At 48.0% G+C, this 61,727-nt stretch overlaps 1 protein-coding gene across 3 annotated transcripts; it reads right to left on the reverse strand.

Annotated features, from left to right (window-relative positions):
• Window positions 1–8,625: 8,625 nt before the first annotated feature.
• LOC134980093 (oocyte zinc finger protein XlCOF22-like) lies at window positions 8,626–60,520 on the reverse strand. Of its 3 annotated transcripts, none has more exons than XM_063946747.1 (7): window positions 60,430–60,520; window positions 51,714–51,869; window positions 24,542–24,733; window positions 24,363–24,462; window positions 24,156–24,253; window positions 11,338–11,491; window positions 8,626–10,382 (listed from the first exon to the last, which is right to left on the reverse strand). In XM_063946747.1, the coding sequence occupies exons 2-7, from the start codon at window positions 51,780–51,782 to the stop codon at window positions 9,292–9,294; spliced, it is 1,704 nt and encodes a 567-aa protein (XP_063802817.1). In that variant the 5' UTR covers window positions 51,783–51,869; window positions 60,430–60,520; the 3' UTR covers window positions 8,626–9,291. The 3 variants fall into 3 exon arrangements, with proteins under 3 accessions (XP_063802817.1, XP_063802818.1, XP_063802816.1); XM_063946748.1 differs by lacking the exon at window positions 60,430–60,520 and adding an exon at window positions 60,328–60,420 and having other exon boundaries at window positions 8,626–10,379; XM_063946746.1 differs by lacking the exon at window positions 60,430–60,520 and adding an exon at window positions 60,328–60,420.
• Between the last annotated feature and the right edge of the window lie 1,207 nt (window positions 60,521–61,727).

Raw genomic sequence — 61,727 nt, forward strand, 5'->3', positions numbered from 1 at the left:
CCACTAGGCCATGGAGCCTACACAAGAATCTGCTCAGCAGAGATACTTTTCTCAATGTGTACTCTGTATGCTCTCTATATTTTGCACCAGACTAGTTTTATTGATTGATAAAACTTCAAGGCTTCACACCTCTGTCAGGTCCTGTGTTGGCCCACAGGGCTAGTAGCCTAATATTGCAGTGAGTAGAGCGTAAAGGATTAATAGTCCTTTTACCTACGCCCGTTTTTAAAATTGATGGGACTAATACAGTCAACAGTAGACAAAACGATCCGCACATCCATTTAAATTAAATGTGATTGTTTACTCCATAAAGTGCATATTGTGCATTATACATAAATGAGCTCAGGTTGCAAAGTAGCAGTATACGTTACATGCACTAGGACCACTACCCAATACAGCATGGGTGACATTCCTCCATAAACATGACCCTGACAGCCTGTTTCTGTGCTCCTGCACCTTTATCAAAGGGAGAGTGAGAGGACCCGGCAGCCAATCAGGGAGCATTACGTCATAGTGCTTTCCTGATTGGCTGTGCACTCCTGGACTGTCAGTCAAGCGTAGACCATAGTGTATAATGGGGGAGCACATACTCTATGGTGGGAATCCTGTGGTCTGCGGTAGATCCGCAGGGTTAATTGAGGTCACCCACAAGAGTGACCTCAATTAACCCTGCGGACTACCTATGAGCGCTATGACATAGCGCTCCCTGATTGGCTGCCGGGTCCTCTAATGACAGGAGTCACGGCATTCGGGGCAAGGAGATCCATGTGTAAACATGGATCCCCTTTAGTATGTTGGATTGGGTTTCTCGTTTTTTTACATTTTTTTAACCCCTAGGATGCCTACAGGGAAAGGACTGGAGACAAGGGGTAGGTATTTTTTTTTTTTACAGCGATCGTGTAAGCCACAGGACAAGTAGACGTGAATGGCTACGTTGGATGTAGGTAAGTATGTGTAAGTGTGTGTATGTATGTGAGTGTGCAAGTATGTTTTATTAAAGTTTTACTGTCATGGTGTCTCTGTGATTATTGTAATATTTCTTTAGTTGTGGAACTACAGGTACCAGCGGGCTCTTTAATGCCCCACATGCTGGTACTTGTGGTTCTCCAAGTACCAGCATGCGGGGGAGGCTTGCTGGGACCTGTAGTTCAATAGCAAAAGTTAATATTATTTTCTAACACTTTCACGGCTATCAGCCCAGCACCCACCACCCAGGGGTGCTGGGGACAGCCCCGAGCTTCATCCCTGGCCCTTGGGTGCCTGGAGGGGGGAAACCCCTTTATTTAAGGGGTCCCCACTCCTCCAGGGAACCCCAGCCAGGGGTGACTAGTTGGGGGGAGTAATGCTTTGGCCGCAGGAACCTATATAAAAGTGTCCCCCGGCTGCGGCACCACCTCCCTGGCTAGTGGAGCCCGGTGCTGGTTTCAAAAATACAGGGGACCCCTACTTCTTTTGTCCCCTATATTTTTGGAACAAGGACCGGTCCAAGAGCCCAGTGCTGGTCGTTTAAATTCAGGGAACCTTCACTCAATTTCCCCCCCTGTATTTTTGCAACCAGGACCGTCTCAAAGAGCCCGGGGCTGGTTATGCTTTTGGAGGGGACCTGCAAGTCGTTTTTTTTAAATATTTTAACACTTTCTTTACTTTCACAGACAGAAGCATGCATGGATCTCACTGAGCTGCGCACGCTTCTCCAAAAATCACCAGTTTAAACCTGGTCTATTATTCTGGCGATTTTTGGTAAGGTTTTGTGTGCAAGTGAAAAAATCGCATCCTATTACATTTGCGATTTTCATTTTTTTCAATGGGAAAACATTGCGATTTTTTACTTGCGATTTTTGGTATATGTTAAAAACTTGTGATTTTTAACAAAATCGCAAGCTATTACAGTTGCGGAAAACATGCAAATTTGCTGTAAAAATTGCACGTTTTCCAAAATCGCACCCTATTACATTTAGCCTCAAGACGTAAAAAAAACGTGTAAGTTTTAACCAGGTGGAGTCTTCTTTAGGATTCTTTATAGTCGGCAGTGGTTTGAAATAGTTAGGCGCTAGAATATTTCTTAAAGACTTATTCTTTCAGAAAATGAAATTGGGCTTTGCTGATGTGCGCTCTCGTAGTATATTATCTTGTTTTAAAATCTTGTAACAGCAACACACTGCCAAGATCCACCATCCATGACTTGCTATTTAAATCCATTTATCAAGGTACTCTAAGGAACAGGACACATTCAGCTTCATCACAAAACCCCCCAAAAAGTGGTGACTATTTCATGCCGTTGTTTCATGCTTTTTTCATATTTTTTCTTTTGTGTTGGTTGTTATACATTCATAATACTTTTTATCAATGCATATATAACTTTTTAACAGATATTGATGTTTGCGTATACCGCATCAGAAGCAAAAAAACGCAAAAGCTGGAGCAGGAAAAATAAGATTTTACTCACCGGTAAATCTATTTCTCGTAGTCCGTAGTGGATGCTGGGAACTCCGTAAGGACCATGGGGAATAGACGGGCTCCGCAGGAGACTGGGCACTCTAAAAGAAAGATTAGGTACTATCTGGTGTGCACTGGCTCCTCCCACTATGACCCTCCTCCAGACCTCAGTTAGGATACTGTGCCCGGAAGAGCTGACACAATAAGGAAGGATTTTGAATCCCGGGTAAGACTCATACCAGCCACACCAATCACACCGTATAACTCGTGATACTATACCCAGTTAACAGTATGAAATATAATTGAGCCTCTCAACAGATGGCTCAACAATAACCCTTAGTTAGGCAATAACTACATACAAGTATTGGAGACAATCCGCACTTGGGATGGGCGCCCAGCATCCACTACGGACTACGAGAAATAGATTTACCGGTGAGTAAAATCTTATTTTCTCTGACGTCCTAGTGGATGCTGGGAACTCCGTAAGGACCATGGGGATTATACCAAAGCTCCCAAACGGGCGGGAGAGTGCGGATGACTCTGCAGCACCGAATGAGAGAACTCAAGATCCTCCTCAGCCAGGGTATCAAATTTGTAGAATTTAGCAAACGTGTTTGCCCCTGACCAAGTTGCAGCTCGGCAAAGTTGTAAAGCCGAGACCCCTCGGGCAGCCGCCCAAGATGAGCCCACTTTCCTCGTGGAATGGGCTTTTACTGATTTAGGATGCGGCAATCCAGCCGCAGAATGCTCCAGCTGAATTGTGCTACAAATTCAGCGAGCAATAGTCTGCTTAGAAGCAGGAGCACCTATTTTGTTGGGTGCCTACAGGATAAAAAGCGAGTCAGTTTTCCTGACTCCAGCCGTCCTGGAAATATAAATTTTTAAGGCCCTGACTACGTCCAGTAACTTAGAATCTTCCAAGTCCCTAGTAGCCGCAGGCACTACAATAGGTTGGTTCAAGTGAAAAGCTGATACCACCTTAGGGAGAAACTGGGGACGAGTCCTCAATTCTGCCCTATCCATATGGAAAATCAGATAAGGGCTTTTACATGACAAAGCCGCCAATTCTGACACACGCCTGGCCGAAGCCAAGGCCAATAACATGACCACTTTCCACGTGGGATATTTCAAATCCAGTTTTAAGTGGCTCAAACCAATGTGATTTTAGGAAACTCAACACCACGTTGAGATCCCAAGGTGCCACAGGAGGCACAAAAGGGGGCTGAATATGTCCCTTTACAAATGTCTGAACTCCAGGCAGTGAAGCCAGTTCTTTCTGGAAGAAAATCGACAGAGCCGAAATCTGGACCTTAATGGAACCCAAGTTTAGGCCCATAGTCACTCCTGACTGTAGGAAGTGCAGAAAACGACCCAGCTGAAATTCCTCTGTTGGGGCCTTCCTGGCCTCACACCACGCAACATATTTTCGCCAAATACGGTGATAATGGTTTGCGGTTACTTCTTTCCTGGCTTTTATAAGCGTAGGAATGACTTCCTCCGGAATGCCCTTTTCCTTTAGGATCCGGAATTCAACCGCCATGCCGTCAAACGCAGCCACGGTAAGTCTTGGAACAGACAGGGCCCCTGCTGTAGCAGATCCTGTCTGAGCGGTAGAGGCCATGGGTCCTCTGATATCATTTCTTGAAGTTCTGGGTACCAAGCTCTTCTTGGCCCATCCGGAACCACGAGTATCGTTCTTACTCCTCGTTTTCTTATTATTCTCAGTACCTTTGGTATGAGAGGCAGAGGAGGGAATACATAAACCGACTGGTACACCCACGGTGTCACTAGAGCATCCACAGCTATTGCCTGAGGGTCCCTTGACCTGGCGCAATATCTAGTTTTTTGTTTAGGCGGGACGCCATCATGTCCACCTGTGGCCTTTCCCAACGGTTTACCAACAGTTGGAAGACTTCTGGATGAAGTCCCCACTTTCCCGGGTGTAGGTCGTGTCTGCTGAGGAAGTCTGCTTCCCAGTTGTCCACTCCCGGAATGAACACTGCTGACAGTGCTAAGACGTGATTTTCCGCCCATCGGAGAATCCTTGTGGCTTCTGCCATCGCCATCCTGCTTCTTGTGCCGCCCTGTCGGTTTACATGGGCGACTGCCGTGATGTTATCTGATTGGATCAGTACCGGCTGGTTTTGAAGCAGAGGCCTTGCCAGACTTAGGGCATCGTAAATGGCCCTCAGTTCCAGAATATTTATGTGTAGGGACGACTCCTGACTTGACCAAAGTCCTTGGAAATTTCTTCCCTGTGTGACTGCCCCCCAGCCTCGAAGGCTGGCATCCGTGGTTACCAGGACCCAGTCCTGTATGCCGAATCTGCGGCCCTCTTGAAGATGAGCACTCTGCAGCCACCACAGTAGAGATACCCTGGTCCTTGGAGACAGGGTTATCAGCCGATGCATCTGAAGATGCGATCCCGACCACTTGTCCAAGAGGTCCCACTGAAAGGTTCTTGCATGGAACCTGCCGAATGGAATTTTGCTTCGTAAGAAGCTACCATTTTTCCCAGGACTCGTGTGCAGTGATGCACCGATACCTGTTTTGGTTTCAGGAGGTCTCTGACTAGAGATGACAGCTCCTTGGCTTTCTCCTGCGGGAGAAATACTTTTTTCTGTTCTGTGTCCAGAACCATCCCCAGGAACAGTAGGCGTGTGGTAGGAACCAGCTGTGACTTTGGAATGTATAGAATCCATCCGTGCTGTTGTAGCACTTCCCGAGATAGTGCTACTCCGACCAACAACTGCTCCTTGGACCTCGCCTTTATAAGGAGATCGTCCAAGTACGGGACAATTAAAACTCCCTTTTTTCGAAGGAGTATCATCATTTCTGCCATTACCTTGGTAAAGACCCTCGGTGCCGTGGACAGTCCAAACGGCAGTGTTTGGAATTGGTAATGGCAATTCTGTACCACAAATCTGAGGTACTCCTGGTGAGGATGGTAAATGGGGACATGCAGGTAAGCATCCTTGATGTCCAGGGATACCATGTAATCCCCCTCCTCCAGGCTTGCAATAACCGCCCTGAGCGATTCCATCTTGAACTTGAATTTTTTTATGTATGTGTTCAAGGATTTCAAATTTAAAATGGGTCTCACCGAACCGTCCGGTTTCGGTACCACAAACAGTGTGGAATAGTAACCCCGTCCTTGTTGAAGTAGGGGCACCTTGACTATCACCTGCTGGGAATACAGCTTGTGAATTGCCTCTAGCACAGCCTCCCTGCCTGACGGAGTTGTCGGCAAGGCAGATTTGAGGAAACGGCGGGGGGGAGACGCCTCGAATTCCAGCTTGTACCCCTGAGATACTACTTGAAGGATCCAGGGATCCACCTGTGAGCGAGCCCACTGATCGCTGAAATTTTTGAGGCGGCCCCCCACCGTACCTGGCTACGCCTGTGGAGCCCCCGCGTCATGCGGTGGACTCAGAGGAAGCGGGGGAAGAATTTTGATTCTGGGAACTGGCTAACTGGTGCAGCTTTTTCCCTCTTCCCTCGTCTCTGTGCAGAAAGGAAGCGCCTTTGACCCGCTTGCTTTTCTGAAGCCGAAAGGACTGTACCTGATAATACAGTGCTTTCTTAGGCTGTGAGGAAACCTGAGGTAAAAAATTTTTTCTTCCCAGCTGTTGCTGTGGATACGAGGTCCCAGAGACCATCCCCAAACAATTCCTCACCCTTATAAGGCTCTATGTGCCTTTTAAAGTCAGCATCACCTGTCCAGTGTCAGGTCTCTAATACCCTCCTGACAGAATGGACACTGCATTAATTCTGGATGCCAGCCGGCAAAATATCCCTCTGTGCATCCCTCATATATAAGACGACGTCTTTAATATGCTCTTATGTTCGCAAAATAGTATCCCTGTTTGACAGGGTCACAGACCACGCTGCAGCAGCACTATCTGCAGGTCTCAGTCTAGTACCTGAGTGTGTAAATACAGACTTCAGGATAGCCTCCTGCTTTTTATCAGCAGGTACCTTCGAAGTGGCCGTATCCTAAGACGGCAGTGCCACCTTTTTTGACAAACGTGTGAGCGCCTTATCCACCCTAGGGGATATCTCCCAGCGTAACTTATCCTCTGGCGGGAAAGGGTACGCCATCAGTAACTTTTTAGAAATTACCAGTTTCTTATCGGGGGAACCCACGCTTTTTCACATTTCATTCACTCATTTGATGGGGGAACAAAACACTGCCTGCTTTTTCTCCCCAAACATAAAACCCTTTTTTAGTGGTACTTGGGTTAATGTCAGAAATGTGTAACACATTTTTTATTGCCGGGATCATGTAACGGATGTTCCTAGTGGATTGTGTATATGTCTCAACCTCGTCGACACTGGAGTCAGACTCCGTGTCGACATCTGTGTCTGCCATCTGAGGGAGCGGGCGTTTTTGAGCCCCTGATGGCCTTTGAGACGCCTGGGCAGGCGCGGGCTGAGAAGCCGGCTGTCCCACAGCTGTTACGTCATCCATCCTTTTATGTAAGGAGTTGACACTGTCGGTTAATACCTTCCACCTATCCATCCACTCTGGTGTCGGCCCCACAGGGGGCGACATCACATTTATCGGCATCTGCTCTGCCACCACATAAGCCTCCTCATCAAACGTGTCGACACAGCCGTACCGACACATCGCACACACACAGGGAATGCTCTGACTGAGGACAGGACCCCACACAGCCCTTTGGGGAGACAGAGAGAGAGTATGCCAGCACACACCAGAGCGCTATATAATTTAGGGATTAACACTATATTGAGTGAATTTTTCCCAATAGCTGCTTGTATATACAATATTGCGCCTAAATTTAGTGCCCCCCCCCTCTCTTTTTACCCCTTTGAGCCTGCAAACTACAGGGGAGAGCCTGGGGAGCTGTCTTCCAGCTGCACTGTGAAGAGAAAATGGCGCCAGTGTGCTGAGGGAGATAGCTCCGCCCCTTTTTCGCTGACTTTTCTCCCGCTTTTTTATGGATTCTGGCAGGGGTATTTATCACATATATAGCCTCTGGGGCTATATATTGTGATATATTTGCCAGCCAAGGTGTTTTTATTGCTGCTCAGGGCGCGCCCCCCCAGCGCCCTGCACCCTCAGTGACCGGAGTGTGAAGTGTGTATGAGGAGCAATGGCGCACAGCTGCAGTGCTGTGCGCTACCTTGGTGAAGACTGATGTCTTCTGCCGCCGATTTTCCGGACCTCTTCTTGCTTCTGGCTCTGTAAGGGGGACGGCGGCGCGGCTCCGGGAACGAACACCAAGGCCAGTTCCATGCGGTCGATCCCTCTGGAGCTAATGGTGTCCAGTAGCCTAAGAAGCCCAAGCTAGCTGCAAGCAGGTAGGTTCGCTTCTTCTCCCCTTAGTCCCTCGATGCAGTGAGCCTGTTGCCAGCAGGTCTCACTGTAAAATAAAAAACCTAAAATAAACTTTCTTTCTAGGAGCTCAGGAGAGCCCCTAGTGTGCATCCAGCTCGGCCGGGCACAGAAATCTAACTGAGGTCTGGAGGAGGGTCATAGTGGGAGGAGCCAGTGCACACCAGATAGTACCTAATCTTTCTTTTAGAGTGCCCAGTCTCCTGCGGAGCCCATCTATTCCCCATGGTCCTTACGGAGTTCCCAGCATCCACTAGGACGTCAGAGAAACAGGAATATGAGCTTGAGGTGGATGTTCGGGTGGTGGTAAGATATACAGTGAGCATTATCCAGGAATTGTAACCAGTATTATAAACCGTAAATATAATGTTAATGTTACAGAGAAAGATGAAAAGCTATGGAAGTGTTCTACACATAAAGATGAAATCTTCTATATCAAAGACAAGACAATCAGAGAAATGAATCCTCCAAGTGTAGTGAATTCCCGATGTTACTTTGAAGTTTGATAGTGAAATGTGATTATGTAATGTGAGTTACTGAGTTTCTTTTTTTTTTTTAAGTTGTTTTATATAACCACAAAAACTTAGTTACACCTTTTTAGACTCCTGTAAGTTATGAGTAAAACTTTAGGAGCACCTGGACATGAGTAAGGCCACGGACCATTGGCTGTATACAGTATATACGAGAAGAATAAATATTGCTGATAAACTCTGATCACTGTAGGCCAACACAGGCACTGTGCAGTAGAATAACCCATGCACGCGTTTCTCCGTTTCTGCAGTTGTTAGTTTCTGTTGAATTCATAGTTACAGGCTGCTGATACACACGTATTAATCTTATACATACAACTTTATTTGTTATACATCATATATAGGTAAGGGCAAGTGACGTGGGAGAACCTGCAAAGCTAACTTGCTGTGACCTTTCACTACATGATACTACTATGGACACATGAATGGTTGCTTTACCTGGCCATTGACACATATGCATACACTAAGACCCTATCTATGACCCCTAGAGCCCTCAATGAAGCATTGTATTTGTTCCCCAGTGACATAGGAACATATTACAGAGCATATTAATGTCACAACTTTAATCAGGGAGTATTGCAGCATAATTTTGTGTCTAATTCTGAGAGGGGGTGAAGTACCAATAAATAAATAAATAATACTTTGTACCTGGGTAACGCCATGCTGCACAGACTTAAGTTGTGCAGAAAGAATTAGATGTGGGAGGGCTGTGTCCAAATTGCAGTGTCATAAAGCTGTCTAGCACTCATAAGCTACATGCAAAAGCAGCCAGTATTTACCCAGCATGCAACAATAATAAATGTATTTGTGCACTTGCGTTGCAACATGGTTTGTCTGGGTGGACGGTTACTCTCCCTTTCTGCTTTACTCCCAACACAGAACAAAGGCAACTGAACAGAAAGGAGCTAATTCTGAGTTACGTTTCTGATGCTGAACAAGTTCTTATGTGTAAACTATTTCCCACACTCAGAGCCCAGGAAAGGATCTCTGACCCGTGTGAGTTCCCTGATGTCTGACCAGACTTGATTTCTTTGCAAAACATTTCCCACACTCAGAACATGAGTACAGTCTCTCCCCTGTGTGCGTTCGGTGATGTCTAACAAGTTTGGATTTCTGCGTAAAACATCTCCCACACTCAAAACACAGAAAAGGCTTCTCCCCTGTGTGCGCTCTCTGATGTATAACGAGACTTGATTTTAGGGCAAAACATTTCCCACACTCGGAACATGGATACGGCTTCTCTCCTGTGTGCGTCGCCTGGTGTCTGACAAGATTTGATTTGTGTGTAAAACATTTTCCGCACTCAGAGCATGGGAATAATTTCTCACCTGTGTGCATTCTGTGATGGATGAGAAGTTTGGCTTTCTGCGTAAAACGTTTCCCGCACTCAGAACACGGAAAGGGTCTCTCCCCTGTGTGACTTCTCTGATGTATGACAAGATTTGATTTCATGGTAAACCTTTTCCCGCACTCACAACATGGGAATAATTTCTCCCCTGTGTGCATTCTCTGATGTATGATGAGACTTGATTTTAGTGTAAAACATTTCCCGCACTCAGAACATGGAAAGGGCCTTTCTCCCGTGTGCCTTTTCTTATGTTCAACGAGACCTGATTTATATTTAAAACATTTCCCGCACTCAGAACATGTAAACGGTTTCTCATCTGTGTGCGTTGCCCGATGTCTAATTAGTTTTGATTTCTGTGTAAAACATTTCCCACACTCTGAACATGGAAACGGTCTCTCCGCTGTGTTGCTTCCGTGATGTGTATGAAGATACGATGTAGCTGTAAACCATTGAACGTCCTCAGCACACGGAACGATTGCGTCCTCTGTATGAGCTGTACTATGTATGGCAATATGTACGTTACCAGGGGAACATGTCTCAGGATTAGTGGGATCCGATGATTTATCTGCACTGGGAAGTAATGGATGTATATTTAGGGTAACGGGGTTTACTCCTGGAAAATCTTGTCTGATGATGTTGTCACCTATTTCAAAACCTGCAGATAAAAGTATTTGTCCCTCCAAGATATTCCTGTGTTTGCCTCCATCTGCTGGAAATAAAATAAATGTATGGAAATACAAATCTTATGAGTAGCAGATTACAATACATACTATGGGTAAGATTTCATTATGCGCAGGAGCCACCCTAACGAGGACAATATGGGGGTCATTCAGAGTTGATCGCTAGCTCCCGTTCGCAGCGTAGCGATCAGTGGAAAAAACGGCTAATCTGCGCATGTGTATGCACCGCAATGCGCACGCGCGACGCACGGGTACAAAGAGGATCGTGGTTTTGCACTGGTTCTAGCGATGCTTTCAGTCGCACAGCCGATCGCAAGGAGAGTGACAGGAAGAGGGAGTTTCTGGGTGTCAACTGACCGTTTTCTGGGAGTGTTTGGAAAAACGCAGGCGTGGCCGGGCGTTTGCTGGGCGGGTATCTGACGTCATTACCGTGTCACTCGTCGCAACAATCATCGCACAGGATAAGTAACTACAGGGCTGGTCTTGTTTTGCACAAAATGTGTTTGCAGGCGCTCTGCTGCACAGGTGTTCGCACTACTGCAAAGCGAAAATACTCTCCCCTGTGGGCAGCGACTATGCGTTTGCACGGCTGCTAAAAACTGCTAGCGAGCGAACAATTCGGAATGACCCCCTATATCGTCAAGTGGGCCTCAGCTGAAATCTATGACAGAAAGCGGGTACTCCGTCAGAGGGAACTGAAGTAAATTTTGGGGGCACATTACTTTATCAATGGCACTAAAATATCGATTGGAAATCGATTCTCTGCCTTATTCTATCTGTATTTACTTTTGGAATGGGGTTTGTGATCTTGGGTTTAGGGGGTGGGGAGCATTTTCATCGGAGCCATGTCAGACTGACTGGAGAGAGCGGGATTTCAATATGACTCTTCCCCCCTCCCCACCTTCCCCCAGTAAGGTGGTTGTAGAATAAGAGACTGAATAAATAGAACATGTGTCTCTCTTCTGTAGTACGTATATTACTCACCTGCGCTGATATCTGTTGGGATTTCCTCCTCCTTACACTGACGATCACCCCTCACATACGTCTCCTCCTCCTCTTTACACTGACGATCACCCCTGGCATACGTTTCTTCCTCTCCCTCTAGAAATTCTACTTTAATAGCAGTCAGGATGTCAGTCTAATTATACCAGAAACATAAATAATAAGATTTTACTTACCGGTAAATCTATTTCTCGTAGTCCGTAGTGGATGCTGGGGACTCCGTAAGGACCATGGGGATAGACGGGCTCCGCAGGAGACATGGGCACTTTAAGAAAGAATTAGGTTCTGGTGTGCACTGGCTCCTCCCTCTATGCCCCTCCTCCAGACCTCAGTTAGAGAAACTGTGCCCAGAAGAGCTGACAGTACAAGGAAAGGATTTTGGTAATCCAAGGCAAGATTCATACCAGCCCACACCAATCACACCGTATAACATGTGATAACAACCAGTTAACAGTATGACAAATAACAGAGCATCAGGTCAACCCCTGATGCAACCATAACTTAACTCTTATTGAAGCAATAACTATATACAAGTATTGCAGAAGAAGTCCGCACTTGGGACGGGCACCCAGCATCCACTACGGACTACGAGAAATAGATTTACCGGTAAGTAAAATCTTATTTTCTCTAACGTCCTAGTGGATGCTGGGGACTCCGTAAGGACCATGGGGATTATACCAAAGCTCCCAAACGGGCGGGAGAGCGCGGATGACTCTGAAGCACCGATTGAGCAAACAAGAGGTCCTCCTCAGCCAGGGTATCAAACTTGCAGAACTTTGCAAAAGTGTTTGAACCTGACCATGTAGCCGCTCGGCAAAGTTGTAATGCCGAGACCCCTCGGGCAGCCGCCCAAGAAGAGCCCACCTTACTAGTGGAATGGGCCTTAACTGATTTTGGCAGCGGCAATCCAGCCGCAGAATGAGCCTGCTGAATCGTGTTACAGATCCAGCGAGCAATAGTTTGCTTTGAAGCAGGAGCACCAAGCTTGTTGGATGCATACAGGATAAACAACGACTGTTTTCCTGACCCTAGCCATTCTGGCTACATAAACCTTCAAAGCCCTGACCACATCAAGCAACTCGGAATCCTCTAAGTCACGAGTAGCCACAGGCACCACAATAGGTTGGTTCATATGAAAAGATGAAACCACTTTCTGCAGAAATTGTGGACGGGTCCGCAATTCTGCTCTATCCATATGGAACTTCTGGTAGAGAAGCCAACTCCTTTTGAAAGAAAATGGATAGGGACGAAATCTGGACCTTAATGGAGCCCAATTTTAGGCCCAAATTCACTCCGGACTGTAGGAAGTGAAGGAAACGGCCCAGTTGGAATTCCTCCGTAGGAGCATTCCTGGCCTCACACCAAGAAACATATTTTCGCCATATACGGTGATAATGTTTAGCTGTCACGTCCTTCCTAGTCTTTATCAGCGTAGGAATGACCTCATCCGGAATGCCCTTCTCTGCTAGGATACGGCGTTCAACCGCCATGCCGTCAAACGCAGCCGCGGTAAGTCTTGGAACAGACAGGGCCCCTGTTGCACAGGTCCTGTCTTAGAGGAAGAGGCCACGGGTCCTCTGTGAGCATTTCTTGCAGATCTGGATACCAAGTCCTTCGTGGCCAATCTGGAACAATGAGGATTGTTCTCACTCCTCTTTTTCTTATTATCCTCAGCACCTTGGGTATGAGAGGAAGAGGAGGAAATACATAGACCGACTGGAACACCCACGGTGTCACCAGGGCGTCCACAGCTACTGCCTGAGGGTCTCTTGACCTGACGCAATACCTCTGTAGCTTTTTGTTGAGGCGGGATGCCATCATGTCCACCTGTGGCAGTTCCCACCGACTTGTAATCTGTGCGAAGACTTCCTGATGAAGTCCCCACTCTCCCGGGTGGAGGTCGTGTCTGCTGAGGAAGTCTGCTTCCCAGTTGTCCACTCCCGGGATGAACACTGCTGACAGTGCGCTTACGTGATTCTCCGCCCAGCGAAGAATTCTGGTGGCTTCTGCCATCGCCACTCTGCTCCTTGTGCCGCCTTGTCGGTTTACATGAGCCACTGCGGTGATGTTGTCTGACTGAATCAGAACCGGTTGGTCGCGAAGCAAGTTCTCCGCTTGACGCAGGGCGTTGTATATGGCCCTTAGTTCCAGGATGTTGATGTGAAGGCAAGTCTCTTGACTTGACCACAGACCTTGGAAATTTCTTCCCTGTGTGACTGCTCCCCAACCTCGGAGGCTTGCCTCCGTGGTCACCAGGACCCAGTCCTGAATGCCGAATCTGTGGCCCTCGAGAAGGTGAGCACTCTGCAGCCACCACAGGAGTGACACCCTGGCCCTGGGGGATAGGGTGATTAACCGATGCATCTGAAGATGTGATCCGGACCACTTGTCCAGTAAGTGCCATTGAAAGGTCCTCGCATGGAACCTGCCGAAGGGAATGGCCTCGTATGATGCCACCATCTTTCCCAGGACTCGAGTGAAGTGATGCACTGACACCTGTTTTGGTTTTAATAGGTTCCTGACCAGGGTCATGAGTTCCTGAGCTTTCTCTATCGGGAGATAAACCCTTTTCTGGTCTGTGTCCAGAATCATGCCCAGGAAAGGCAGACGAGTCGTAGGAACCAACTGCGACTTTGGAATATTTAGAATCCAGCCGTGTTGCCGTAACACTTCCAGAGAAAGTGATACGCTGTTCAGCAACTGCTCTCTTGATCTCGCTTTTATGAGGAGATCGTCCAAGTACGGGATAATTGTGACCCCTTGCTTCCGCAGGAGTACCATCATTTCCGCCATTACCTTGGTAAATATTCTCGGTGCCGTGGAGAGACCAAACGGCAACGTCTGAAATTGGTAATGACAATCCTGTACCACAAATCTGAGGTACGCCTGATGAGGTGGATAAATGGGGACATGAAGGTATGCATCCTTTATGTCCAGAGACACCATAAAATCCCCCCCTTCCAGGCTTGCGATGACCGCTCTCAGCGATTCCATCTTGAACTTGAACCTTTTCAGGTATATGTTCAGGGATTTTAAATTCAATATGGGTCTGACCGAACCGTCCGGTTTCGGGACTACAAACATGGTCGAATAATAACCCCTTCCCTGTTGAAGGAGGGGAACCTTGACCACCACCTGTTGAAGATACAATTTGTGAATTGCAGTTAACACTATTTCCCTCTCGTGGGGGGAAGCTTGTAGGGCCGATTTGAGGTATCGGTGAGGGGGCATCTCTCCGAATTCCAGCTTGTATCCCTGAGACACAATTTCTATTGCCCAGGGATCCACCTGGGAGTGAACCCACTTGTGGCTGAAATTTCGAAGACGTGCCCCCACCGGGCCTAGCTCCGCCTGTGGAGCCCCAGCGTCATGCGGTGGATTTTGTAGAGGCCGGGGAGGACTTCCGTTCCTGGGAACTAGCTGTGTTGTGCAGCTTCTTTCCTCTGCCCCTGCCTCTGGCAAGAAAGGATGCACCTCGGACTTTCTTGTTTCTTTGTGATCGAAAGGACTGCATTTGATAATACGGTGCTCTCTTAGGCTGTGAGGGAATATAAGGTAAAAAATTTGACTTTCCAGCTGTAGCTGTGGAGACCAGGTCCGAGAGACCCTCCCCAAACAATTCCTCACCCTTGTAAGGTAAAACCTCCATATGCCTTTTTGAGTCGGCATCACCTGTCCATTGCCGAGTCCACAGGACCCTTCTGGCAGAAATCGACATAGCATTTATTCTAGAACCCAGTAGACTAATGTCTCTTTGAGCATCTCTCATATATAGGACAGCGTCTTTAATATGCCCCAGGGTCAACAATATAGTATCCTTGTCTAAGGTATCAATTTCCTCAGATAAGGTATCCGTCCATGCTGCTACAGCACTACACACCCAGGCCGACGCGATCGCCGGCCTCAGTAAGGTACCTGAATGTGTATAAATGGACTTCAGGGTAACCTCCTGTTTGCGATCCGCAGCATCTTTGAGGGTAGCCGTATCCTGTGACGGCAGGGCTACCTTCTTGGATAAGCGTGTTAAAGCTTTGTCCACCCTAGGGGAGGATTCCCAGCGTAACCTGTCCGTTGGCGGGAAAGGATACGCCATAAGAATCCTTTTGGAAATCTGCAGTTTTTTATCTGGAGATTCCCAAGCCTTTTCACATAATAAGAATTTACTTACCGATAATTCTATTTCTCGTAGTCCGTAGTGGATGCTGGGAACTCCGTAAGGACCATGGGGAATAGCGGCTCCGCAGGAGACAGGGCACATCTAAAGAAAGCTTTAGGATCACCTGGTGTGCACTGGCTCCTCCCCCTATGACCCTCCTCCAAGCCTCAGTTAGGATACTGTGCCCGGACGAGCGTACACAATAAGGAAGGATGTTGAATCCCGGGTAAGACTCATACCAGCCACACCAATCACACTGTACAACTTGTGATCTGAACCCAGTTAACAGTATGATAATAGAGAAGCCTCTATAAAAGATGGCTCACTACAACAATAACCCGAATTTTTTGGTAACAATAATTATGTACCAGTATTGCAGACAATCCGAACTTGGGATGGGCGCCCAGCATCCACTACGGACTACGAGAAATAGAATTATCGGTAAGTAAATTCTTATTTTCTCTGACGTCCTAGTGGATGCTGGGAACTCCGTAAGGACCATGGGGATTATACCAAAGCTCCCAAACGGGCGGGAGAGTGCGGATGACTCTGCAGCACCGAATGAGAGAACTCCAGGTCCTCCTCAGCCAGGGTATCAAATTTGTAGAATTTTACAAACGTATTTGCTCCTGACCAAGTAACTGCTCGGCAAAGTTGTAAAGCCGAGACCCCTCGGGCAGCTGCCCAAGATGAGCCCACCTTCCTTGTGGAGTGGGCATTTTAAGATTTTTGGCTGTGGCAGGCCTGCCACAGAATGTGCAAGCTGAATTGTACTACAAATCCAACGAGCAATCGTCTGCTTAGAAGCAGGAGCACCCAGTTTGTTGGGTGCATACAGGATAAACAGCGAGTCAGATTTTCTGACTCCAGCCGTCCTGGAAACATATATTTACAGGGCCCTGACCACGTCAAGCAACTTGGAATCCTCCAAGTCCTTAGTAGCCGCAGGTACCACAATAGGTTGCTTCATGTGAAATGCAGAAACCACCTTAGGTAGAAATTGAGGACAAGTCCTCAATTCTGCCCTGTCAGAATGAAATATTAAATAAGGGCTTTTATATGATAAAGCCGCCAATTCTGACACACGCCTGGCTGAAGCCAGGGCTAACAGCATTGTCACCTTCCATGTGAGATATTTTAAGTCCACAGTGGTGAGTGGTTCAAACCAATGTGACTTTAGGAAACTCAACACAACCTTGAGATCCCAAGGTGCCACTGGAGGCACAAAAGGAGGCTGTATATGCAGTACCCCTTTTACAAATGTCTGAACTTCAGGCACTGAAGCCAGTTCCTTTTGGAAGAAAATCGACAGGGCCGAAAATTGAACCTTAATGGACCCTAATTTTAGGCCCATAGACAGTCCTGTTTGCAGGAAATGGAGGAAACGACCCAGTTGAAATTCCTCTGTAGGGGCCTTCTTGGCCTCCCACCACGCAACATATTTTCGCCAAATGCGGTGATAATGTTTTGCGGTTACGTCCTTCCTGGCCTTGACCAGGGTAGGGATGACTTCATCTGGAATGCCTTTTTCCTTCAGGATCCGGCGTTCAACCACCAAGCCGTCAAACGCAGCCGCGGTAAGTCTTGGAACAAACAAGGCCCCTGCTGGAGCAGGTCCTTTCTTAGAGGTAGAGGCCACGGTTCGTCCGTGAGCATCTCTTGAAGTTCCGGATACCAAGTTCTTCTTGGCCAATCCGGAGCCACGAGTATCGTTCTTACTCCCCTTTGCCGTATAATTCTCAGTACTTTTGGTATGAGAGGCAGAGGAGGGAACACATACACTGACTGGAACACCCACGGTGTTACCAGAGCGTCCACAGCTATTGCCTGAGGGTCTCTTGACCTGGCGCAATACCTGTCCAGTTTTTTGTTGAGGCGGGACGCCATCATATCCACCTTTGGTTTTTCCCAACGGTTCACAATCATGTGGAAGACTTCTGGATGAAGTCCCCACTCTCCCGGGTGTAGATCGTGTCTGCTGAGGAAGTCTGCTTCCCAGTTGTCCACTCCCGGAATGAACACTGCTGACAGTGCTATCACATGATCTTCCGCCCAGCGAAGAATCCTTGCAGCTTCTACCATTGCCCCCCTGCTTCCCGTGCCGCCCTGTCTGTTTACGTGGGCGACTGACGTGATGTTGTCCGATTGGATCAATACCGCCTGACCCTGAAGCAGGGGTTTCGCTTGACTTAGGGCATTGTAAATGGCCCTTAGTTCCAGAATGTTTATATGAAGAGATGTCTCCAGGCTTGACCATAAGCCCTGGAAATTCCTTCCCTGTGTGACTGCTCCCCAGCCTCGCAGGCTGGCATCCGTGGCCACCAGGACCCAGTCCCGAATGCCGAATCTGCGGCCCTCTAGAAGATGAGCACTCTGCAACCACCACAGGAGGGATACCCTTGTCCCCGGTGACAGGGTTATCCGCTGAAGCATCTGAAGATGCGACCCGGACCATTTGTCCAGTAGGTTCCACTGGAAAGTCTTGCGTGGAATCTGCCGAATGGGATTGCTTCGTAGGAAGCCACCATTTTTACCCAGAACCCTTGTGCATTGATGCACTGAGACTTGGTTCGGTTTTAGGAGGTTCCTGACTAGCTCGGATAACTCCCTGGCTTTCTCCTCCGGGAGAAACACCTTCTTTCTGGACTGTGTCCAGGATCATCCCTAGGAACAGAAGACAAGTCGTCGGAACCAGCTGCGATTTTGGAATATTGAGAATCCAATCGTGCTGCCGCAACACTACCTGAGATAGTGCTACACCGACTTCCAAGTGTTCCCTGGATCTTACCCTTATCAGGGAATCGTCCAAGTAAGGGATAACTAAAATTTCCTTCCTTCGAAGGGATATCATTTCGGCCATTACCTTGGTAAAGACCCGGGGTGCCGTGGACCATCCCTACGGCAGCGTCCGAACTGATAGTGACAGTTCTGTACCATAACCTGAAATACCCTTGGTGAGAAGGGTAAATTTTGACATGAAGGTAAGCATCCTTGATGTCCCGAGACATCATGTAGTCCCCTTCTTCCAGGTTTGCAATCACTGCTCTGAGTGACTCAATTTTGAATTTGAACCTCTGTATGCAAGTGTTCAAAGATTTTAGATTTTAAAATCGGTCTCACCGAGCCGTCTGGCTTCGGTACCACAATAGTGTGGAATAATACCCCGTTCCCTGTTGCAGGAGGGGTATGTTGATTATCACCTGCTGGGAATACAGCTTGTGAATGGTTTCCAAAACTGCCTCCCTGTCAGCGGGAGACGTCGGTAAAACAGACCTTTGGAAACGGCGAGGGGGATACGTCTCGAATTCCAATTTGTACCCCTGAAATATTACCTGAAGGATCCAGGGGTCTACTTGCGAGTGAGCCCACTGCGCACTGAAATTCATTGAGAACGGGACCCCACCGTGCCTGAACTTGTAAAGCCCTAGCGTCATACTGAGGGCTTGGCAGAGGCGGAAAAGAGTTTCTGTTCCTTGGAACTGGCTGATCTCTGCAGCCATTTTCCTCTCCCTCTGTCACGAGCAGAAAAGAGGAACCCTTTTGTCCGCTTGCCAACCAGGACTGCGCCTGATAATACGGCGTCTTATTTTGAGAGGCGACCTGGGGTACATCCCCTTTTTTGTTAAGGCAATACTTCCAAATGCCGTTTGGAATCCGCATCACCTGACCACTTTACTGGTATAATTGGACAACGCACTTATACTTGATGCCAGTCGGCAAATATTCCGCTGTGCATCATGCATATATAGAAATGCATCTTTTAATTGCTCTATAGGCAATAATATACTGTCCTTATCTAGGATATCAAATTTCCAGTCAGGGAATCCGACCACGCCAACCCAGCACTGCACATCCAGGCTGAGGCGATTGCTGGTCGCAGTATAACACCAGTATGTGTGTAAATACATTTTAGGATACCCTCCTGCTTTCTATCAGCAGGATCCCTAAGGGCGGCCATCTCCAGAGAGGGTAGAGCCCTTGTTCTTACAAGCGTGTGAGCGCTTTATCCCCCCTAGGGGGTGTTTCCCAACGGAAAAGGTATACTGCCAATAACTTTTTTTAAAAATTATCAATTGTTATCGGGGGGAAACCCACGCATCATCACACACCTCATTTTATTTCTCAGATTCAGGAAAACTACAGGAAGTTTTTCCTCACCAAACATAATACCCCTTTTTTTTGGTGGTATTTATATTATCAGAAGAGTGTAAACTTTTTCCATTGCCTCAATCATGCAATGTGTGGCCCTATTGGAAATCACGGTTGTCTCTTCACCGTCGACACAGGAGTCAGTATCCGTGTCGGCGTCTGTATCTGAGGTAACGGGCGCTTTAGAGCCCCTGTATGAGACGTCTGGACATGCACAAGCTGAGTAGCCGGCTGTCTCATGTCAACCACTGTCTTTTATACAAAGCTGACACTGTCACGCAATTTCAACAGTACATTCACTCAGGTGTCGACCCCCCAGGGGGTGACAACACTATTACAGACACTCTACTCCGTCTCCTCATCATTTTTCTCCTCATACATGTCGACACAAACGTACCGACACACAGCACACACACAGGGAATGCTCTGATAGAGGACAGGACCCCACTAGCCCTTTGGGGAGACAGAGGGAGAGTTTGCCAGCACACACCAGAGCGCTATATATATACAGGGATAACCTTATATAAGTGTTTTTCCCTTTATAGCTGCTGTATTGTTTATACTGCGCCTAATTTGTGCCCCCCTCTCTTTTTTAACCCCTTTCTGTAGTGTAGTGACTGCAGGGGAGAGCCAGGGAGCTTCCCTCCAACTGAGCTGTGAGGGAAAATGGCGCCAGTGTGCTGAGGAGATAGGCTCCGCCCCTTTCTCGGCGTCCTTATCATCCGTTTTCTTGTATGTTTTGGCAGGGGTTAAATGCATCCATATAGCCCAGGAGTTATATGTGATGCATTTATTTTAGCCATAAAAGGTTTTCTATCGATTTATTGCGTCTCAGGGCGCTGCCCCCCCAGCGCCCTGCACCCTCAGTGACCGGAGTGTGAAGTGTGCTGAGAGCAATGGCGCACAGCTGCGGTGCTGTGCGCCTACCTTTATCTGAAGACAGGAAAGTCTTCTGCCGCCGATTTTTCCGGACCTCTTCGCTCTTCTGGCTCTGTAAGGGGGCCGGCGGCGCGGCTCCGGTGACCCATCCAGGCTGAACCTGTGATCGTCCCTCTGGAGCTAATGTCCAGTAGCCTAAGAAGCCCAATCCACTCTGCACGCAGGTGAGTTCGCTTCTTCTCCCCTTAGTCCCTCGATGCAGTGAGCCTGTTGCCAGCAGGTCTCACTGAAAATAATAAACCTAAACTAAAACTTTCACAAAGAGCTCAGGAGAGCCCCTAGTGTGCACCCTTCTCGTCGGGCACAGAAAATCTAACTGAGGCTTGGAGGAGGGTCATAGGGGGAGGAGCCAGTGCACACCAGGTGATCCTAAAGCTTTCTTTAGATGTGCCCTGTCTCCTGCGGAGCCGCTATTCCCCATGGTCCTTACGGAGTTCCCAGCATCCACTAGGACGTCAGAGAAAACTCATTTAGCTCATGTGAGGGGGGAAAGGTTACCTCCGGCTTCTTTTCCCCATACATATGTACCCTCTTGTCAGGGACTGGGGTTTCCTCTGTGATGTGCAACACATCCTTAATTGCTATAATCATATAACGGATGGATTTAGCCAATTTTGGCTGTAACTTTGCATCATCGTAATCGACACTGGAGTCAGAATCCATGTCGGTATCTGTGTCAACAATTTGGGATAGTGGGCGCTTCTGAGACCCTGACGGCCTCTGCAACATAGGATCAGGCATGGGTTGAGACGCTGACTGTCCCGAGGCTTCAGCTTTGTCTAACCTTTTTATGCAAGGAATTAACATTATCATTTAAAACCTTCCACATATCCATCCAATCAGGTGTCGGCGCCGTCGGCGGAGACACCACATTCATTTGCTCCCGCTCTGCTTCCACATAGCCTTCCTCATCAGACATGTCGACACAAGCATACCGACACACCACACACACAGGGAATGCCCTTTCTGAAGACAGTCCCCCCACAAGGCCCTTTGGAGAGACAGAGAGAGAGTATGCCAGCACACATCCCAGCGCTATAAACCCAGGAATAACACAGTAACTTAATGTTAACCCAGTAGCTGCTGTTTATATTGTGTTTTGCGCCTAATTATGTGCCCCCCCTCTCTTTTTAACCCTCTTCTACCGTGTATCTGCAGGGGAGAGCCTGTGGAGCTTCCTCTCAGCGGAGCTGTGGAGAAAAAATGGCGCTGGTGAGTGCTGAGGAAGAAGCCCCGCCCCCTCGGCAGCGGGCTTCTGTCCCGCTTAAATATGCAATTCTTGGCGGGGGCTCATACATATATACAGTGCCAAGCTGTATATATGTTTAACTTTGCCAAAAGAGGTCCCAAATGCTGCCCAGGGCGCCCCCCACCCCGCACCCTTACAGTGACCGGAGTATGTGAGGTGTGTGGGAGCAATGGCGCACAGCTGCAGTGCTCTGCGGTACCTCAGTGAAGATCACGGAGTCTTCTGCCGCCTGTGAAGTCTTCTTTGCTTCTCATACTCACCCGGCTTCTGTCTTCCGGCTCTGCGAGGGGGACGGCGGCGCGGCTCTGGGACCGGACGGCGAGGGTGAGATCCTGCGTACCGATCCCTCTGGAGCTAATGGTGTCCAGTAGCCTAAGAAGCAGGACCTAGCTTCAGAGAGTAGGGCTGCTTCTCTCCCCTCAGTCCCACGATGCAGGGAGTCTGTTGCCAGCAGAGCTCCATGAAAATAAAAAACCTAACAAAATACTTTCTCTCAGCAAACTCAGGAGAGCTCACTGAAAAGCACCCAGCTCCTCTGGGCACAGAATCAAACTGAGGTTTGGAGGAGGGGCAGAGAGGGAGGAGCCAGTGCACACCAGAACCTAAATTCTTTCTTAAAGTGCCCATGTCTCCTGCGGAGCCCGTCTATCCCCATGGTCCTTACGGAGTCCCCAGCATCCACTAGGACGTTAGAGAAATATCATATAACTAATAATACCACAACAAGGGAGAGTAATAACAGTCAGCATAGGCCCCTATTGTGTACAGACACAGGGGGAGACACACAGGCACATGTGATAACAGTCACAGGATCGTACTGGCAGCTTCTCCTTATCACAGTACAGACCCGTACATCTAATAACGCAGCTATATCTCCTGTTACACACACCTCTACATCACAGTGTGCAGTCACACTCACCAATATGTCTCAGCGTGCTGTCACACTCACCTATGTCTCAGCGTGCCGTCACACACACCTCTATGTCTCAGCGTGCCGTCACACACACCTCTATGTCTCAGCGTGCCGTCACACACACCTCTATGTCTCAGCATCACACACACCTCCATGTCTCAGCATCACACACACCTCTATGTCTCAGCGTCACACACACCTCCATGTCTCAGCGTCACACACACCTCTATGTCTCAGCATCACACACACCTCTATGTCTCAGCATCACACACACCTCCATGTCTCAGCATCACACACACCTCCATGTCTCAGCATCACACACACCTCTATGTCTCAGCGTCACACACACCTCCATGTCTCAGCCACACACCTCCATGTCTCAGCATCACACACACCTCCATGTCTCAGCATCACACACACCTCTATGTCTCAGCGTCACACACACCTCTATGTCTCAGCGTCACACACACCTCTATGTCTCAGCGTGCCGTCACACACTCCTCTATGTCTCAGCGTCACACACACCTCTATGTCTCAGCGTCACACACACCTCTATGTCTCAGCATCACGCACACCTCTATGTCTCAGCGTCACACACACCTCTATGTCTCAGCGTGCCGTCACACACACCTCTATGTCTCTGCGTCACATACACCTCTATGTCTCAGCATCACACACACCTCTATATCTCAGCGTGCCTGTGAGTTATTTTACGGACTTGTGCTTTTATATTGTTTTTAGTGGATTTTTTTGTGGTCTTTCTTGATTAAATCTTCTTTTCTGATGTACCTGTGTACCATTGTTTATGTGATTTGGGTATACTTTATAGTATTTTTTATCTCTCCTAATATGTACGTTGTTGTAGTTAAAGTCTTCTCTTACCCAGAGGTGAAACATCTTTATGAAAAGGAACCTTTACATGTATATCCGATTCACTTTCCAAGTGAGTTTTTGGCACGCCCTACACTATTAATCTGGTGGTGAGAGGCCTGTTTATTTACTTCCCACTGCTCTGAATTGTATAAGGGACCTTTAATAGTATATTCACCTGCATTCCATTTCCCTCACCAGGGTGCACAATGTATTCTCAACAGTACTAGACGGTGTGATATTTTATGTATTCTCATAATTCCATCTACTTCATGGAGAAATCCTTAAAGAATGAAGAAACATCTTCATCTTTATTTGATCAATTACGGACTATTGGTTTCACACCCATTACTGTATATGTTATTTATATATCTGTGTCGGCTTAGATCCAATTACCACATTGTTTTATTAATCTAGTGCTTTCACCTGTTTGGGACGGTTCTAAATTGTAGGATTGGGCACACTCAGTAGTTAAGTGGCACCAGAATTCCCACTCCTGTCATATTTACCAAAATGCCACCTACCTGATCCTCCTGTGGGATCCAGTGATTCTCCTCTGTACAGTCCTGTGGATGAAGATGGTGGAGATCTGTCTCTGAGGTATTTCTGCTCCTGGACCCATCTGTAGGAGACACAGTGACTGAGGACATTGTATATATGTATCAGATGATGTGTATCTAGGTCACCCCCAAATCTGTTCTCCCCACTGCAGTAACTGAGTCTCCACTTACCCAGTGATGAGAGGGGCCAGTGATTCTCCATCTTCACATCCTCATACAGGTCCCGGTGTCCTTCTGACTTCTCCATCTCCTCCTGACACTGTATAGGAACCTGACACACACAATGACACAGTCACCACCCAGACACATCCCCCGGTATCACTGTATAACGTCACCTTCCCAGCAGTCACCTCTCCTGTCACCAGCTCAATGATCTGATTGGTCAGTTCCAGGATCTTCTGGTCACTGTCTCTCTCATGTATCAGGGAGTGAGGTGGAGGCACCGGGATGAGGCTCTGGGTCCTGCTCCATCCTCCTGACACATGGGGATGGCTCCTGGGTGTCACACACTCACCAGATCTCTCTATCAGTGCTGTGTAATCCTGTGTATTGGGAAAGACAGCAATAAATAGGTGACTGACGCTCTATGTACTTACTCTCCTGCTGCTACTGACATCTCCATAGGGCCCAATGTACTGAGTCCTCTATCTACTGCCGGTGGCCATGGGTGTGTAATCTGCTTTGTACAAATGGGGCATCTAGTAGAATGATGTCGCTGTGACGCTCCCATAAGACCTCACCTCCCCGGTCACGTCCCTGTATTATTACTAGCGATAAGAGTGATGTCACTGTGACGCTCCCATAAGACCTCACCTCCCCGGTCACGTCCCTGTATTATTACTAGAGATAAGAGTGATGTCACTGTGACGCTCCCATAAGACCTCACCTCCCCGGTCACGTCCCTGTATTATTACTAGAGATAAGAGTGATGTCACTGTGACACTCCCATAAGACCTCACCTCCCCGGTCATGTCCCTGTATTATTACTAGAGATAAGAGTGATGTCACTGTGACGCTTCCATAAGACCTCACCTCCCGGTCACGTACCTGTATTATTACTAGAGATAAGAGTGACGTCACTGTGACGCTCCCATAAGACCTCACCTCCCCGGTCACGTCCCTGTATTATTACTAGAGATAAGAGTGACGTCACTGTGACACTCCCATAAGACCTCACCTCCCCGGTCACGTCCCTGTATTATTACTAGAGATAAGAGTGACGTCACTGTGACGCTCCCATAAGACCTCACCTCCCCGGTCATGTCCCTGTATTATTACTAGAGATAAGAGTGATGTCACTGTGACGCTTCCATAAGACCTCACCTCCCGGTCACGTACCTGTATTATTACTAGAGATAAGAGTGACGTCACTGTGACGCTCCCATAAGACCTCACCTCCCCGGTCACGTCCCTGTATTATTACTAGAGATAAGAGTGACGTCACTGTGACGCTCCCATAAGACCTCACCTCCCCGGTCACGTCCCTGTATTATTACTAGAGATAAGAGTGACGTCACTGTGACGCTCCCATAAGACCTCACCTCCCCGGTCACGTCCCTGTATTATTACTAGAGATAAGAGTGACGTCACTGTGACGCTCCCATAAGATCTCACCTCCCCGGTCACGTCCCTGTATTATTACTAGAGATAAGAGTGATGTCACTGTGACGCTCCCATAAGACCTCACCTCCCCGGTCACGTCCCTGTATTATTACTAGTGATAAGAGTGATGTCACTGTGACGCTCCCATAAGACCTCACCTCCCCGGTCACATCCCTGTATTATTACTAGAGATAAGAGTGATGTCACTGTGACGCTCCCATAAGACCTCACCTCCCCGGTCACGTCCCTGTATTATTAATAGAGATAAGAGTGATGTCACTGTGACGCTCCCATAAGACCTCACCTCCCCGGTCACGTCCCTGTATTATTACTAGAGATAAGAGTGACGTCACTGTGACGCTCCCATAAGACCTCACTTCCCCGGTCACGTCCCTGTATTATTACTAGAGATAAGAGTGATGTCACTGTGACGCTCCCATAAGACCTCACCTCCCCGGTCACGTCCCTGTATTATTACTAGAGATAAGAGTGACGTCACTGTGACGCTCCCATAAGACCTCACTTCCCCGGTCACGTCCCTGTATTATTACTAGATAAGAGTGATGTCACTGTGACGCTCCCATAAGACCTCACCTCCCCGGTCACGTTACTGTATTATTACTAGAGATAAGAGTGATGTCACTGTGACGCTCCCATAATACCTCACCTCCCCGGTTACGTCCCTGTATTATTACTAGAGATAAGAGTGATGTCACGGTGACGCTCCCATAAGACCTCACCTCCCCGGTCATGTCCCTGTATTATTACTAGAGATAAGAGTGATGTCACTGTGACGCTCCCATAAGACCTCACTTCCCCGGTCATGTCCCTGTATTATTACTAGAGATAAGAGTGATGTCACTGTGACGCTCCCATAAGACCTCACCTCCCCGGTCATGTCCCTGTATTATTACTAGAGATAACAGTGACGTCACTGTGACGCTCCCATAAGACCTCACCTCCCCGGTCATGTCCCTGTATTATTACTAGAGATAAGAGTGATGTCACTGTGACGCTCCCATAAGATCTCACCTCCCCGGTCACGTCCCTGTATTATTACTAGAGATAAGAGTGATGTCACTGTGACGCTCCCATAAGACCTCACCTCCCCGGTCACGTCCCTGTATTATTACTAGAGATAAGAGTGACGTCACTGTGACGCTCCCATAAGACCTCACCTCCCGGTCACGTCCCTGTATTATTACTAGAGAGAAGAGTGATGTCACTGTGACGCTCCCATAAGACCTCACCTCCCCGGTCACGTCCCTGTATTATTACTAGAGATAAGAGTGATGTCACTGTGACGCTCCCATAAGACCTCACTTCCCCGGTCACGTCCCTGTATTATTACTAGAGATAAGAATGATGTCACTGTGACGCTCCCATAAGATCTCACCTCCCCGGTCACGTCCCTGTATTATTACTAGAGATAAGAGTGATGTCACTGTGACGCTCCCATAAGACCTCACCTCCCCGGTCATGTCCCTGTATTATTACTAGAGATAAGAGTGATGTCACTGTGACGCTCCCATAAGACCTCACCTCCCCGGTCACCTCCCTGTATTATTACTAGAGATAAGAGTGATGTCACTGTGACGCTCCCATAAGACCTCACCTCCCCGGTCACGTCCCTGTATTATTACTAGAGATAAGAGTGATGTCACTGTGACGCTCCCATAAGATCTCACCTCCCCGGTCACGTCCCTGTATTATTACTAGAGATAAGAGTGATGTCACTGTGACGCTCCCATAAGACCTCACCTCCCCGGTCACCTCCCTGTATTATTACTAGAGATAAGAGTGATGTCACTGTGACGCTCCCATAAGACCTCACCTCCCCGGTCACATCCCTGTATTATTACTAGAGATAAGAGTGATGTCACTGTGACGCTCCCATAAGACCTCACCTCCCCGGTCATGTCCCTGTATTATTACTAGAGATAAGAGTGATGTCACTGTGACGCTCCCATAAGACCTCACCTCCCCGGTCACCTCCCTGTATTATTACTAGAGATAAGAGTGATGTCACTGTGACGCTCCCATAAGACCTCACCTCCCCGGTCACCTCCCTGTATTATTACTAGAGATAAGAGTGATGTCACTGTGACGCTCCCATAAGACCTCACCTCCCCGGTCACGTCCCTGTATTATTACTAGAGATAAGAGTGACGTCACTGTGACGCTCCCATAAGACCTCACCTCCCGGTCACGTCCCTGTATTATTACTAGAGAGAAGAGTGATGTCACTGTGACGCTCCCATAAGACCTCACTTCCCGGTCACGTCCCTGTATTATTACTAGAGAGAAGAGTGATGTCACTGTGACGCTCCCATAAGACCTCACTTCCCGGTCACGTCCCTGTATTATTACTAGAGATAAGAATGACGTCACTGTGACGCTCCCATAAGACCTCACCTCCCCGGTCACGTCCCTGTATTATTACTAGTGATAAGAGTGATGTCACTGTGACGCTCCCATAAGACCTCACCTCCCCGGTCACGTCCCTGTATTATTACTAGAGAGAAGAGTGATGTCACTGTGACGCTCCCATAAGACCTCACCTCCCCGGTCACGTCCCTGTATTATTACTAGAGATAAGAGTGATGTCACTGTGACGCTCCCATAAGACCTCACTTCCCGGTCACGTCCCTGTATTATTACTAGAGAGAAGAGTGATGTCACTGTGACGCTCCCATAAGACCTCACCTCCCCGGTCACGTCCCTGTATTATTACTAGAGATAAGAGTGATGTCACTGTGACGCTCCCATAAGACCTCACCTCCCCGGTCACGTCCCTGTATTATTACTAGAGATAAGAGTGATGTCACTGTGACGCTCCCATAAGACCTCACCTCCCCGGTCATGTCCCTGTATTATTACTAGAGATAAGAGTGATGTCACTGTGACGCTCCCATAAGACCTCACCTCCCCGGTCACGTCCCTGTATTATTACTAGAGAGAAGAGTGATGTCACTGTGACACTCCCATAAGACCTCACCTCCCCGGTCACCTCCCTGTATTATTACTAGAGATAAGAGTGATGTCACTGTGACGCTCCCATAAGACCTCACCTCCCCGGTCACGTCCCTGTATTATTACTAGAGAGAAGAGTGATGTCACTGTGACACTCCCATAAGACCTCACCTCCCCGGTCACATCCCTGTATTATTACTAGAGATAAGAGTGATGTCACTGTGACGCTCCCATAAGACCTCACCTCCCCGGTCATGTCCCTGTATTATTACTAGTGATAAGAGTGACGTCACTGTGACGCTCCCATAAGACCTCACCTCCCCGGTCACGTCCCTGTATTATTACTAGTGATAAGAGTGACGTCACTGTGACGCTCCCATAAGACCTCACTTCCCCGGTCACGTCCCTGTATTATTACTAGAGATAAGAGTGATGTCACTGTGACGCTCCCATAAGATCTCACCTCCCCGGTCATGTCCCTGTATTATTACTAGTGATAAGAGTGACGTCACTGTGACGCTCCCATAAGATCTCACCTCCCCGGTCACGTCCCTGTATTATTACTAGAGATAAGAGTGATGTCACTGTGACGCTCCCATAAGACCTCACCTCCCCGGTCACATCCCTGTATTATTACTAGAGATAAGAGTGATGTCACTGTGACGCTCCCATAAGACCTCACCTCCCCGGTCATGTCCCTGTATTATTACTAGTGATAAGAGTGACGTCACTGTGACGCTCCCATAAGACCTCACCTCCCCGGTCACGTCCCTGTATTATTACTAGTGATAAGAGTGACGTCACTGTGACGCTCCCATAAGACCTCACTTCCCCGGTCACGTCCCTGTATTATTACTAGAGATAAGAGTGATGTCACTGTGACGCTCCCATAAGACCTCACCTCCCCGGTCACGTCCCTGTATTATTACTAGTGATAAGAGTGACGTCACTGTGACGCTCCCATAAGACCTCACCTCCCCGGTCACGTCCCTGTATTATTACTAGTGATAAGAGTGACGTCACTGTGACGCTCCCATAAGATCTCACCTCCCCGGTCACGTCCCTGTATTATTACTAGAGAGAAGAGTGATGTCACTGTGACGCTCCCATAAGACCTCACTTCCCGGTCACGTCCCTGTATTATTACTAGAGAGAAGAGTGATGTCACTGTGACGCTCCCATAAGACCTCACCTCCCCGGTCACGTCCCTGTATTATTACTAGAGATAAGAGTGACGTCACTGTGACGCTCCCATAAGACCTCACCTCCCCGGTCACGTCCCTGTATTATTACTAGAGATAAGAGTGATGTCACTGTGACGCTCCCATAAGACCTCACTTCCCGGTCACGTCCCTGTATTATTACTAGAGATAAGAGTGATGTCACTGTGACGCTCCCATAAGACCTCACTTCCCGGTCACGTCCCTGTATTATTACTAGTGATAAGAGTGATGTCACTGTGACGCTCCCATAAGATCTCACCTCCCCGGTCACGTCCCTGTATTATTACTACAGATAAGAATGATGTCACTGTGACGCTCCCATAAGATCTCACCTCCCCGGTCACGTCCCTGTATTATTACTAGAGATAAGAGTGACGTCACTGTGACGCTCCCATAAGACCTCACCTCCCCGGTCACGTCCCTGTATTATTACTAGAGATAAGAGTGATGTCACTGTGACGCTCCCATAAGACCTCACTTCCCGGTCACGTCCCTGTATTATTACTAGAGATAAGAGTGATGTCACTGTGACGCTCCCATAAGACCTCACTTCCCGGTCACGTCCCTGTATTATTACTAGTGATAAGAGTGATGTCACTGTGACGCTCCCATAAGACCTCACCTCTCCGATCACGTCCCTGTATTATTGCTAGAGATAAGAGTGACGCCACTGTGACGCTCCCATAAGATCTCACCTCCCCGGTCACGTCCCTGTATTATTACTAGAGATAAGAGTGATGTCACTGTGACGCTCCCATAAGACCTCACCTCCCCGGTCACGTCCCTGTATTATTACTAGAGATAAGAGTGATGTCACTGTGACGCTCCCATAAGACCTCACCTCCCCGGTCATGTCCCTGTATTATTACTAGAGATAAGAGTGATGTCACTGTGACGCTCCCATAAGACCTCACCTCCCCGGTCATGTCCCTGTATTATTACTAGAGATAAGAGTGATGTCACTGTGACACTCCCATAAGACCTCACCTCCCCGGTCACGTCCCTGTATTATTACTAGTGATAAGAGTGATGTCACTGTGACGCTCCCATAAGACCTCACCTCCCCGGTCACGTCCCTGTATTATTACTAGAGATAAGAGTGACGTCACTGTGACGCTCCCATAAGACCTCACCTCCCGGTCACGTCCCTGTATTATTACTAGAGATAAGAGTGATGTCACTGTGACACTCCCATAAGACCTCACCTCCCCGGTCACGTCCCTGTATTATTACTAGAGATAAGAGTGATGTCACTGTGACGCTCCCATAAGATCTCACCTCCCCGGTCACGTCCCTGTATTATTACTAGAGATAAGAGTGATGTCACTGTGACGCTCCTATAAGACCTCACCTCCCCGGTCATGTCCCTGTATTATTACTAGAGATAAGAGTGATGTCACTGTGACGCTCCCATAAGACCTCACCTCCCGGTCACGTCCCTGTATTATTACTAGAGAGAAGAGTGATGTCACTGTGACGCTCCCATAAGACCTCACCTCCCGGTCACGTCCCTGTATTATTACTAGAGATAAGAGTGATGTCACTGTGACGCTCCCATAAGACCTCACCTCCCCGGTCACGTCCCTGTATTATTACTAGTGATAAGAGTGATGTCACTGTGACGCTCCCATAAGACCTCACCTCCCCGGTCACCTCCCTGTATTATTACTAGAGATAAGAGTGATGTCACTGTGACGCTCCCATAAGACCTCACCTCCCCGGTCACCTCCCTGTATTATTACTAGAGATAAGAGTGATGTCACTGTGACGCTCCCATAAGACCTCACCTCCCCGGTCACGTCCCTGTATTATTACTAGAGATAAGAGTGATGTCACTGTGACGCTCCCATAAGACCTCACCTCCCCGGTCACGTCCCTGTATTATTACTAGTGATAAGAGTGATGTCACTGTGACGCTCCCATAAGACCTCACCTCCCCGGTCACATCCCTGTATTATTACTAGTGATAAGAGTGATGTCACTGTGACGCTCCCATAAGACCTCACCTCCCCGGTCACGTCCCTGTATTATTACTAGAGAGAAGAGTGATGTCACTGTGACGCTCCCATAAGACCTCACCTCCCCGGTCACGTCCCTGTATTATTACTAGAGATAAGAGTGATGTCACTGTGACGCTCCCATAAGACCTCACTTCCCGGTCACGTCCCTGTATTATTACTAGAGAGAAGAGTGATGTCACTGTGACGCTCCCATAAGACCTCACCTCCCCGGTCACGTCCCTGTATTATTACTAGAGATAAGAGTGATGTCACTGTGACGCTCCCATAAGACCTCACCTCCCCGGTCACCTCCCTGTATTATTACTAGAGATAAGAGTGATGTCACTGTGACGCTCCCATAAGACCTCACCTCCCCGGTCACGTCCCTGTATTATTACTAGAGAGAAGAGTGATGTCACTGTGACACTCCCATAAGACCTCACCTCCCCGGTCACCTCCCTGTATTATTACTAGAGATAAGAGTGATGTCACTGTGACGCTCCCATAAGACCTCACCTCCCCGGTCACGTCCCTGTATTATTACTAGAGAGAAGAGTGATGTCACTGTGACACTCCCATAAGACCTCACCTCCCCGGTCACATCCCTGTATTATTACTAGAGATAAGAGTGATGTCACTGTGACGCTCCCATAAGACCTCACCTCCCCGGTCATGTCCCTGTATTATTACTAGTGATAAGAGTGACGTCACTGTGACGCTCCCATAAGACCTCACCTCCCCGGTCACGTCCCTGTATTATTACTAGTGATAAGAGTGACGTCACTGTGACGCTCCCATAAGACCTCACCTCCCCGGTCACGTCCCTGTATTATTACTAGTGATAAGAGTGACGTCACTGTGACGCTCCCATAAGACCTCACTTCCCGGTCACGTCCCTGTATTATTACTAGAGAGAAGAGTGATGTCACTGTGACGCTCCCATAAGACCTCACTTCCCGGTCACGTCCCTGTATTATTACTAGAGAGAAGAGTGATGTCACTGTGACGCTCCCATAAGACCTCACTTCCCGGTCACGTCCCTGTATTATTACTAGAGATAAGAGTGATGTCACTGTGACGCTCCCATAAGACCTCACTTCCCGGTCACGTCCCTGTATTATTACTAGTGATAAGAGTGATGTCACTGTGACGCTCCCATAAGACCTCACCTCCCCGGTCACGTCCCTGTATTATTACTAGAGATAAGAGTGATGTCACTGTGACGCTCCCATAAGATCTCACCTCCCCGGTCACGTCCCTGTATTATTACTAGAGATAAGAGTGACGTCACTGTGACGCTCCCATAAGACCTCACCTCCCCGGTCACGTCCCTGTATTATTACTAGAGATAAGAGTGATGTCACTGTGACGCTCCCATAAGACCTCACTTCCCGGTCACGTCCCTGTATTATTACTAGAGATAAGAGTGATGTCACTGTGACGCTCCCATAAGACCTCACTTCCCGGTCACGTCCCTGTATTATTACTAGTGATAAGAGTGATGTCACTGTGACGCTCCCATAAGATCTCACCTCCCCGGTCACGTCCCTGTATTATTACTACAGATAAGAATGATGTCACTGTGACGCTCCCATAAGATCTCACCTCCCCGGTCACGTCCCTGTATTATTACTAGAGATAAGAGTGATGTCACTGTGACGCTCCCATAAGACCTCACTTCCCGGTCACGTCCCTGTATTATTACTAGAGATAAGAGTGATGTCACTGTGACACTCCCATAAGACCTCACCTCCCCGGTCACGTCCCTGTATTATTACTAGTGATAAGAGTGATGTCACTGTGACGCTCCCATAAGACCTCACCTCTCCGATCACGTCCCTGTATTATTGCTAGAGATAAGAGTGATGTCACTGTGACGCTCCCATAAGACCTCACTTCCCGGTCACGTCCCTGTATTATTACTAGAGATAAGAGTGATGTCACTGTGACGCTCCCATAAGACCTCACCTCTCCGATCACGTCCCTGTATTATTGCTAGAGATAAGAGTGATGTCACTGTGACGCTCCCATAAGACCTCACTTCCCGGTCACGTCCCTGTATTATTACTAGAGATAAGAGTGATGTCACTGTGACGCTCCCATAAGATCTCACCTCCCCGGTCACGTCCCTGTATTATTACTAGAGATAAGAGTGATGTCACTGTGACGCTCCCATAAGACCTCACCTCCCCGGTCACGTCCCTGTATTATTACTAGAGATAAGAGTGATGTCACTGTGACGCTCCCATAAGACCTCACCTCCCCGGTCACGTCCCTGTATTATTACTAGTGATAAGAGTGATGTCACTGTGACGCTCCCATAAGACCTCACCTCCCCGGTCACGTCCCTGTATTATTACTAGTGATAAGAGTGATGTCACTGTGACGCTCCCATAAGACCTCACCTCCCCGGTCACGTCCCTGTATTATTACTAGAGATAAGAGTGATGTCACTGTGACGCTCCCATAAGACCTCACCTCCCCGGTCACGTCCCTGTATTATTACTAGAGATAAGAGTGATGTCACTGTGACGCTCCCATAAGACCTCACCTCCCCGGTCATGTCCCTGTATTATTACTAGAGATAAGAGTGATGTCACTGTGACGCTCCCATAAGACCTCACCTCCCCGGTCATGTCCCTGTATTATTACTAGAGATAAGAGTGATGTCACTGTGACACTCCCATAAGACCTCACCTCCCCGGTCACGTCCCTGTATTATTACTAGAGATAAGAGTGATGTCACTGTGACGCTCCCATAAGACCTCACTTCCCCGGTCATGTCCCTGTATTATTACTAGAGATAACAGTGACGTCACTGTGACGCTCCCATAAGATCTCACCTCCCCGGTCACGTCCCTGTATTATTACTAGAGATAAGAGTGATGTCACTGTGACGCTCCCATAAGACCTCACCTCCCCGGTCACGTCCCTGTATTATTACTAGAGATAAGAGTGACGTCACTGTGACGCTCCCATAAGACCTCACCTCCCGGTCACGTCCCTGTATTATTACTAGAGAGAAGAGTGATGTCACTGTGACACTCCCATAAGACCTCACCTCCCCGGTCACGTCCCTGTATTATTACTAGAGATAAGAGTGATGTCACTGTGACGCTCCCATAAGATCTCACCTCCCCGGTCACGTCCCTGTATTATTACTAGAGATAAGAGTGATGTCACTGTGACGCTCCCATAAGACCTCACCTCCCCGGTCATGTCCCTGTATTATTACTAGAGATAAGAGTGATGTCACTGTGACGCTCCCATAAGACCTCACCTCCCCGGTCACCTCCCTGTATTATTACTAGAGATAAGAGTGATGTCACTGTGACGCTCCCATAAGACCTCACCTCCCCGGTCACCTCCCTGTATTATTACTAGAGATAAGAGTGATGTCACTGTGACGCTCCCATAAGACCTCACCTCCCCGGTCACGTCCCTGTATTATTACTAGAGATAAGAGTGATGTCACTGTGACGCTCCCATAAGACCTCACCTCCCCGGTCATGTCCCTGTATTATTACTAGAGATAAGAGTGATGTCACTGTGACGCTCCCATAAGACCTCACCTCCCCGGTCATGTCCCTGTATTATTACTAGAGATAAGAGTGATGTCACTGTGACGCTCCCATAAGACCTCACCTCCCCGGTCACGTCCCTGTATTATTACTAGAGATAAGAGTGACGTCACTGTGACGCTCCCATAAGACCTCACCTCCCGGTCACGTCCCTGTATTATTACTAGAGAGAAGAGTGATGTCACTGTGACGCTCCCATAAGACCTCACTTCCCGGTCACGTCCCTGTATTATTACTAGAGAGAAGAGTGATGTCACTGTGACGCTCCCATAAGACCTCACCTCCCCGGTCATGTCCCTGTATTATTACTAGAGATAAGAATGACGTCACTGTGACGCTCCCATAAGACCTCACCTCCCCGGTCATGTCCCTGTATTATTACTAGAGATAAGAATGACGTCACTGTGACGCTCCCATAAGACCTCACCTCCCCGGTCACGTCCCTGTATTATTACTAGTGATAAGAGTGATGTCACTGTGACGCTCCCATAAGACCTCACCTCCCCGGTCACGTCCCTGTATTATTACTAGAGAGAAGAGTGATGTCACTGTGACGCTCCCATAAGACCTCACCTCCCCGGTCACGTCCCTGTATTATTACTAGAGATAAGAGTGATGTCACTGTGACGCTCCCATAAGACCTCACTTCCCGGTCACGTCCCTGTATTATTACTAGAGAGAAGAGTGATGTCACTGTGACGCTCCCATAAGACCTCACCTCCCCGGTCACGTCCCTGTATTATTACTAGAGATAAGAGTGATGTCACTGTGACGCTCCCATAAGACCTCACCTCCCCGGTCACGTCCCTGTATTATTACTAGAGATAAGAGTGATGTCACTGTGACGCTCCCATAAGACCTCACCTCCCCGGTCATGTCCCTGTATTATTACTAGAGATAAGAGTGATGTCACTGTGACGCTCCCATAAGACCTCACCTCCCCGGTCACGTCCCTGTATTATTACTAGAGAGAAGAGTGATGTCACTGTGACACTCCCATAAGACCTCACCTCCCCGGTCACCTCCCTGTATTATTACTAGAGATAAGAGTGATGTCACTGTGACGCTCCCATAAGACCTCACCTCCCCGGTCACGTCCCTGTATTATTACTAGAGAGAAGAGTGATGTCACTGTGACACTCCCATAAGACCTCACCTCCCCGGTCACATCCCTGTATTATTACTAGAGATAAGAGTGATGTCACTGTGACGCTCCCATAAGACCTCACCTCCCCGGTCATGTCCCTGTATTATTACTAGTGATAAGAGTGACGTCACTGTGACGCTCCCATAAGACCTCACCTCCCCGGTCACGTCCCTGTATTATTACTAGTGATAAGAGTGACGTCACTGTGACGCTCCCATAAGACCTCACTTCCCCGGTCACGTCCCTGTATTATTACTAGAGATAAGAGTGATGTCACTGTGACGCTCCCATAAGATCTCACCTCCCCGGTCATGTCCCTGTATTATTACTAGTGATAAGAGTGACGTCACTGTGACGCTCCCATAAGATCTCACCTCCCCGGTCACGTCCCTGTATTATTACTAGAGATAAGAGTGATGTCACTGTGACGCTCCCATAAGACCTCACCTCCCCGGTCACATCCCTGTATTATTACTAGAGATAAGAGTGATGTCACTGTGACGCTCCCATAAGACCTCACCTCCCCGGTCATGTCCCTGTATTATTACTAGTGATAAGAGTGACGTCACTGTGACGCTCCCATAAGACCTCACCTCCCCGGTCACGTCCCTGTATTATTACTAGTGATAAGAGTGACGTCACTGTGACGCTCCCATAAGACCTCACTTCCCCGGTCACGTCCCTGTATTATTACTAGAGATAAGAGTGATGTCACTGTGACGCTCCCATAAGACCTCACCTCCCCGGTCACGTCCCTGTATTATTACTAGAGATAAGAGTGATGTCACTGTAACGCTCCCATAAGACCTCACCTCCCCGGTCACGTCCCTGTATTATTACTAGTGATAAGAGTGACGTCACTGTGACGCTCCCATAAGACCTCACCTCCCCGGTCACGTCCCTGTATTATTACTAGTGATAAGAGTGACGTCACTGTGACGCTCCCATAAGATCTCACCTCCCCGGTCACGTCCCTGTATTATTACTAGAGAGAAGAGTGATGTCACTGTGACGCTCCCATAAGACCTCACTTCCCGGTCACGTCCCTGTATTATTACTAGAGAGAAGAGTGATGTCACTGTGACGCTCCCATAAGACCTCACTTCCCGGTCACGTCCCTGTATTATTACTAGTGATAAGAGTGATGTCACTGTGACGCTCCCATAAGATCTCACCTCCCCGGTCACGTCCCTGTATTATTACTAGAGATAAGAGTGACGTCACTGTGACGCTCCCATAAGACCTCACCTCCCCGGTCACGTCCCTGTATTATTACTAGAGATAAGAGTGATGTCACTGTGACGCTCCCATAAGACCTCACTTCCCGGTCACGTCCCTGTATTATTACTAGAGATAAGAGTGATGTCACTGTGACGCTCCCATAAGACCTCACTTCCCGGTCACGTCCCTGTATTATTACTAGTGATAAGAGTGATGTCACTGTGACGCTCCCATAAGATCTCACCTCCCCGGTCACGTCCCTGTATTATTACTACAGATAAGAATGATGTCACTGTGACGCTCCCATAAGATCTCACCTCCCCGGTCACGTCCCTGTATTATTACTAGAGATAAGAGTGATGTCACTGTGACGCTCCCATAAGATCTCACTTCCCCGGTCACGTCCCTGTATTATTACTAGAGATAAGAGTGATGTCACTGTGACGCTCCCATAAGACCTCACCTCCCCGGTCACGTCCCTGTATTATTACTAGAGATAAGAGTGATGTCACTGTGACGCTCCCATAAGACCTCACTTCCCGGTCACGTCCCTGTATTATTACTAGTGATAAGAGTGATGTCACTGTGACGCTCCCATAAGATCTCACCTCCCCGGTCACGTCCCTGTATTATTACTACAGATAAGAATGATGTCACTGTGACGCTCCCATAAGATCTCACCTCCCCGGTCACGTCCCTGTATTATTACTAGAGATAAGAGTGATGTCACTGTGACGCTCCCATAAGATCTCACTTCCCCGGTCACGTCCCTGTATTATTACTAGAGATAAGAGTGATGTCACTGTGACGCTCCCATAAGACCTCACCTCCCCGGTCACGTCCCTGTATTATTACTAGAGATAAGAGTGACGTCACTGTGACGCTCCCATAAGACCTCACCTCCCCGGTCACGTCCCTGTATTATTACTAGAGATAAGAGTGATGTCACTGTGACGCTCCCATAAGACCTCACTTCCCGGTCACGTCCCTGTATTATTACTAGAGATAAGAGTGATGTCACTGTGACGCTCCCATAAGACCTCACTTCCCGGTCACGTCCCTGTATTATTACTAGTGATAAGAGTGATGTCACTGTGACGCTCCCATAAGACCTCACCTCTCCGATCACGTCCCTGTATTATTGCTAGAGATAAGAGTGACGCCACTGTGACGCTCCCATAAGATCTCACCTCCCCGGTCACGTCCCTGTATTATTACTAGAGATAAGAGTGATGTCACTGTGACGCTCCCATAAGACCTCACCTCCCCGGTCATGTCCCTGTATTATTACTAGAGATAAGAGTGATGTCACTGTGACGCTCCCATAAGACCTCACCTCCCCGGTCATGTCCCTGTATTATTACTAGAGATAAGAGTGATGTCACTGTGACACTCCCATAAGACCTCACCTCCCCGGTCACGTCCCTGTATTATTACTAGAGATAAGAGTGATGTCACTGTGACGCTCCCATAAGACCTCACCTCCCCGGTCACGTCCCTGTATTATTACTAGTGATAAGAGTGATGTCACTGTGACGCTCCCATAAGACCTCACCTCCCCGGTCACGTCCCTGTATTATTACTAGAGATAAGAGTGACGTCACTGTGACGCTCCCATAAGACCTCACCTCCCGGTCACGTCCCTGTATTATTACTAGAGATAAGAGTGATGTCACTGTGACACTCCCATAAGACCTCACCTCCCCGGTCACGTCCCTGTATTATTACTAGAGATAAGAGTGATGTCACTGTGACGCTCCCATAAGATCTCACCTCCCCGGTCACGTCCCTGTATTATTACTAGAGATAAGAGTGATGTCACTGTGACGCTCCTATAAGACCTCACCTCCCCGGTCATGTCCCTGTATTATTACTAGAGATAAGAGTGATGTCACTGTGACGCTCCCATAAGACCTCACCTCCCGGTCACGTCCCTGTATTATTACTAGAGAGAAGAGTGATGTCACTGTGACGCTCCCATAAGACCTCACCTCCCGGTCACGTCCCTGTATTATTACTAGAGATAAGAGTGATGTCACTGTGACGCTCCCATAAGACCTCACCTCCCCGGTCACGTCCCTGTATTATTACTAGTGATAAGAGTGATGTCACTGTGACGCTCCCATAAGACCTCACCTCCCCGGTCACCTCCCTGTATTATTACTAGAGATAAGAGTGATGTCACTGTGACGCTCCCATAAGACCTCACCTCCCCGGTCACCTCCCTGTATTATTACTAGAGATAAGAATGATGTCACTGTGACGCTCCCATAAGACCTCACCTCCCCGGTCACCTCCCTGTATTATTACTAGAGATAAGAGTGATGTCACTGTGACGCTCCCATAAGACCTCACCTCCCCGGTCACGTCCCTGTATTATTACTAGAGATAAGAGTGATGTCACTGTGACGCTCCCATAAGACCTCACCTCCCCGGTCACGTCCCTGTATTATTACTAGAGATAAGAGTGATGTCACTGTGACGCTCCCATAAGACCTCACTTCCCCGGTCACGTCCCTGTATTATTACTAGAGATAAGAGTGACGTCACTGTGACGCTCCCATAAGACCTCACCTCCCCGGTCACGTCCCTGTATTATTACTAGAGATAAGAGTGATGTCACTGTGACGCTCCCATAAGACCTCACCTCCCCGGTCACGTCCCTGTATTATTACTAGAGATGAGTGACGTCACTGTGACGCTCCCATAAGACCTCACCTCCCCGGTCATGTCCCTGTATTATTACTAGAGATAAGAGTGATGTCACTGTGACGTTCCCATAAGACCTCACCTCCCCGGTCACGTCCCTGTATTATTACTAGTGATAAGAGTGATGTCACTGTGACGCTCCCATAAGACCTCACCTCCCCGGTCACGTCCCTGTATTATTACTAGAGAGAAGAGTGATGTCACTGTGACGCTCCCATAAGACCTCACCTCCCCGGTCACGTCCCTGTATTATTACTAGAGATAAGAGTGATGTCACTGTGACGCTCCCATAAGACCTCACCTCCCCGGTCACGTCCCTGTATTATTACTAGAGAGAAGAGTGATGTCACTGTGACACTCCCATAAGACCTCACCTCCCCGGTCACCTCCCTGTATTATTACTAGAGATAAGAGTGATGTCACTGTGACGCTCCCATAAGACCTCACCTCCCCGGTCACGTCCCTGTATTATTACTAGAGATAAGAGTGATGTCACTGTGACGCTCCCATAATACCTCACCTCCCCGGTCATGTCCCTGTATTATTACTAGAGATAAGAGTGATGTCACTGTGACGCTCCCATAAGACCTCACCTCCCCGGTCACGTCCCTGTATTATTACTAGAGATAAGAGTGATGTCACTGTGACGCTCCCATAAGACCTCACCTCCCCGGTCACCTCCCTGTATTATTACTAGAGATAAGAGTGATGTCACTGTGACGCTCCCATAAGACCTCACCTCCCCGGTCACGTCCCTGTATTATTACTAGAGAGAAGAGTGATGTCACTGTGACACTCCCATAAGACCTCACCTCCCCGGTCACCTCCCTGTATTATTACTAGAGATAAGAGTGATGTCACTGTGACGCTCCCATAAGACCTCACCTCCCCGGTCACGTCCCTGTATTATTACTAGAGAGAAGAGTGATGTCACTGTGACACTCCCATAAGACCTCACCTCCCCGGTCACATCCCTGTATTATTACTAGAGATAAGAGTGATGTCACTGTGACGCTCCCATAAGACCTCACCTCCCCGGTCATGTCCCTGTATTATTACTAGTGATAAGAGTGACGTCACTGTGACGCTCCCATAAGACCTCACCTCCCCGGTCACGTCCCTGTATTATTACTAGTGATAAGAGTGACGTCACTGTGACGCTCCCATAAGACCTCACCTCCCCGGTCACGTCCCTGTATTATTACTAGTGATAAGAGTGACGTCACTGTGACGCTCCCATAAGACCTCACTTCCCGGTCACGTCCCTGTATTATTACTAGAGAGAAGAGTGATGTCACTGTGACGCTCCCATAAGACCTCACTTCCCGGTCACGTCCCTGTATTATTACTAGAGAGAAGAGTGATGTCACTGTGACGCTCCCATAAGACCTCACTTCCCGGTCACGTCCCTGTATTATTACTAGAGATAAGAGTGATGTCACTGTGACGCTCCCATAAGACCTCACTTCCCGGTCACGTCCCTGTATTATTACTAGTGATAAGAGTGATGTCACTGTGACGCTCCCATAAGATCTCACCTCCCCGGTCACGTCCCTGTATTATTACTAGAGATAAGAGTGATGTCACTGTAACGCTCCCATAAGACCTCACCTCCCCGGTCACGTCCCTGTATTATTACTAGAGATAAGAGTGATGTCACTGTGACGCTCCCATAAGACCTCACTTCCCGGTCACGTCCCTGTATTATTACTAGAGATAAGAGTGATGTCACTGTGACGCTCCCATAAGACCTCACTTCCCGGTCACGTCCCTGTATTATTACTAGTGATAAGAGTGATGTCACTGTGACGCTCCCATAAGATCTCACCTCCCCGGTCACGTCCCTGTATTATTACTACAGATAAGAATGATGTCACTGTGACGCTCCCATAAGATCTCACCTCCCCGGTCACGTCCCTGTATTATTACTAGAGATAAGAGTGACGTCACTGTGACGCTCCCATAAGACCTCACCTCCCCGGTCACGTCCCTGTATTATTACTAGAGATAAGAGTGATGTCACTGTGACGCTCCCATAAGACCTCACTTCCCGGTCACGTCCCTGTATTATTACTAGAGATAAGAGTGATGTCACTGTGACACTCCCATAAGACCTCACCTCCCCGGTCACGTCCCTGTATTATTACTAGTGATAAGAGTGATGTCACTGTGACGCTCCCATAAGACCTCACCTCTCCGATCACGTCCCTGTATTATTGCTAGAGATAAGAGTGATGTCACTGTGACGCTCCCATAAGACCTCACTTCCCGGTCACGTCCCTGTATTATTACTAGAGATAAGAGTGATGTCACTGTGACGCTCCCATAAGACCTCACCTCTCCGATCACGTCCCTGTATTATTGCTAGAGATAAGAGTGATGTCACTGTGACGCTCCCATAAGACCTCACTTCCCGGTCACGTCCCTGTATTATTACTAGTGATAAGAGTGATGCCACTGTGACGCTCCCATAAGATCTCACCTCCCCGGTCACGTCCCTGTATTATTACTAGAGATAAGAGTGATGTTACTGTGACGCTCCCATAAGACCTCACCTCCCCGGTCATGTCCCTGTATTATTACTAGAGATAAGAGTGATGTCACTGTGACGCTCCCATAAGACCTCACCTCCCCGGTCACGTCCCTGTATTATTACTAGTGATAAGAGTGATGTCACTGTGACGCTCCCATAAGACCTCACCTCCCCGGTCACGTCCCTGTATTATTACTAGAGATAAGAGTGACGTCACTGTGACGCTCCCATAAGACCTCACCTCCCCGGTCATGTCCCTGTATTATTACTAGAGATAAGAGTGATGTCACTGTGACGCTCCCATAAGACCTCACCTCCCGGTCACGTCCCTGTATTATTACTATAGATAAGAGTGACGTCACTGTGACGCTCCCATAAGACCTCACCTCCCCGGTCACGTCCCTGTATTATTACTAGAGATAAGAGTGATGTCACTGTGACGCTCCCATAAGACCTCACCTCCCCGGTCACGTCCCTGTATTATTACTAGTGATAAGAGTGATGTCACTGTGACGCTCCCATAAGACCTCACCTCCCCGGTCACGTCCCTGTATTATTACTAGTGATAAGAGTGATGTCACTGTGACGCTCCCATAAGACCTCACCTCCCCGGTCACGTCCCTGTATTATTACTAGAGATAAGAGTGATGTCACTGTGACGCTCCCATAAGACCTCACTTCCCGGTCACGTCCCTGTATTATTACTAGTGATAAGAGTGATGTCACTGTGACGCTCCCATAAGACCTCACCTCCCCGGTCACGTCCCTGTATTATTACTAGAGATAAGAGTGATGTCACTGTGACGCTCCCATAAGACCTCACTTCCCGGTCACGTCCCTGTATTATTACTAGTGATAAGAGTGATGTCACTGTGACGCTCCCATAAGACCTCACTTCCCGGTCACGTCCCTGTATTATTACTAGAGATAAGAGTGATGTCACTGTGACGCTCCCATAAGACCTCACCTCCCCGGTCACGTCCCTGTATTATTACTAGAGATAAGAGTGATGTCACGGTGACGCTCCCATAAGACCTCACCTCCCCGGTCACGTCCCTGTATTATTACTAGAGATAAGAGTGACGTCACTGTGACGCTCCCATAAGACCTCACCTCCCGGTCACGTCCCTGTATTATTACTAGAGATAAGAGTGATGTCACTGTGACGCTCCCATAAGATCTCACCTCCCCGGTCACATCCCTGTATTATTACTAGAGATAAGAGTGATGTCACTGTGACGCTCCCATAAGACCTCACCTCCCCGGTCACATCCCTGTATTATTACTAGAGATAATAGTGATGTCACTGTGATGCTCCCATAAGAACTCACCTCCCCGGTCACGTCCCTGTATTATTACTAGAGAGAAGAGTGATGTCACTGTGACGCTCCCATAAGACCTCACCTCCCCGGTCACGTCCCTGTATTATTACTAGAGATAAGAGTGATGTCACTGTGACACTCCCATAAGACCTCACCTCACCGGTCACGTCCCTGTATTATTACTAGTGATAAGAGTGATGTCACTGTGACGCTCCCATAAGACCTCACCTCCCCGGTCACGTCCCTGTATTATTACTAGAGATAAGAGTGATGTCACTGTGACGCTCCCATAAGACCTCACCTCCCCGGTCACGTCCCTGTATTATTACTAGAGATAAGAGTGACGTCACTGTGACGCTCCCATAAGACCTCACCTCCCCGGTCACGTCCCTGTATTATTATTAGAGATAAGAGTGACGTCACTGTGACGCTCCCATAAGACCTCACCTCCCCGGTCACGTCCCTGTATTATTACTAGAGATAAGAGTGATGTCACTGTGACGCTCCCATAAGACCTCACCTCCCCGGTCACCTCCCTGTATTATTACTAGAGATAAGAGTGATGTCACTGTGACGCTCCCATAAGACCTCACCTCCCCGGTCATGTCCCTGTATTATTACTAGAGATAAGAGTGACGTCACTGTGACGCTCCCATAAGACCTCACCTCCCCGGTCACGTCCCTGTATTATTACTAGAGATAAGAGTGACGTCACTGTGACGCTCCCATAAGACCTCACATCCCCGGTCACATCCTTGTATTATTACTAGAGATAAGAGTGATGTCACTGTGATGCTCCCATAAGACCTCACCTCCCCGGTCACGTCCCTGTATTATTACTAGAGATAAGAGTGACGTCACTGTGACGCTCCCATAAGACCTCACCTCCCCGGTCACGTCCCTGTATTATTACTAGAGATAAGAGTGATGTCACTGTGACGCTCCCATAAGACCTCACATCCCCGGTCACATCCTTGTATTATTACTAGAGATAAGAGTGATGTCACTGTGACGCTCCCATAAGACCTCACCTCCACGGTTACGTCCCTGTATTATTACTATAGATAAGAATGACGTCACTGTGACGCTCCCATAAGACCTCACCTCCCCGGTCACGTCCCTGTATTATTACTAGAGATAAGAGTGATGTCACTGTGACGCTCCCATAAGACCTCACCTCCCCGGTCATGTCCCTGTATTATTACTAGAGATAAGAGTGACGTCACTGTGACGCTCCCATAAGACCTCACCTCCCCGGTCACGTCCCTGTATTATTACTAGAGATAAGAGTGATGTCACTGTGACGCTCCCATAAGACCTCACCTCCCCGGTCACGTCCCTGTATTATTACTAGAGATAAGAGTGACGTCACTGTGACGCTCCCATAAGACGTCACCTCCCCGGTCACGTCCCTGTATTATTACTAGAGATAAGAGTGATGTCACGGTGACGCTCCCATAAGACGTCACCTCCCCGGTCACGTCCCTGTATTATTACTAGAGATAAGAGTGACGTCACTGTGACGCTCCCATAAGACGTCACCTCCCCGGTCACGTCCCTGTATTATTACTAGAGATAAGAATGATGTCACTGTGACGCTCCCATAAGACCTCACCTCATCGGTCACGTCCCTGTATTATTACTAGAGATAAGACCTCACCTCCCCGGTCATGTCCCTGTATTATTACTAGAGAGAAGAGTGACGTCACTGTGACGCTCCCATAAGACCTCACCTCATCGGTCACGTCCCTGTATTATTACTAGAGATAAGACCTCACCTCCCCGGTCATGTCCCTGTATTATTACTAGAGAGAAGAGTGTCGTCACTGTGACGCTCCCATAAGACCTCACCTCCCCGGTCACGTCCCTGTATTATTACTAGTGATAAGAGTGATGTCACTGTGACGCTCCCATAAGACGTCACCTCCCCGGTCACGTCCCTGTATTATTACTAGAGATAAGAGTGACGTCACTGTGACGCTCCCATAAGACGTCACCTCCCCGGTCACGTCCCTGTATTATTACTAGAGATAAGAATGATGTCACTGTGACGCTCCCATAAGACCTCACCTCATCGGTCACGTCCCTGTATTATTACTAGAGATAAGACCTCACCTCCCCGGTCATGTCCCTGTATTATTACTAGAGATAAGAGTGATGTCACCGTGGCGCTCCCATAAGACCTCACCTCATCGGTCACGTCCCTGTATTATTACTAGAGATAAGACCTCACCTCCCCGGTCATGTCCCTGTATTATTACTAGAGAGAAGAGTGACGTCACTGTGACGCTCCCATAAGACCTCACCTCCCCGGTCACGTCCCTGTATTATTACTAGTGATAAGAGTGATGTCACTGTGACGCCCCCATAAGACGTCACCTCCCCGGTCACGTCCCTGTATTATTACTAGAGATAAGAATGATGTCACTGTGACACTCCCATAAGACCTCACCTCCCCGGTCATGTCCCTGTATTATTACTAGAGATAAGAGTGATGTCACTGTGACGCTCCCATAAGACCTCACCTCCCGGTCACGTCCCTGTATTATTACTAGTGATAAGAGTGATGTCACTGTGACGCTCCCATAAGACCTCACCTCCCCGGTCACGTCCCTGTATTATTACTGTAGATAAGAATGACGTCACTGTGACGCTCCCATAAGACCTCACCTCCCGGTCACGTCCCTGTATTATTACTAGTGATAAGAGTGATGTCACTGTGACGCTCCCATAAGACCTCACCTCCCCGGTCATGTCGCTGTATTATTACTAGATAAGAGTGATGTCACTGTGACGCTCCCATAAGACCTCACCTCCCCGGTCACGTCCCTGTATTATTACTAGAGATAAGAGTGACGTCACTGTGACGCTCCCATAAGACCTCACCTCCCGGTCACGTCCCTGTATTATTACTAGAGGAAGAGTGATGTCACTGTGATGCTCCCATAAGACGTCACCTCCCCGGTCACGTCCCTGTATTATTACTAGAGATAAGAGTGATGTCACTGTGACGCTCCCATAAGACCTCACCTCCCCGGTCACGTCCCTGTATTATTACTAGAGATAAGACCTCACCTCCCCGGTCATGTCCCTGTATTATTACTAGAGATAAGAGTGATGTCACTGTGACGCTCCCATAAGACCTCACCTCCCCGGTCACGTCCCTGTATTATTACTAGAGATAAGACCTCACCTCCCCGGTCATGTCCCTGTATTATTACTAGAGATAAGAGTGATGTCACTGTGACGCTCCCATAAGACCTCACCTCCCCGGTCACGTCCCTGTATTATTACTAGTGATAAGAATGATGTCACTGTGATGCTCCCATAAGACGTCACCTCCCCGGTCACGTCCCTGTATTATTACTAGAGATAAGAGTGATGTCACTGTGACGCTCCCATAAGATCTCACCTCCCCGGTCACGTCCCTGTATTATTACTAGAGATAAGAGTGATGTCACTGTGACGCTCCCATAAGACCTCACCTCCCCGGTCACGTCCCTGTATTATTACTAGAGATAAGAGTGATGTCACTGTGACGCTCCCATAAGACCTCACCTCCCCGGTCACGTCCCTGTATTATTACTAGAGATAAGAGTGACGTCACTGTGACGCTCCCATAAGACCTCACCTCCCCGGTCACGTCCCTGTATTATTACTAGAGATAAGAGTGATGTCACTGTGACGCTCCCATAAGACCTCACCTCCCGGTCACGTCCCTGTATTATTACTAGAGATAAGAGTGATGTCACTGTGACGCTCCCATAATACCTCACCTCCCCGGTCACTTCCCTGTATTATTACTAGAGATAAGAGTGATGTCACTGTGACGCTCCCATAAGACCACACCTCCCCGGTCACGTCCCTGTATTATTACTAGAGATAAGAGTGATGTCACTGTGACGCTCCCATAAGACCTCACCTCCCCGGTCACGTCCCTGTATTATTACTAGAGATAAGAGTGATGTCACTGTGACGCTCCCATAAGACCTCACCTCCCGGTCACGTCCCTGTATTATTACTAGAGATAAGAGTGATGTCACTGTGACGCTCCCATAAGACCACACCTCCCCGGTCACGTCCCTGTATTATTACTAGAGATAAGAGTGATGTCACTGTGACGCTCCCATAAGACCTCACCTCCCCGGTCACGTCCCTGTATTATTACTAGAGATAAGAGTGATGTCACTGTGACGCTCCCATAAGACCTCACCTCCCCGGTCATGTCCCTGTATTATTACTAGAGATAAGAGTGATGTCACTGTGACGCTCCCATAAGACCTCACCTCCCGGTCACGTCCCTGTATTATTACTAGTGATAAGAGTGATGTCACTGTGACGCTCCCATAAGACCTCACCTCCCCGGTCACGTCCCTGTATTATTACTATAGATAAGAATGACGTCACTGTGACGCTCCCATAAGACCTCACCTCCCGGTCACGTCCCTGTATTATTACTAGAGATAAGAGTGATGTCACTGTGACGCTCCCATAAGACCTCACCTCCCCGGTCATGTCGCTGTATTATTACTAGATAAGAGTGATGTCACTGTGACGCTCCCATAAGACCTCACCTCCCCGGTCACGTCCCTGTATTATTACTAGAGATAAGAGTGATGTCACTGTGACGCTCCCATAAGACCTCACCTCCCCGGTCACGTCCCTGTATTATTACTAGAGATAAGAGTGATGTCACTGTGACGCTCCCATAAGACCTCACCTCCCCGGTCACGTCCCTGTATTATTACTAGAGATAAGAGTGATGTCACTGTGACGCTCCCATAAGACCTCACCTCCCCGGTCATGTCCCTGTATTATTACTAGAGATAAGAGTGATGTCACTGTGACGCTCCCATAAGACCTCACCTCCCGGTCACGTCCCTGTATTATTACTAGAGATAAGAGTGATGTCACTGTGACGCTCCCATAAGACCTCACCTCCCCGGTCACGTCCCTGTATTATTACTAGAGATAAGAGTGATGTCACTGTGACGCTCCCATAAGACCTCACCTCCCCGGTCATGTCCCTGTATTATTACTAGAGATAAGAGTGATGTCACTGTGACGCTCCCATAAGACCTCACCTCCCGGTCACGTCCCTGTATTATTACTAGTGATAAGAGTGATGTCACTGTGACGCTCCCATAAGACCTCACCTCCCCGGTCACGTCCCTGTATTATTACTAGAGATAAGAGTGATGTCACTGTGACACTCCCATAAGACCTCACCTCCCCGGTCACGTCCCTGTATTATTACTAGAGATAAGAGTGATATCACTGTGACGCTCCCATAAGACCTCACCTCCCCGGTCACGTCCCTGTATTATTACTATAGATAAGAATGACGTCACTGTGACGCTCCCATAAGACCTCACCTCCCGGTCACGTCCCTGTATTATTACTAGTGATAAGAGTGATGTCACTGTGACGCTCCCATAAGACCTCACCTCCCCGGTCATGTCGCTGTATTATTACTAGATAAGAGTGATGTCACTGTGACGCTCCCATAAGACCTCACCTCCCCGGTCACGTCCCTGTATTATTACTAGAGATAAGAGTGACGTCACTGTGACGCTCCCATAAGACCTCACCTCCCGGTCACGTCCCTGTATTATTACTAGAGGAAGAGTGATGTCACTGTGATGCTCCCATAAGACGTCACCTCCCCGGTCACGTCCCTGTATTATTACTAGAGATAAGAGTGATGTCACTGTGACGCTCCCATAAGACCTCACCTCCCCGGTCACGTCCCTGTATTATTACTAGAGATAAGACCTCACCTCCCCGGTCATGTCCCTGTATTATTACTAGAGATAAGAGTGATGTCACTGTGACGCTCCCATAAGACCTCACCTCCCCGGTCACGTCCCTGTATTATTACTAGAGATAAGACCTCACCTCCCCGGTCATGTCCCTGTATTATTACTAGAGATAAGAGTGATGTCACTGTGACGCTCCCATAAGACCTCACCTCCCCGGTCATGTCCCTGTATTATTACTAGAGATAAGAGTGATGTCACTGTGACGCTCCCATAAGACCTCACCTCCCCGGTCACGTCCCTGTATTATTACTAGTGATAAGAATGATGTCACTGTGATGCTCCCATAAGACGTCACCTCCCCGGTCACGTCCCTGTATTATTACTAGAGATAAGAGTGATGTCACTGTGACGCTCCCATAAGATCTCACCTCCCCGGTCACGTCCCTGTATTATTACTAGAGATAAGAGTGATGTCACTGTGACGCTCCCATAAGACCTCACCTCCCCGGTCACGTCCCTGTATTATTACTAGAGATAAGAGTGACGTCACTGTGACGCTCCCATAAGACCTCACCTCCCCGGTCATGTCCCTGTATTATTACTAGAGATAAGAGTGACGTCACTGTGACGCTCCCATAAGACCTCACCTCCCCGGTCACGTCCCTGTATTATTACTAGAGATAAGAGTGATGTCACTGTGACGCTCCCATAAGACCTCACCTCCCGGTCACGTCCCTGTATTATTACTAGAGATAAGAGTGATGTCACTGTGACGCTCCCATAAGACCTCACCTCCCCGGTCACGTCCCTGTATTATTACTAGAGATAAGAGTGATGTCACTGTGACGCTCCCATAAGACCTCACCTCCCCGGTCACGTCCCTGTATTATTACTAGAGATAAGAGTGATGTCACTGTGACGCTCCCATAAGACCTCACCTCCCCGGTCACGTCCCTGTATTATTACTAGAGATAAGAGTGATGTCACTGTGACGCTCCCATAAGACCTCACCTCCCCGGTCATGTCCCTGTATTATTACTAGAGATAAGAGTGATGTCACTGTGACGCTCCCATAAGACCTCACCTCCCCGGTCACGTCCCTGTATTATTACTAGAGATAAGAGTGATGTCACTGTGACGCTCCCATAATACCTCACCTCCCCGGTCACGTCCCTGTATTATTACTAGAGATAAGAGTGATGTCACTGTGACGCTCCCATAAGACCTCACCTCCCCGGTCATGTCCCTGTATTATTACTAGAGATAAGAGTGATGTCACTGTGACACTCCCATAAGACCTCACCTCCCCGGTCACGTCCCTGTATTATTACTAGAGATAAGAGTGATGTCACTGTGACGCTCCCATAATACCTCACCTCCCCGGTCACGTCCCTGTATTATTACTAGAGATAAGAGTGATGTCACTGTGACGCTCCCATAAGACCTCACCTCCCCGGTCAGCACGTAGATGATCTCCAGGGTGAGATGTAATATCCTGTCACTCTTGTTTTTGTCCATCCTCAGTAAATCAGTGACTTATACAGAACGGGAATCGCTTTCACTGGAAGTCTTATAAAAGATTCTGTGACTTCATGACGTAAGTGTCTAGGAGTAAATATAAGAATAATAATCAAAACAGAGTAAATTCCTCTCTAGATAATACTTTACAGACCCCACCCCTTATATAATAATATCACATACACAGTGTGTGCTGGGAGCTTATCTCTCATTATATATCACTATACAGACCCCTCCCCTATATAATAATATCACATAAACAGTGTGTGCTGGGAGATTATCTCTCATTATATATCACTATACAGACCCCTCCCCTATATAATAATATCACATACACAGTGTGTGCTGGGAGCTTATCTCTCATTATATATCACTATACAGACCACCTCCCCCTATATAATAATATCACATACACAGTGTGTGCTGGGAGCTTATCTCTCATTATATATCACTATACAGACCCCTCCCCTATATAATATCACATACACAGTGTGTGCTGGGAGCTTATCTCTCATTATATATCACTATACAGACCCCTCCCCTATATAATAATATCACATACACAGTGTGTGCTGGGAGCTTATCTCTCATTATATATCACTATACAGACCCCTCCCCTATATAATAATATCACATACAGAGTGTGTGTGCTGGGAGCTTATCCCTCATTATATATCACTATTCAGGCCCCCTCCCCCTATATAATAATATCACATACACAGTGTGTGCTGGGAGCTAATTCCTCATTATATATCACTATACAGACCCCTCCCCCTATATAATAATATCACATACACAGTGTGTGCTGGGAGCTTATCCCTCATTATATATCACTATAATACCGCTCCCCCTATATAATAATATCACATACAAAGTGTGTGCGCTGGGAGTTTATCCCTCATTATATATCACTATACAGACCCCTCCCCTATATAATAATATCACATACACAGCGTGTGCTGGGAGATTATCCCTTATTATATTTCTCTGACGTCCTAAGTGGATGCTGGGGACTCCGTCAGGACCATGGGGAATAGCGGCTCCGCAGGAGACAGGGCACAAAAGTAAAAGCTTTAGGATCAGGTGGTGTGCACTGGCTCCTCCCCCTATGACACTCCTCCAAGCCTCAGTTAGGTTTTTGTGCCCGGCCGAGAAGGGTGCAATCTAGGTGGCTCTCCTAAAGAGCTGCTTAGAGTAAAAGTTTTGTTAGGTTTTTTATTTTCAGTGAGTCCTGCTGGCAACAGGCTCACTGCATCGAGGGACTTAGGGGAGAAGAAGTGAACTCACCTGCGTGCAGGATGGATTGGCATCTTAGGCTACTGGACACTAGCTCCAGAGGGACGATCACAGGTACAGCCTGGATGGGTCACCGGAGCCGCGCCGCTGACCCCCTTGCAGATGCTGAAGAGAGAAGAGGTCCAGAAATCGGCGGCTGAAGACTTCTCAGTCTTCATGAGGTAGCGCACAGCACTGCAGCTGTGCGCCATTGCTCTCAGCACACTTCACACCAACGGTCACTGAGGGTGCAGGGCGCTTGGGGGGGCGCCCTGGGCAGCAATGAAAGTACCTATGCTGGCTAAAAATACATCACATATAGCCCCTGGGGCTATATGGATGTATTTAACCCCTGCCAGGTTGTCAGAAAAACGGGAGAAGAAGCCCGCCGAAAAGGGGGCGGGGCCTATTCTCCTCAGCACACAGCGCCATTTTCCTACACAGCTCCGCTGCTAGGAAGGCTCCCAGGCTCTCCCCTGCACTGCACTACAGAAACAGGGTTAAAACAGAGAGGGGGGGCACTTATTTGGCGATATTATTATATATTAAGATGCTATAAGGGAAAACACTTATATAAGGTTGTCCCTGTATAATATAGCGTTTTGGTGTGTGCTGGCAAACTCTCCCTCTGTCTCCCCAAAGGGCTAGTGGGGTCCTGTCCTCTATCAGAGCATTCCCTGTGTGTGTGCTGTGTGTCGGTACGTGTGTGTCGACATGTATGAGGACGATGTTGGTGAGGAGGCGGAGCAATTGCCTGTAATGGTGATGTCACTCTCTAGGGAGTCGACACCGGAATGGATGGCTTATTTAGGGAATTACGTGATAATGTCAACACGCTGCAAGGTCGGTTGACGACATGAGACGGCCGGCAAACCAATTAGTACCTGTCCAGGCGTCTCAAACACCGTCAGGGGCTTTAAAACGCCCATTTACCTCAGTCGGTCGACACAGACACAGACACGGACACTGACTCCAGTGTCGACGGTGAAGAAACAAACGTATTTTCCATTTGGGCCACACGTTACATGTTAAGGGCAATGAAGGAGGTGTTACATATTTCTGATACTACAAGTACCACAAAAGAGGGTATTATGTGGGGTGTGAAAAAACTACCTGTAGTTTTTCCTGAATCAGATAAAATTAAATGAAGTGTGTGATGATGCGTGGGTTTCCCCCGATAGAAAATTATTGGCGTTATACCCTTTCCCGCCAGAAGTTAGGGCGCGTTGGGAAACACCCCTTAGGGTGGATAAGGCGCTCACACGCTTATCAAAACAAGTGGCGTTACCGTCTCCAGATACGGCCGCCCTCAAGGAGCCAGCTGATAGGAGGCTGGAAAATATCCTAAAAAGTATATACACACATACTGGTGTTATACTGCGACCAGCGATCGCCTCAGCCTGGATGTGCAGCGCTGGGGTGGCTTGGTCGGATTCCCTGACTGAAAATATTGATACCCTTGACTATAGAGCATTTAAAGGATGCATTTCCATATATGCGAGATGCACAGAGGGATATTTGCACTCTGGCATCAAGAGTAAATGCGATGTCCATATCTGCCAGAAGATGTTTATGGACACGACAGTGGTCAGGTGATGCAGATTCCAAACGGCACATGGAAGTATTGCCGTATAAAGGGGAGGAGTTATTTGGGGTCGGTCCATCGGACCTGGTGGCCACGGCAACAGCTGGAAAATCCACCTTTTTTACCCCAAGTCACATCTCAGCAGAAAAAGACACCGTCTTTTCAGCCTCAGTCCTTTCGTCCCCATAAGGGCAAGCAGGCAAAAGGCCAGTCATATCTGCCCAGGGATAGAGGAAAGGGAAGAAGACTGCAGCAGGCAGCCCATTCCCAGGAACAGAAGCCCTCCACCGCTTTTGCCAAGTCCTCAGCATGACGCTGGGGCCGTACAGGACTCAGGTGCGGTGGGGGGTCGTCTCAAGAGTTTCAGCGCGCAGTGGGCTCACTCGCAAGTGGACCCCTGGATCCTACAAGTAGTATCCCAGGGGTACAGATTGGAAATACGAGACGTCTCCCCCTCGCAGGTTCCTGAAGTCTGCTTTACCAACGTCTCCCTCCGACAGGGAGGCAGTATTGGAAACAATTCACAAGCTGTATTCCCAGCAGGTGATAATCAAAGTACCCCTCCTACAACAAGGAAAGGGGTATTATTCCACACTATATTGTGGTACTGAAGCCAGACGGCTCGGTGAGACCTATTCTAAATCTGAAATATTTGAACACTTACATACAAAGGTTCAAATCAAGATGGAGTCACTCAGAGCAGTGATAGCGAACCAGGAAGAAGGGGACTATATGGTGTCCCTGGACATCAAGGATGCTTACCTCCATGTCCCAATTTGCCCTTCTCACCAAGGGTACCTCAGGTTCGTGGTACAAAACTGTCACTATCAGTTTCAGACGCTGCCGTTTGGATTGTCCACGGCACCCCGGGTCTTTACCAAGGTAATGGCCGAAATGATGATTCTTCTTCAAAGAAAAGGCGTCTTAATTATCCCTTACTTGGACGATCTCCTGATAAGGGCAAGGTCCAGAGAACAGTTGGATGTCGGAGTAGCACTATCTCAAGTAGTTCTACGACAGCACGGGTGGATTCTAAATATTCCAAAATCGCAGCTGTCTCCGACGACACGTCTGCTGTTCCTAGGGATGATTCTGGACACAGTCCAGAAAAAGGTGTTTCTCCCGGAGGAGAAAGCCAGGGAGTTATCCGAGCTAGTCAGGAACCTCCTAAAACCAGGAAAAGTGTCAGTGCATCATTGCACAAGGGTCCTGGGAAAAATGGTGGCTTCTTACGAAGCGATTCCATTCGGCAGATTTCACGCAAGAACTTTTCAGTGGGATCTGCTGGAAAAATGGTCCGGATCGCATCTTCAGATGCATCAGCGGATAACCCTGTCTCCAAGGACAAGGGTGTCTCTTCTGTGGTGGCTGCAGAGGGCTCATCTACTAAAGGGCCACAGATTCGGCATTCAGGACTGGGTCCTGGTGACCACGGATGCCAGCCTGAAAGGCTGGGGAGCAGTCACAGAAGGAAAAAATTTCCAGGGAGTGTGATCAAGTCTGGAGACTTCTCTCCACAAAAATGTACTGGAGCTAAGAGCAATTTACAATGCTCTAAGCTTAGCAAGACCTCTGCTTCAAGGTCAGCCGGTATTGATCTAGTGGGACAACATCACGGCAGTCGCCCACGTAAACAGACAGGGCGGCACAAGAAGCAGGAGGGCAATGGCAGAAACTGCAAGGATTCTTCGCTGGGCGGAAAATCATGTGATAGCACTGTCAGCAGTGTTCATTCCGGGAGTGGACAACTGGGAAGCAAACTTCCTCAGCACGACCTCCACCCGGGAGAGTGGGGACTTCATCGGGAAGTCTTCCACATGATTGTGAACCGTTGGGAAAGACCAAAGGTGGACATGATGGCGTCCCGCCTGAACAAAAAACTGGACAGGTATTGCGCCAGGTCAAGAGACCCTCAGGCAATAGCTGTGGACGTTCTGGTAACACCGTGGGTGTACCAGTCGGTGTATGTGTTCCCTCCTCTGCTTCTCATACCTAAGGTACTGAGAATTATAAGACGTAGAGGAGTAAGAACTATACTCGTGGCTCCGGATTGGCCAAGAAGGACTTGGTACCCGGAACTTCAAGAGATGCTCACAGAGGACTCATGGCCTCTGCCGCTAAGAAGGGACTTGCTTCAGCAAGTACCATGTCTGTTCCAAGACTTACCGCGGCTGCGTTTGACGGCATGGCGGTTGAACGCCGGATCCTAAGGGAAAAAGGCATTCCGGAAGAGGTCATTCCTACCCTGGTCAAAGCCAGGAAGGAGGTGACCGCACAACATTATCACCACATGTGGCGAAAATATGTTGCGTGGTGTGAGGCCAGGAAGGCCCCACGAAGAAATTTCAACTCGGTCGATTCCTGCATTTCCTGCAAACAGGAGTGTCTATGGGCCTCAAATTGGGGTCCATTAAGGTTCAAATTTCGGCCCTGTCGATTTTCTTCCAGAAAGAATTGGCTTCAGTTCCTGAAGTCCAGAAGTTTGTCAAGGGAGTACTGCATATACAACCCCCTTTTGTGCCTCCAGTGGCACTGTGGGATCTCAACGTAGTTCTGGGATTCCTCAAATCACATTGGTTTAAACCGCTCAAATCTGTGGATTTGAAATATCTCACATGGAAAGTGACCATGATGTTGGCCCTGGCCTCGGCCAGGCGAGTGTCAGAATTGGCGGCTTTGTCTCACAAAAGCCCATATCTGATTGTCCATTCGGACAGGGCAGAGCTGCGGACTCGTCCCCAGTTTCTCCCTAAGGTGGTGTCAGCGTTTCACCTGAACCAGCTTATTGTGGTACCTGCGGCTACTAGGGACTTGGAGGACTCCAAGTTGCTAGATGTTGTCAGGGCCCTGAAAATATAGGTTTCCAGGACGGCTGGAGTCAGGTAAACTGACTTGCTGTTATCCTGTATGCACCCAACAAACTGGGTGCTCTTGCTTCTAAGCAGACGATTGCTAGTTGGATGTGTAGTACAATTCAGCTTGCACATTCTGTGGCAGGCCTGCCACAGCCAAAATATGTAAATGCCCATTCCACAAGGAAGGTGGGCTCATCTTGGGCGGCTGCCCGAGGGGTCTCGGCTTTACAACTTTGCCGAGCTGCTACTTGGTCAGGGGCACACCCTGGCTGAGGAGGACCTGGAGTTCTCTCACTCGGTGCTGCAGAGTCATCCGCACTCTCCCGCCCGTTTGGGAGCTTTGGTATAATCCCCATGGTTCTGACGGAGTCCCCAGCATCCACTTAGGACGTCAGAGAAAATAAGAATTTACTTACCGATAATTCTATTTCTCGTAGTCCGTAGTGGATGCTGGGCGCCCATCCCAAGTGCGGATTGTCTGCAATACTTGTACATAGTTATTGTTACAAAAATCGGGTTATTATTGTTGTGAGCCATCTTTTCAGAGGCTCCGCTGTTATCATGCTGTTAACTGGGTTCAGATCACAGGTTGTACAGTGTGATTGGTGTGGCTGGTATGAGTCTTACCCGGGATTCAAAATCCTTCCTTATTGTGTACGCTCGTCCGGGCACAGTATCCTAACTGAGGCTTGGAGGAGGGTCATAGGGGGAGGAGCCAGTGCACACCACCTGATCCTAAAGCTTTTACTTTTGTGCCCTGTCTCCTGCGGAGCCGCTATTCCCCATGGTCCTGACGGAGTCCCCAGCATCCACTACGGACTACGAGAAATAGAATTATCGGTAAGTAAATTCTTATTATAACTATACAGACCCCTCCCCCCTATATAATAATATCACATACACAGTGTCTGCTGGGAGATTATCCCTCATTATATATCACTATACAGACCCCTCCCCCTATATAATAATATCACATACACAGTGTGTGCTGGGAGATTATCCCTCATTATATATCACTATACAGACCCATCCCCCTATATAATAATATCACATACACAGTGTGTGCTGGGAGCTTATCCCTCATTATATATCACTATACAGACCCCTCCCCTATATAATAATATCACATACACAGTGTGTGCTGGGAAGTTATCCCCCCTTATATATCACTATACAGTCCCCTCCCCTATATAATAATATCACATACACAGTGTGTGCTGGGAGCTTATCCCTCATTATATATCACTATACATACCGCTCCCCCTATATAATAATATCACATACACAGTGTGCGCGCTGGGAGTTTATCCCTCATTATATATCACTATACAGACCCCTCCCCCTATATAATAATATCACATACACAGTGTGTGCTGGGAGATTATCCCTTATTATATATAACTATACAGACCCCTCCCCCTATATAATAATATCACATACACAGTGTGTGCTGGGAGATTATCCCTCATTATATATCACTATACAGACCCATCCCCCTATATAATAATATCACATACACAGTGTGTGCTGGGAACTTATCCCCCATTATATATCACTATACAGTCCCCTCCCCTATATAATAATATCACATACACAGTGTGTGCTGGGAGCTTATCCCTCATTATATATCACTATACAGACCCCTCCCCCTATATAATAATATCACATACACAGTGTGTGCTGGGAGATTATCCCTCATTATATATCACTATACAGACCTCTCCCCCTATATAATAATATCACATACACAGTGTGTGCTGGGAGATTATCCCTCATTATATATCACTATACAGACCCCTCCCCCTATATAATAATATCACATACACAGTGTGTGCTGGGAGCTTATCCCTCATTATATATCACTATACAGACCCCTCCCCTATATAATAATATCACATACACAGTGTGTGCTGGGGGCTTATCCCTCATTATATATCACTATACAGACCCCTCCCCTATATAATAATATCACATACACAGTGTGTGCTGGGAGATTATCCCTCATTATATATCACTATACAGACCCCTCCCCCTATATAATAATATCACATACACAGTGTGTGCTGGGAGCTTATCCCTCATTATATATCACTATACAGACCCCTCCCCTATATAATATCACATACACAGTGTGTGCTGGGGGCTTATCCCTCATTATATATCACTATACAGACCCCTCCCCTATATAATAATATCACATACACAGTGTGTGCTGGGGGCTTATCCCTCATTATATATCACTATACAGACCCCTCCCCTATATAATAATATCACATACGCAGTGTGTGCTGGGGGCTTATCCCTCATTATATATCACTATACAGACCCCTCCCCCTATATAATAATATCACATACACAGTGTGCGCTGGGAGATTATCCCTCATTATATATCACTATACAGACCTCTCCCCCTATATAATATCACATACACAGTGTGTGCTGGGAGCTTATCCCTCATTATATATCACTATACAGACCCCTCCCCTATATAATAATATCACATACACAGTGTGTGCTGGGAGCTTATCCCTCATTATATATCACTATACAGACCCCTCCCCCTATATAATAATATCACATACACAGTGTGCGCTGGGAGATTATCCCTCATTATATATCACTATACAGACCTCTCCCCCTATATAATAATATCACATACACAGTGTGTGCTGGGAGATTACCCCTCATTATACATCACTATACAGACCCCTCCCCCTATATAATAATATCACATACACAGTGTGTGCTGGAGGATTGATTATCCCTCATTATATATCACTATACAGACCCCTCTTCTATATAATAATGATAATAACGCCACATTACACACAGGGGGCGCTCTTTATCCCCCGTTATACCGCACTGTATAATAACCCGCCCTCATATCTCCCCTTCTGAGGAGAATAATAACATTATCACACACAGAAGTTACCTCCGCCCGGCTCACTGACCCGGATGTACTTATAGAGTATGGCTGAGGTACAGCCGCTCTCCAGCTTCCAACATGGCGCCCGGGGGAGTGCGTGACCCCGCCCCCCCGCAGCATCACGTGGTATGTCCTAAATAGAGAGGTTTGTATAGTAGTGCTGTGGGTGTCTAAACAACAGCAACATGGCCGCCTCTCTGCATGTATTTCCCTAATAAGAGTCGGATGCTTCTGTGGTGTCACATATTTATTAGTTGAAATTCACATAGAGATGAAGCAAATGACAGTGAGAAAATATTAATCAGTGAGATAGCAAGAAAGTGTATTGTACTTCAAGAAAATGGCCGCCGTCATTGTGGACAGTTGGTTTTAGTGTTTTATACATTTTTGCTCATTGCTGTGCACAGGGACATCACATATATTATGATCATTCTTACCTTTTGTATGCTGTCATGTATTTATGCATGTACATACCAAGTGTTGCCTGGGTGTGGATTTTTCTCCTCTTTTTCACTCCCTGCACTCTCTCCGTACTCTTACTCCAGATATTCTCCCTCTCTCCGTACTCTTACTCCAGATATTCTCCCTCTCTCCGTACTCTTACTCCAGATATTCTCCCTCTCTCCGTACTTTTACTCCAGATATTCTCCCTCTCTCCGTACTCTTACTCCAGATATTCTCCCTCTCTCCGTACTCTTACTCCAGATATTCTCCGTACTCTTACTCCAGATATTCTCCATACTCTTACTCCAGATATTCTCCCTCTCTCCATACTCTTACTCCAGATCTTCTCCCTCTCTCCGTACTCTTACTCCAGATATTTTCCCTCTCTCTGTACTCTTACTCCAGATATTCTCCCTCTCTCCGTACTCTTACTCCAGATATTCTCTGTGCTCTCTCTGTACTCTTACTCCAGATATTCTCCGTACTCTTACTCTAGATATTCTCTGTGCTCTCTCCGTACTCTTACTCCAGATATTCTCTGTGCTCTCTCTGTACTCTTACTCCAGATATTCTCTGTGCTCTCTCCGTACTCTTACTCCAGATATTCTCTGTGCTCTCTCCGTACTCTTACTCCAGATATTCTCCCTCTCTCCATACTCTTAGGCCACATATTCTCTGTGCTCTCTCCGTACTGTTACTCCAGATATTCTCCCTGTGCTCTCTCCGTACTCTTACTCCAAATATTCTCCCTCTCCCTGCGCTCACTTCAAACTCTTACTCCAGATATTTTCCTCCCTGCGCTCTTTCTGTACTCTTACTCCAAATATTCTCTTTCTCCCTGTGCGCTCTCCATACTCTTA

Source organism: Pseudophryne corroboree, chromosome 12 (genome assembly GCF_028390025.1).
Source record: "Pseudophryne corroboree isolate aPseCor3 chromosome 12, aPseCor3.hap2, whole genome shotgun sequence".
In the NCBI taxonomy this organism is placed as follows: domain Eukaryota; kingdom Metazoa; phylum Chordata; class Amphibia; order Anura; family Myobatrachidae; genus Pseudophryne; species Pseudophryne corroboree.

Coding starts and splice junctions, on each gene's coding strand:
- LOC134980093 (XM_063946747.1), bottom strand. CDS start 51,782: ATGGACAAAAACAAGAGTGACAGGATATTACATCTCACCCTGGAGATC. Junction 24,463..24,541: donor TTGAGCTGGTGACAGGAGAG/GTGACTGCTGGG, acceptor TGTGTGTGTCAG/GTTCCTATACAGTGTCAGGA. Junction 24,254..24,362: donor CTGGCCCCTCTCATCACTGG/GTAAGTGGAGAC, acceptor TGTCTCCTACAG/ATGGGTCCAGGAGCAGAAAT.